The sequence below is a fragment of the Arvicanthis niloticus genome, chromosome 15, assembly GCF_011762505.2.
Source record: "Arvicanthis niloticus isolate mArvNil1 chromosome 15, mArvNil1.pat.X, whole genome shotgun sequence".
NCBI lineage: Eukaryota > Metazoa > Chordata > Mammalia > Rodentia > Muridae > Arvicanthis > Arvicanthis niloticus.
Window position 1 is genome coordinate 20,883,030 of NC_047672.1, and position 72,089 is coordinate 20,955,118.

General features: G+C 38.3%; 4 protein-coding genes and 2 pseudogenes across 5 annotated transcripts in view; 2 read left to right on the plus strand and 4 right to left on the minus strand.

The window, feature by feature from the left end:
* The window catches only part of LOC117720755 (olfactory receptor 2A14-like), a 7,452-nt gene extending 2,964 nt beyond the window's left edge, over positions 1–4,488 (minus strand). The window contains exon 1 of the mRNA XM_034519413.2: positions 4,334–4,488. The gene's annotated coding sequence lies outside the window, so the exon portion shown is untranslated. The remainder of the gene's footprint in view (positions 1–4,333) is intronic.
* Positions 4,489–15,390: 10,902 nt separating this feature from the next.
* Positions 15,391–21,450, minus strand: LOC117720771 (olfactory receptor 2A12). 2 transcript variants are annotated; one of them, XM_076913190.1, is made up of 4 exons: positions 21,342–21,450; positions 20,512–20,605; positions 18,981–19,026; positions 15,391–18,337 (listed from the first exon to the last, which is right to left on the minus strand). In XM_076913190.1, the coding sequence occupies exon 4, from the start codon at positions 18,284–18,286 to the stop codon at positions 17,354–17,356; it is 933 nt and encodes a 310-aa protein (XP_076769305.1). In that variant the 5' UTR covers positions 18,287–18,337; positions 18,981–19,026; positions 20,512–20,605; positions 21,342–21,450; the 3' UTR covers positions 15,391–17,353. The 2 variants fall into 2 exon arrangements, with proteins under 2 accessions (XP_076769305.1, XP_076769304.1); XM_076913189.1 differs by having other exon boundaries at positions 20,512–20,608; positions 21,342–21,446.
* Positions 21,451–26,801: 5,351 nt separating this feature from the next.
* LOC117720989 (large ribosomal subunit protein uL1 pseudogene) lies at positions 26,802–27,413 on the plus strand (annotated as a pseudogene).
* Positions 27,414–35,855: 8,442 nt separating this feature from the next.
* Positions 35,856–37,624, minus strand: LOC117720813 (olfactory receptor 2A7-like). The gene is given in 1 exon segment (XM_034519484.2): positions 35,856–37,624. A coding segment is annotated over 1 exon segment (933 nt). The 3' UTR covers positions 35,856–36,691.
* A 12,773-nt stretch (positions 37,625–50,397) lies between these two features.
* Positions 50,398–54,960, minus strand: LOC117720800 (olfactory receptor 2A5). Its single transcript, XM_034519464.2, has 2 exons — positions 54,861–54,960; positions 50,398–51,451 (listed from the first exon to the last, which is right to left on the minus strand). Exon 2 carries the CDS (start codon positions 51,397–51,399, stop codon positions 50,467–50,469), a length of 933 nt encoding a protein of 310 aa, XP_034375355.1. The 5' UTR covers positions 51,400–51,451; positions 54,861–54,960; the 3' UTR covers positions 50,398–50,466.
* Positions 54,961–61,173: 6,213 nt separating this feature from the next.
* LOC117720846 (ornithine aminotransferase, mitochondrial pseudogene) lies at positions 61,174–62,474 on the plus strand (annotated as a pseudogene).
* Positions 62,475–72,089: the final 9,615 nt, after the last annotated feature.

The following is a 72,089-nucleotide window of genomic DNA, read 5'->3' on the forward strand; positions in this document are numbered from 1 at the left end:
AATGAGGTCATTGCATCTTAGTCAATGATAGACACAGTCAGTAATGCTCACATAATGACAGAATTGTCTAATGTATACGCTTTAGACAAAAACCTGTCATTCAATGACACATGACTGTATAGCTTAACAACTGTCTTTCTAAATCTTCTTAGATAAAGTACTAAACACAGAAAGCAGTTTACATTAACAGCAAAAAATAATTTTATTTTAATTACATTCTGATTGGTTCTTCTGCTTAATATAACCATATAGGACAAAGCCTAACTTATGATCTGGTATGTCACAATCTTTTGACCACAGTGTTTTTGCAGTTTGGCAAGTCCGATGGCCACCAAATTCTTTCACAGGATCTTCCTCATCACCTGCTAACTTGCCAACATCTTTTGCTTTGTCATATACATCCTGAGAAACTTACAAGGATGCGACCAGTTGAAACTGATGGTTTGTTCACTCTAGAGAACTTTTTCTTAAAAGACTATTTGTCTGTCCAGACAGAATACAAAAGTGGGTTATGAAAGGGATGGGAGAAAACATTACTTAAAAAGTCTGTTAGATATGTGGTGTTGCATTACATTTTTCCATATCACCACCCCATAGAAACAACTTAGTTCTATGTTTTAAAATCATGCTTAACATCTTTAATCAAAAAAGGCATTTTTTATTTGAAATATTTGCAAGCTGAAATTTATATAAGTTGGGTTACATTAATAGAGTAATGTTTCACTTAACAAAAGAAACATTTTATATAAAATTATATTGCATATTGTTATTTAAACAAGAATAATTATTTTCTTACATTTTGGCATTTTTGTTCCTACCTTTCTTCTTTTCAATATTCTTGAGGTGAATTTACTTACACTCTTAAGTTTCTCATATCTTCACGATTATTTCCTTATTATACATCAAAAGGAAATTCTACAAGTATTAACATGTAGATCATTCAAACATTCCCCATGGATGTGTTTTCTGTGGAAGACTGAAGCAATTTCAGTTCCTGCTGACAGTGTACGCCATGCCTCTTTTCCACATGGTATTTTAACAATATCTTAGATAATTTATGTCTAGAGATTTAGCTCCATAGTAGTGGGTTTACTTCACAGGCACATGCTCCAGATTCAGTACTCAACCCTGGGACACCAAACAACAAAAGCCAATAGTGCTGGCTAATTTGACAAATGAATATTTTGTTTGGCTTATGTTATATACCATCAAACTCTTACTAAATGACAAGGCCTGCTTCCATTTTGTACTGGCTCTTGAAGGATAATTGAAGATGCAAAGGTGTATTCTGAACAGGATGCACACCATTTCCAACATCTCTACTGAGGACAGTAAAGAACTGAAGGAAAATTCCATGGACACGAAATACTTGTAGGGTTCAGTGAAGAAAAACATTTCAGTGTGCCTGTCCCAGCATGGGCAAGAGATAGTACATATTAATTGTAGCACGTGCTTGTTTCTTTTAAATAGAACTGACATAAAAGTTTGTCAGTTGGTAGTATACTAAGTATATTTGACTAAAAATATCATGCATGAAAAGAATTAAAACTAAGAAAATGTCAAGGATTTTAGTGTGATTATCCTTCATTAAACAGCTAATATCCACTTATAAGTGAGTACATAGCATGTTTCTCTTTCTGGGTCTGAGTTGCTTTGCTCAGAAAAATTTCTTTTTGTTTGTTTGTTAGTTTGTTTGCTTCATCCAATTGCTTGCAAATTTCATGACATCTTTTTTTCCCATAAGACCTGAGTAATACTTCATTGTGTAAACCTGGGAGAGGTGAGCAGTTTACTGGGATGAATGGAGGGGAGTCTGCAATCCACATGTATTGTATAAGAGAAAACAAAAACAGTAAAAACCAAAACAAATCAACTCAGAAACTGAACTATCTTGCTTATGCATATATGTGGGTTTGCATGAGTTTATGTACACCTCATTTATGCCCATGGAAGTTAGACAATGTTGCATTCCCTGCAACTGGAGTTACAGGTAGTTGTGTGTCACCTAATGTGAGTTCTGGGAATTGAACCTGGGTCTTTTGCAAGAAAAATACATATTATTAACCACTGAGCACTCTCCCTCATCCAATTGTAGACTTTTTAATGTAAAGAAACGTATAATTATCTACATGTAGTCAGCACATGTGTACATGTGATGTGACTTACAGTATAAAATACTAGAATATTTATATCCATATTTTGACCTTATTTAAATATGTGAACAAGATTGTCTGTAAAATATGTATCTCTTTCCATTAATTTTTCTCTACAGAATAAGATTGTTCAAGGAATTCTTTTTAAAAACAATTTCCCCATTTTTGTGATAGCCACAACCACTGATAACACATCCACATACTCACAACACCTAAACAGTCACAACACACATGACACACACACAAACCCACACAAGCTAACATATACACAACACACACACCAATAAACTCAACTGTGAAGCCAACAAAAATGGAGCAACACAGTGAATGGTGGATATTTCCTTACCTTCTATCTGTTGCTATGAACCTGTATGTTAGGCTCCAGAGAACAAAAAGTGAGAAAAATTTCCCCTGAGTGATTAATAACTGGGTCTCTGAAATTTTTTCTTTGAGTTTCCACTCCAGATAGATGCTAAAGAACATCTTCAGCAACACACAGAAAAAACTTCATAGATTCATTCCTGTGTTCTTCCATGGCATGGTAACTTTACGAGTGATAGTAAACCAGATTCTGAGAGTAACTAAAGGCCATGTAGTTAAAGATTTTGTCAGACATCCTTTCTCCCTGTGTTTCTGAGCAGTGTGTATTAGGAAATAGAGTCTTTTGTTCTAAGCCTTACTGTATTGTATTAAAATGTGGCAATAGAAAAGAAGATGGCCAAAAAAAGTCATCACTTTAAACTGGTCCTCATTGTGGGGTTTATAAACATTGATTTTTATTAACAGTATTAACAAGACCACAGACTTGAATGAAGAAGCAAGGTGACTGGAAGTATAGTGCTATTGTTTTCTTATTCACCAACATCCCCAAACATATTACTTTTCTTTTACCTTATACTAAATTTTAATTAAATAACTGAATTTTATTTCAATTTATTTCCTTATATTTATGGTTTTAAGTCATGATTAAAATGATATTTGAAAAATAAAATGAATGACCAGACTCCAGTATTAAAAAAGTAAAAATTTAAAACTACAAGGGTAGTTTTGGCAGGAGAGTCAATAGTTTGGGAAAATGGGGGAATATATTTAAGATATTTAACATTGACTCAAATGAAGAAATATTGTCAGTCAAAGTCTCAGAACAAGAGTTCATTAAAGACAGAGTCTGGGCAATAGATACTTGTCAAATCTTTTTCAGGTATGGACAAATTCTGACACTGGCTTCATACTAATTATTAGCAGAGAGCATTTACAGATTTAACCTTCTGCTCCCTGGACTAGAACCCATCAAGTCTTGCCTTCGTGAATACTAACTTAGTTGTTTCTCTGTGCCTCTTTATGCCTCAGTTCTCTTATCTGGAAGATGGGATAGACAACAAAGCTGATTTGATAAAATGACTCTCTCTCTCTCTCTCTCTCTCTCTCTCTCTCTCTCTCTCTCTCTCTCCTCTTCTTTTTCATGAGGGTCAATTGAGTTAAATTACCAAGGCAATACTTAAATGTGATTATTATTATTATAGATTTGATACCCATAAAATATATTGAGAGTGGTTTCCATAACCAAAACTACAAGCAACATGTTATGTCTCTAATATCTCCTCTGCTAAAATGAGGCATATAAAAAATGTGTCCCCAACAGGCACGCAGTTCTCTGAGTGAAAAGACACCTATCTCTCTCACACTGTGATGTGTGTCCTATGGAGAAGATGATGTTTCGGGGATGCACAGGGGAAGCAGTGAGCAAAGGTAGTAGAATCAGTTTTAGAGCCCATAGACTCTGAACCTTTTTTGATTCCAGTGACTTATCTGATAGAAGATGCCCTTGTGCCATATAGCAATTGAGCTTCATCAACCAGATCAATCATTTCTTAATATTTTCTGGTACTGTTCCATGGCACAGTCCTGATACATTCAAGAGCATCCATGGGATATTGGTAAAGAATCTGAGAAGGACAGAGGGACCTGGACACAAAGGAGTGGGCAATGAATCCTATACCACTACTCAAGATCCTTGACATGCCCAGGCTTGAGCTGGATTTCACCATGACCTCAAGCCAAGTATTTAACTGACATTTCTCCTACTTCTCTTCTGTAATTAATTCTCAGGCAAAACCAAACCAAACTGAATCAAACCAAACCAAACAAAAACAAAACAAAACAAATGCACATTTACTTACGTTAACATAAGCTGCAATCTTTTCTTGATGTATAGTCATCTGCTTAGAAGAAACTTCAAATAGAAAAGGGGAAAAAGTAAGACAGACTTAGGTGGAATCTTCCCCTCTACAGGGACCTCATTAGGAGAAGCTGAGATTCAGAGCTCTGACTATTGTGATGTACTTGCTTCCGAAGGTGAAGACTTTGCTTATCTCCCATTGAATTCAAACCTGTCCCAACACAAAAAAAAAAAAAAAAAACAAAAACCCAAAAACAAAAAAAGATGATGATGCAAAGGCTGAGGCCTTGTGGTGACACATTCTCTCTAGGGATATAGAATATGCCCCTTGTAAACCAATGTCATCATTTCCCAGGGCTTTTTGTTTGCTTTTCAGTGTTCCTCTGGGATGGGTTATATGTGGTTGCCTGGGATTAGATGGTAATGGGGATTAGTCAGAAGCTAGATTCCAGTTCAGCAGAAAACATCCAAGTATACCTGAAGTTAATGTCTGTCAATATATATTTTATCAGTATTAACATGGCTCCCCCCCCCATCACAATAGTGCTACCTGTGATATGGATGTTTCATTATTAGGGCTCCATGAACCCTGGCAAGATAACACCAAAGAAATAAATTCGTCCCAGTAGAGGAAGTGATACAAAACAACCACCCCATGCTTCTTAAAATACAGTCACATTTTAACTTGATACTTATATGTACCTCGCCTTTTCCTTTATTTTGTCTGTGTGTCTGACATTCAGAACAGCACTGAATTCATTCCAATATTGAGTTAAAAATCTGTGGATAAAATGAGTCTTGCCTTCTAAGTCACTGTATTATTTCTGTGAAGAGACACTATGACCAAGGCATTTCTTACAGAAAACAAAAGAAAACAAAACAAAACAAAACAAAAAAACAAACGCAAAATGGGGCTTACTTACAGTTTCAAAGGGTTAATCCATTATCATCATGGCAGAAAGCATGGCAGCATCCAAGCAGTTGCTGTAAAAGTAGCTGAGAACTACATACTGATCTGTAGGTAGAGAGAGATACTCTGGATATGGAATAAACTTTTGAACTCATGGCTTAACCCTAGTGATATACTTTGTTCAACAAGGTCACACCCCTTATCTTTCTATTCCTTTTAAATAATGTCATTGCCTGGTGACTAAGCATTTAATCATGAGAATATGAAGCCTTTTTTAATTCAAACTACCTCACCCATTCATTAAGCAGTAAAGTTAAAACATTACAAAATCTTTCCAGCTCTTACTCCTGACATGTGTACCCATAATTTAGTTCTTTTTTCCCCAAAACAATTTTTTAAATTTTTTTTTTTTTTTTTTTGGAAATTTTGTACAATACAAACTGTGGTTGAAGGAGCAACTTGAAATGAAAAGGATTTATATTTTTGGTTGTGAGCCTAGCCTTTAATGGCTGAGCCATCTCTCCAGCCCAATGAAAAGGATTTAAGAGGAAGCCAGTGGGTTATCTCTGAGTGTAAATAATCAGTACAGCTAATAAAGTGTCAGGCCACTGGCCTTCTTGTTGAACTCATCCTCTGCTTTTTTCAAGTGTCCTCCATGCAAGCTTTTACTCTTTATCTGACTCCAAAGTCCCAATCTATGGGGCTATAATGACAGCTCAGTGGTTAAGAGCATTGGCTGATTTTTCAGAAGACCAAGGTTCAATTCCTAGCACTTACATACTGACACACAACTTTCTATAACACTAGTTCCAGAGCATCTGAGGCACTTTTATGACCGCTGTAACACCAGACATATATTCATGACACAAAAAGACATTCAAGATAAACACAAATACACACAAAATTAAAGACTCAATAATTTAGCACACTCCTGAAGCCCTTTGAATTATCTCTGGCCTCTTACTAGACCAAAATGCAGTTAATATGATTCATGTATGAATCAAGGGTATGCTTGATTTTTTTTTTTTAAAGATAGGGACTCACTATGTAGCCCTGGTTGGCCTGACACTTTTACTTATTTTTACTTGTCATAGATTTCTTGTTACTGTGAAAACAAAATTTGAAAGCAGCATTGAAACAATAACAAAAATTCATGGTCAGCAAAGACTACCAACAATTTATTAAATATAGTCATAATAAAAATATTAAGTCTCTGCAGGGGCAGGGTAACCAAAAATGAAAAGGCATGCAAGGGTATGCCCAGACAAGTCCAAACAAGCCCAAGTGAGTAATGGGCTATCTGGTGTTTACTTCTCTCTCCCTCCCTTTCTGGGAGGTCCGAGGTTTCATGGTCAAAAAAAAAAACTAGTCATTCGGCCAGCTTAAATGATTGATGTTTAAAATATCCAATCATTCATAACTGCACCAAATTTTCCCGCTCTCCCCAACCCCTACCCATAAATATCCCAAGCTTCCTGGGCTGGGGGTCGGATCCTCTATCTCCTGTGTGAGATATGTTCTGACCCAAGGGCCCTCGACATTAAACTACTTTTTGTTATTACATCAAGAATGTCTCTCGTGTGTCCTTGGGTGCGCGCAGGTCCGGACTTGGGTGAGGGTCCCCTTTGGGGGTCTTTCAGTTACTATTTCCTGCAATAAAGTTAAAGAAAAAATATGGAGTTATTATTATCCTCCACAAAGGACAGAAGACAGTGTTTTATATCTTTTCTACATCATGTAAATAGATTCAAGAAGATTTTAAGTCTTCTACAGAGGACTATATAATGACCACAGCTTACTGTGGGTGCATGAGGTGTTATAATCAGGCTTCAATGAACTACAATACCAACCTACAAGGACAGGTGTGCCTCCTCATTGCAGTCGTGATAATGTAGAGTGAAAAATTATAAAGACCATTTTATGAAATATGTGTAGACTTTTTTTGCCTTAGGCCTGAGCAGAAAAAGTGGTTTTCTGTCTGGTTGTTGTGTGACCTTTTGTCTAAATTGCCTGGTTTCTGGTTTTTCATGTGCTGGGTTATCTAAATCGTCTGATTTCTTGTGTGCGGTTTTGTCTAGGTTTGTCTAAGTTGTTTGGTTTCTAAGTTGTTAGTGCCCATCTGTCTGAATTATTTGGTTTCTGAAAAGTGCACTTTCAGTTTGGACTGGCAGCTGTTTCTGTCTTGTGAGGGGCAGTAAACCGTTCCTGTCTCAAGAGGAGATAAAGGAGTGATTAACAGACGTGTTGTGAGGTCACTAGCTGCTGCAACCCCAGAGATGTCTGGGGTTCATCTAGGTGCCAGAGAGGATGTGGAATCCCTCTCGACTGGCACTGAAGATTGAGAGGGGTTTTTGTTAGTCTTTTTGTGTGTTAACAATGGGGCAGAGAGAAAAGTTCAGAAATGGCCATTGCAACCTAGGACAGTGGTTGTTGTGCTCTCACTTGTTGTGCTCTCATGGCATTGTGTCATCTGAACCTGTGAAATCTGAATCTGTGAAGACTGACTGCGTTGTCTGGTTATTGGAGTCTTATTTGAGAGGCAGAGGCAGGCGGTTTTCTGCCTATCTTTCTATTATTGTGTAACTTGGTCTGCGCCCATGACAGGGACGAGAACTGTCTGTATCACCTGGTTTATGTGCCGCCCGCCTGAGAGGAGTGAGCTATCTGTGTTATTTGTCTGTGTGTGTGTGTTTCTTGGCAAATTGTGTGTTAGCTGTTAATCTGTGTTAAACATCCTGAGTTAAAAAGAGATAACATGATCGCCAGCAGAGAAAGAAATGAAGCCACCAGTGCAAGAGTACTGCTGCAGAGAGGTGGCCATGTCCTTTAGTAAGGGGCACCTGCTGTACGGTTCAGACAGCCCACCTACCACATGTAGGGTATCCTCCAGGTAACACCACATGGAGGGCGCCCTATCCCAGCCCGCACTTGGCAGGTGACAACTCGTGGTTCCCCAGCACAACAACATCGTGAGACAGCTACCTAGTTTGGTGTGCGTGGCTGTACTGGGTACCTTGAGGTCACTGCTGTAACAAATTGGCGGCATTCCACCTGCCGCCTATGAAGATAGATAGGGCCCAGGTGTTTAAAAGCCTGGCAGTGGAGCCAGGGCAACTAGACAAATAGCCCCAGCAAGATTATTCATCTGAGAGTTATAATTATATTTTTTTATTAAAAAATATAGTGAGTGAATAGCGCTGAGATTTTGAAAAAAAGGGAAAAGTAAATAAATAGTGCTGAGACAAGTCACGTGATGTGACTCCAGCTTAGAAACACTGAACTAACAAAACTGTCTGCAGGCAGGTCAGACAGGTCAGGCAGGTTGCCTGTTACAAGAAGTTACAGGTTCTCCTGTGTCAGAGAACCAAAAGAATAGGCCTCCATTTTGGTACAGATACAAATTTATAATAAAAAGTAAGTTAGTTATCAAGGCAATAGATAGGCCAGGATCCCTCAGATACCTAGATCTTGTGCTCAATATAGTCACCTAGATAAATCTAGTGGAGGAATACCCTTCCCCCTCTCCCCCCCATAAAAGCCTTTCTTCCACAAGACCCTTGTAGTTTCTGGTCTTCAGGAGTGAAGAACAAGAGAGGACACTGAAAAAATGTTCCCCCAGACATGGGACCCCATCAATTGATCAGGCCATGGTCAGCAGCGGGTTACAGAAGGTAAGGGACACCCAAAGGCCCACGCCAGATCCCACTGATAGATCTTATGTAAGAACATGAGTCCCCACTAATTTCACCAAGGCACATGAGGTTAAGCAGGGATCAGATGAGCTGCCCACAGCCTTTCTAGACATTCTGTCAGTATAGACAAGGCTTCAAAGGCTAGAGAGACAACAAGATAAGTTATTAAAAGGTTTAGTGTAAGTCTAGAAGAAAGGAGTAGAGCAGAAGAGTGGAGCTAGAAGAAAAGAGTGGAGGAGTGGAGAAGGTTTAATATAAGACTAGAGAAAAGGAGTGGAGAAGAAGAGTAGAGAAAAAGAGTGGAGAAGGTTTAATATGTCTAGAGAAAAAGAACGGAGAGATAAAAGGTCTAGTGTAAGTTGCTGAGACTAGCGAGAGGTGAAGAAAGAGAAAGGTGACAGGAAAGAATTTACAGAAAGCAGAGAAGAGGGACTCCAATCAAAGGGAGATAAACTCTTTGAAAAAGACCAGTGTGCACATTGCAAGTAAAGGAGCCAGCTTCAGGGTCCAAGAGGGCCCTAACAAATAGAAGCCATGGCCAGGAAATCCCAGGCCTTGAAAAACACCCCAAGTGGTGAAGATATTAGCTCTGTGTGAAGACAGCTATTGAGATAGACGGGGTGGCTTGGAGCCACCCAACTCTTCATAGACACAGTGTCCTCCTCCAGGCCAATGGGCCAAAATGTATTCATGAACTACCCAAAAAGTGGTGGACTAAGAGATGGGCTGGATATCCCATTCATTTATGGTCATCCTAGACTGTTCCTACCCTCTGTCGGGTTGAGATTTACTCCCCAGGATGGGCGTCCAGATACACTTCCTACCCGATGGGCTGCAACTAACTGACAAGAACTCATGGGTAGAGGAAAGACTTCTCCTACTGACTCCAGCCAGGAGCCGAGGTAACCTGCTTTACAGACGGGAGCAGTTTTCTCCATGCTGGTCAGAGATAAGCCAGTGCTACTGTGTTGGACACAAATGTCATCTGGGCTGACTCCCCACCCCTGAGATCGTTGGTGCAGAGAACAACCTTGGAACCTGGGGCCAACAAGCAGGTATGCTTTTGTCACAGCTCATGTCCGCAGGGCTATATACGAAGAGAGGAAACCCTGATGAAGCCAACAGCTATAAATATTCGTTGCCCAGGACACCAAAAGGGAGGAGACTCAGTGGCCTGAGGCAATAACCGGACAGATCAAGTGGCTTGATACAGGAGCCCTTCTGGGTTTTGGGCCTAAAAGAGGCAATGGTGCACACAAGAAGGGAGAACTACACTCCCCAGAAAACAAAAGACTTACCAGGCTAAATGCACAGATGGACTCTTAAGATATGAGTGCAACCAAGCAGCCAAGTGATTTAAAGCATCTAAGGGACCTCAGATTTTGAGCCAGAGAAATAATAAGACTTAGAGTAAATAAGAAATACCTAGGAGAAAACAGCCTAGAATAGGGACCTTCCCAAGGTTTCAAGTGTCCTAGGTAATTAGATCAGATAGCAGTTTTAAGGTAAGTCAGGAATTGTCAGAGATATTAGAAGCTCCACTGTTTATACTGTCTCCAAAGCTCAGGACAGGTACAGAGAATATACAGAACCCTAAAGCTAAATTACCCTCAGGAACTGGCGCTGGCTAGAGTGTCCCTTGTCCTTGTTCCACACCCAGAATGTCCCTTTTGTGTGAGAAATGATTTTCCAGGCTACTAAGAGACTGTTCCTGGCGCTGGTGACCATCCGACTTCCTTGAAATCCATCAACACCTGTGCCTGATGCCAACCTGAGAACATCTGGACGCTGAACAACCCCCTGCTATTTAGCTCAAGGTCACCTGCTATTCTACAAGGCCAAAGAACAGGCCTTGACTCCTGTGACATCCCTGCCCTAGAGACACAGGGGTAATGCTGCCTTAGAGGGTGGGACTTAGGGTGTGTACACCCAAGGTTAAATGACAGCTTGTTATTCCAAGATTGAAATCAAAATATGAATTTAGAGTTATATAGATTTGTTCCTTTTTGCAATTTCTCTTTATTATATATGTGATTTTATGTGTATGTAGACAACTATGTGCCACAAAATATGTAAAAGTCAGAGGAGAACTTTGAAAGTGTGTTTGAAAGAAATAAAAATTTTTGAGACCCCTAGCTAATAAAATAGAGCCTGAGGACCCCTGCTAACAGATACTTAGTACCTAAAATTGATAAATGGTAGACTTGGCACTCTGGGCTAACACCATGTGTCACCACTGCTATCTTTGATGAGAGCAAAGATTATTGTGTACTTGTCCAGCTAGTTCCCGGGTTTACTAACACCCTGCAGGTACTCTTGAACTGAGTTTGAGATACACCCTAGACGCTTCTGCAGAGAGCCTATTTTCCTTGACTCTAGCTGTTACATTGAGACTAGGAGTGGCTGCAGGTATGGAGACAGGTGCTGCTAAGAGGACTAGACTTGCTGTTTCTTAAAGAAGTGTGCTGCTCTAAGAGAAGAATGTTAAGGTTAGACCAGAGACAGAAAGATAGAGAGGTGCAGAAAAGTTGGTTCGAAAGTTGGTTCAATAAGTCCCCTTGGTTGACATCCCTATTATCCTCCCTTGCTGGACCTCTTGTGATTTTACTCTTGCTTTTAACCATAGGCCCTTGCATTTAAATAGATTAGTAACTTTTGTTAGAGAAAGGATAAATGCTGTTCAGTTTTTTGTGTTGCACGACCAATATAGAGCTTTAGGTCAAGAAAATGATAATTATGATGACACTGGAGTTTAAACCTTTCTAAAGATCCAAATTGGAAAAAGTGGGGAGGGAATGGACTTATTAATAATTGAGTTTTTATAATTAAAAACATAACCTAATCGGAAAAAGTGGGGATGTAGAGTGAAAAATTATAAAGACCATTTTATGAAATATGTGTAGACTTTTTTTGCCTTAGACCTGAGCAGAAAAAGTGCAGGTTCCAGAACTTGGAACGGAAAATAAGATTTCAGGCCTTCACTGCCCTAGGGCACATTCCGGGTGGAGGACATTATCCCTGAATCAGAGGACACTTGCTGGATTACATTCCTCAAACCTCAGGCAGTTGGCCCACCTGTGGGTGGGAAAAGCCCAAAGCAGGAAGACACATTCCTGACCACAGAGAAAGATGCAAGCCATCTAGGTGGGGCTATAGCCGAAAGAAGTGAAAAATAGTTTACCTGAAATAGTTGGTAATGATTGTTTAGGGTAAGTGTTCCTCTGAAATGTTCCACTGTTCTGGGTTACTCCCCCAACCCCTTGGTCTTTCCAGTGTTACAACCTGTTGGTGTTCAAACTTTGTAAAGCAACCAATCATGTGTAACCACACAAAAATTCCTCCCTTTCCCTATAAAAGAAACCCCTCAGCTTGCTGGCCTTTTGTCAAAATTCTGTTCCTGCATAGACAAGCAGTTTTGACCTTGGTTAGCCAACTCCCCAATAAACCTCTGCTGATTGCATCCAGGTATGGTTTCTTGTGATTCTTGGGTGGTCATGATTTCCTGAGACTTGAGGAAGGGTCTCCCGAGTTTGGGGTTTTCATTAACCAATGGTTCAGTTCTCTAATTGGACTTGGTCTATTCTGCAGGAGATATATTAAACCTGATATTGAAAACTTGGTCATAAAACCATGGCTATAGAGGTCATAAGTCTTAAAAGAGAATTTGCTACCATTTGTTTAGCTATATTGACATCCATTTTCATATCTAATGTTGCTTTCACCCACAATCAGAAAAACATTTTTGTATATTGTGTTCTGAAAACAGAAATTCTTAGCTGCTTGAGGTTCAGAGAAAAAGAGACATGCCACCTTTGAAAGACACAGGGAATATTGCAGAAGAAGTGTGTAAAAGGTGTAAAAGTTGGAATATAGAGAGGAACGGGGAGAAGTTCTGTCTCCTGAGTATCATGTAGCCCTTGAAGTCATGAACTCATAACAGCTGCAATTTCCTGCACTGGGCCTATGTAAGACTGGACCTATTAGCAGCCAGTTGCAGATGGGAGGGAGATCATAAGGACACACTTCTCATGAAAACCTACTTACCCTTGTTGAATTATTGGCTAATGAGAGACTATAGGGGAAGAGTAGTCAGTATCTTCACATGTCTTCTCACTGGTGAGCCTACCAGACTCCTATTAGATAACTCCATGCTCATGCAAATAGTTACAGCATGTAACTGACAGAGCAGGGTGATTGCTTCTCTTTGCCCACATTCCACCCTTAGCAGGAGAACAGTGCTCCTCACTTCTTGTTATTCCCAAGACTCAGCACCCCATTAGCATTCTCATTCTACCTGCCCACATTTAGGAAAAGACTTTTAATGGCCTTTTAATGTGCCCTTCCCTCAGGCTTGAGCAGTCCTGCAAAGTCATTTACCACAATAGACCAAGCAACAGTAGGACCTAGGAGATGCATTGCATTACCAGCCTTGGTGCCTTGGAGCCTGCTACCTGAGCTAAGAAGAATGGACTGCCTGCTGAGCTAGCCTTGACACCTTCCAGACTGCTATCTCCTTGCCCAGCCCCTGGGCTGAACCAAGAAGAGACTCTGGGAGTGGGGCTTTCCCTTTATATGTGAAAGAAAATTATTAAACTTCAAGCCTTGATCAGAGAACTTTGTCTTGGCTTCATCTCTTCCCGCCCGGTTCCCTTCCTCAGCCTCTCTTACAGGTGAACCCCGTTCAATTGGTGCTGCGGGCAGCAACATTTTAATATGTACACATTAGAGAATTCTGGGAAGTATTGCAGCAGCTACTTTTGCATTGCTGTGACTAAAATATTTTACAGAATGACAAAGGTTTCATTTAAGGTTCTTTGTGTCAGGAGAAATGTAGTGGAGCAGGATTTCATATAAGGGAACTAGGAATCAGAGAGTGAGCAGGAACCAACATCTGATGCAACCTCCAAAATGAATCTCCAGTGGCTCACATCCTCTAGATGCCCTTCTCCCCAACCCCCATCACCTCCAGTCATGCTGTCATGTGACCATATCAAGGGATCAACCAGTTGCTAGGGTTAGACCCTCATGATCTAATTATGTCTAGAAATACCACCCTTCAGACACCTCCAGAAGTGTGCTTCTTTAGTGTTGTATGCATCTTTCAATCCAGTCAGAATGACACTCAATCATCACAGTATCGCAAAATACCTAAAGATTTTTCCAGATGTCTTTACAAAAAAATAGACATCACTCCAAACACAGACTTAATAGTAAGTCAGATAAAAAATTATTCTATCCTGTAATATTTTTGGAAAACAATTTTACTTTGCGGTATGTAAAGCATATTTTCCACATTTGAAAACAAATTAGTCAGTTCAGATAAATTTAAACAGATCACTGCTGCATTTGACTAGTTGAATTCCAGAATTCTCCATGAAATTCCACAAATATCAGACCCAGGGCATAAACTGACAGTTCTGTTTTTAAAAAAGAACAGTTTGATACTTCTCATACTATTTTGAAACTACTCATGTGTATAAATACAGCAGAAAAAGAACATTTGCTCTAATTAGAATTTTTCTAATTCATAGTCCATTTTAAATTCTCAGTAAAATTTTAAAGAGATAGTCTTGATTAAAGCTTTCCTTCATTAAATTAGAGACTGCAGCCATTACAGTTCAAACCATTGTGTTTCACATTCTGCTGTTACTTTTTAGACAAGGCCTCACTTTGCAGTCCAGGCTGCCCTCAAATTTGCAGTAATCCTCCTTTGCTTGGCCTCCAGATTACAAGTGTGAGTCCCCTCACCTATCTGTCTCCATGACTTGTCTATTTTTAAAGATTTTAAAACACAATGCCTGTGCTCTTGAGTTCAGGTGCCTGTGAAAACTATAAGAAGCCCATGATCATCTTGAGCTGGAATTAAGGGCAACTGTGAGCTGCCTGGGTTGGGTGCTGAGAACTGAACTCTGGTCTTCCAAAAGAGCAGTGCATGTTTTTAAACACCAAGCAGTTTTATCAGTAAAGTCATCTCCTCAGCATCATTGTGTTATGTCTTGAGACTGTTGATTCAGCCCCTTCCACTGGAGGGATGGGAAAGTTTCCTCAATTAAAAGTCCTGTTTTTTTTTCAATATTTAATAAGACTTTTTTGGACTAACAGGTAGATGAACCATCTGTCTGCTCTCTGGTCACCTACATTCTTACTGATCCTGTACTGATTTTCTAAAGGGGTAAGGTAGTAATCAGAGCAGTGTTTCTCTATGAGCCTGGAGAAAGGGGCTTTAAGGCATGGGAGAGCCATGCCAAGTATTTACTTTCATTTTCTTTGATGGTAAGTGATTTGGGGTGAGAGACTGTCATTGCATTTTGCTTTAGGAAATGGAGTAAAGCTATGACAGTGGCTTCTGGGAAACATGTTCAGTTTTGAAAAAGGAGTCAGCGTGGGAGAAAGAAAGTGCTTTTTGAACTTCGTCATTTTTAATATATCATATATACAAAAATTATTTCACTGCAAAAGTCCAATCTTTATAAATTTTTTTGAGAATTTCTTACAATGCATTTTGATCAAATGTCTCATTTTTCCACCCCCTCCAGATTCATCCCCCTTCCATACCCACTCAAATTTGTGTACTTTCCTTTTTTTTTCAATCCACCAAGTACATTATGTACTGCTCATATATGCTTGGATGTGTGGCCTTTATGGTTGGGTGGTCAACCCACCACAAAAAAACTGACTCTGTCTCCCAGCAGCCATTAACTGCAAATAGCTTCCTAGTTAGCTAGTTAGCTTCCATCTCCCCTCTACATGTTAGCATTTTCTCTGGCTTAGGTTTCCCCAGATCTTGTACCCGCTGTCTCAACAGCTGTGAACTCATGTATAGAACTCAGAGGCTTTACCAGAAAACACTGAGTCCTAATAGTCATCTGTAACTCTGGTATTTATGATCCCTACCTACTGTTTCACATGCTTCCTGAGCTATGGGAGGAGGGTTCTGGTATATGTGTGGACTTAGGACTAAGTATTCTATACTCTCATACTCTCTTATTCTCTGTATCCCAATCAATTGTGAGTCTCTGTGTTGACCACTGTCTTTTCCAAAAAGAAGCTTTAATGAAGATTGAATGACACACATTCTATGGGTATAGCAATAAGTCAATAGGAGTTGTAAAATACTATGTCCATTTAATAGACTAAGAATGATAGGCCATCTCCTAAGTTTTATGCCTTATTGAGACAAAGGTTCTTGGTTTTGATGGCACTGTCAGGTGTGGATTTATCTTGTGGATCAGGCCTTAAATCCAATTTAAAAAATTGTCTTTTTTTTTCTCTCATAAAATTATACTTGCCACTAGTCATTTCTGTACTTGCCAGTACTATTTATATAGCTTGCAAGGTCCATATCTTGATGAGATGGACGATCATCTTTCTCCTTCATTAACAAGCATAGCACCTTCTAGTACTGTGCCAGTACCAGCCATTAAGGATGAAGCTTGTTCATGAGCACCAGCCTGATTTTCTGTGTTCTCTGACATAACTATGTGGTGTTCAGCAATAGGCTGTCAGCACCAAGTTCTGATGAGTGGCCTATGGATTTCACATTAAGTGACTTTGTTAAACTTTCTTATATATTGGTAAATTATCAGAAGATATATTTTTTAGATTTACTACATGTACAGTCATGTCATTTGTGGATAATTACAAATTTGTTTCTTTGTTCTCAAATGAGTGCTTGCTCACAGGTTTTCTTTTTTCTTTCTGTCTTTTTAAACCATCCTCATTAGAGTGGCTGGGAAAAGTGAAATGAAGGAATAACAGTAGTTTCAGTGTGTATCCTCATCAGTCTTAGAGGGGAAAATTTCTCTCTTACCTGACTCTGACTTGATTCTCTGGAAGAGGACTGATTACTGTATTGACTTGTATCAAGTTTTATCCCTAATTATTGTTGAACTCTGTCACACTCTTACTTGTAACTACTAAAACATTTATAAGTATTTTTCTAATTTGTTGGTGTAGCAAATTATTTATATTTTTAAACGTCAAACAATTTTTGCATTTTTGTCATGATATATGCTTATTTCATATGGTAGACTTGCGTTACTATTTTCTTTAGTAAGCTTGTATTTGTGTGCAGTGAGTGTGATTTTGGCTGATTTCCTTTTCATATTTCTCTCATATTTTGTTTCTATGGTTTAAATATCAACATTAGTTACTTGTCATTTTTCAAAGATATAAAAAGATAGTATGTATTATGTTTTGATAAATTAAAGGACTTGAGGAAATTCAATGCCCCAGGATCATGATATAGAAGATTATTTATTTTTTGATATTTGGGGATCTCTGTGTAGCCTTGACTGTGAACTCATTCTGTAGACCAGAGTGACCTCAAATTCAGAGCTCCACCTGCCTCTGCCTCCTGAGCGCTGGCATTAAAAATGTGTGCCACTACTGCATAGCCTGACATGGAAGATTGTTAACCTCACAGTGATCTCTGTTTCCAGACAACTCTTCTTACCGCACCTTTCACCTCTGTGTTCCTCAAACTGTAGATCAGAGGGTTGAGCATCGGGTTGAAAAGGCTGTAAAACAAAGACAGTATCTTCCTGTGTTCTTGAGAATGGTTGGACTTGGGGGCCATGTACATGGCAATGGCACAGCCAAAAAAGAGCCCAACCACACACAGGTGGGAGGAACAGGTAGAGAAGGCCTTTCTGCGGCCCTCCCCTGAGTGGATCCCCAGTATGGCCACCAGGATTCGAGTGTAGGAGACCAGCACCAAGCACAGGGGCCCCAGTAAGACCATCACAGAGCCAGCGAAGAGGACGACTTGGTTGAGTCTTGTGTCTGCACAGGCTAATCTGAATACTGACATGATTTGACAGAAAAAATGATTGACTTTTTGTGGCCCACAGAATGGGAGTCTTAGAATGAGCGTGATATGGACTGAGGCCAAGAGGAAGCTAAACCCCCAGCAAGTGGCAGCCAGGATGGCACACACTCTCCAGCTCATGGTCAGCGTGTATTGCAAAGGGTGACAGATAGCTACAAAGCGATCATACGACATCACCACCAGAATCAGACACTCTGTCACAGCAAAAGCCAGATACAAAAATGTCTGAAGTATGCATGAAGCAAAGGAGATGCTTTTTTGGTTCATCACAATATTTGTCAGCATCTTAGGGGCAGTGCTGGAGGCATAGGACATGTCAACTATGGCCAGATGTGAGAGGAAGAAATACATGGGAGTATGCAACCTAGCATCCAGGCAGATGAGCCCCAGGATGATCCCATTTCCTATCAAGGTGAGGCTGTAGAACAGCAGGAACAGCCCAAACAGGAACATCTCCAGAGAGGGCTCAACCTGGAATCCCAGTAGTATGACCTCAGTGATCCGTGTCTGGTTGATTCCCATGATCTTGTGACAGAAGATTGTTATAATGTAGTCAGAGGGGAAATTCCAGAGCTGAAGGGTAGAAAAGGAAGACAAAAGAAAGGGATTTTTCACTTTGGAGTTTGAATTTATGTCAGATGTGAAAATCAGTAATTCATAATTCTAGTTTGACCTCTATTTTGTTGACTTGCAAATCTGGCTTCTAGGGGTATTTAAAAACTGTGGCTGTTGAGTATTATAAAATATTTAGCCTGTTTCGTAGAAACAAATCAAGATATCTTCTTTCTTTATAGATTTTATAATAATAATTATTATTAATTATTTCATGGCAATTATAAGTAAGGATAGGCTCTAACTAAGGGAACAGAAGGAGACAAGTCCATTTCCTTTGCTACCTCCACTGGCCTCTGTTCACCAGAGAAATGAAGGCTTTGGGAGCATTTGCCAATCTTTCTCACAGCACTTATATTACTAAATATAGTGCTCTAAGAAGAAAAAAATTATGTTCAAGATAATCTCTTGATGTCTCTTGGCTTCAAATGCATGGACATCACAGGCAAAATATAATATACAAGCTCCAAGTTGAAGAGGAGTTTAGAGTAAGACAGCCTCTTCAACCGTCAAATGTGGATATGAAAGGGGGTGGGATCTCACACCTAGAGCTCAGCTTTGAGAGTCCAGATGAATTATTTTTGAACAAGGATCATGTGGTTACCTGAAGCCAGATGCTTTTGTTGACCACAGGAAGAGATGTGAAATACCTGTTGGGAAATGGTGAAGAAACAATAAAGAAGTTTCATCAAAAAAAACTATCTGTGAAAAAATGTCTTTAAATTGCAAATAAAATGTCTTTGGTTTAATAAATTCAGTAAATTAAAAGCCTTTACTAAACAAGCAAACAAACAAAAAAAAAAACATGAAAAAGAAGGCTGCTATTTGGGAATAAGAAGGTGGCCAGCAGGAGAGGGGCATAAGTGAGGGAAATGTGCAGGGACAGAGCTACAGTACTCTGTATTGTATATGTGTATGAAACTGTCAAAAATAAAAAAGGTAAAAGTAAGATAAATATGTACGAAAGCAACCTGAGGATTCTTCACTAACTGAAAATGATATGACTCTGTAGGCTAAAAGTATACCCTTTAAAGAGAATAAAGTAAATAAAAAAATAAATTCTCAATAAATGTTCATCCTCTGCAGTTGTCTGTAACTGCTGTCTTTCTTCTGTGTGCTACACTTCCTTGTGTTGCATCTTCCGGGGCTCCTGTGACATCAGTGTTGCAGTCACTTAGCCATGTGACTCTGACTACATTTTCACATCTGTATTCTAATTGTACATGTATTTTGTGACTGATATTAGCTTAAATTTTAACTAATTATCTTAAGTAATAATTTTAGTGTTCTAATTTTAAGATTGAAGTTGATTATGTATATATATATGTTGATTTAATTCTTTGTTCTTGATTCATTATAATATTTTGTTTTACAAGGTTTTAAATTTTAATTGAAGATACAATTTGCATTGTTTACTAAACTTTTGTTAGATTCTTAAAATTTTTTCCTGGATTAGCAGAATATTTAAATGCCACTAATGAAACAACAATTGAAATAAAAAATACTCTGACTGATGAGGAGAGTTTAGCTGGTGAAGCAGTAGTGTATGTGTTCTCAAAGGGCAGTCATTGTAGCATGCATAATTACAAATACTTTCTTGAATTAATGAAAGCAAAGAGGTAATATTGAACATAGATTTTTGGTAAACATTATAATAGGATCACTATAATGTGTATTCAGTTGGCTATCCATGTGGAAGAACACTCAAATGGCTTCTACCACATACCACACAAGCACAATTTTCTGGTCACATTAAGTGCAAATATAAGTAAAAAATAAACCCCACAAACATGTCTTAATGATACATTTTTAAGATGCTAAAATAGAAAACATCTATTTTACACAATTCAAATAGAAAATGTCTTATCACTACAGTGTTCCCAATGTTGACAGAATTCTTGTTTTTGCAGTTTGAAAATCCTAAGAACAATATTTTAATTTGTCAATAAATATTTTTTTAAAGATTACCTTATATAAATCTAAAAAGAATAAGAATTCATTTGAATTTGAAAGAATTTAAAGCCAAATATTTTAATGTGTATTGAGGAGACTGACACAGTCATAGAGCAAATTGTCATCAGGCACACTCTCCAGGTTTAAGAAATGAGGGTGATGATTTGGTGATCTGAACTAACCTGCTGAAGCTCTGCCTCTGAGGAAGACATTCAGGTAGGTCAGTAAACCTGGGACACTGGAGGAAGTCTGGTTGGCTCAGCTGTGTAGGCTAGTCTGCTGCCAGAAGAAATAATAAGGATATTTTTATTAAATTTTGACAAGAGTTTCTTGGACATTTACTGATGCTACCCTTCTGGGCAATGTGATCTACTTTGTTCACAGTTTACTGTCAGGAAGAAATTTCTAAGATGGAGTAGAGAGAAATGTCGAAGTACAAGAAATGAGAGACATGCTGTAAGAGAAATTAGAAAACACCTCAGATTCACCCTCTTCATTTGTCAGATGATGCAGCAAGAGGAGCTGGTTCTAAGGCACTTTCATTTTGGAGCATGAACCAGGAACCACTTCCACGTCCAGCTATTCCCCTAAGTGTGACCAAGATAAAAACCTCTCAAATCTGTGTTCTGTTTGGCCATAGAACCAGATCTCACTGTAGGTGGGCCTCGGCATGCTCCTAAGAGCACCACCACCACATTGTCTTTTCTAAATCTGAAAATTTGTCCAGTGTCTGCCTTCTCTACAATCTTCATCACTGTCTAGACTATGATTCATACAAAAGAAGATGATATTCTCTGTTCAGTATTTTCTTCAAATTAGGCTTGAAAATCAGAAAAATCACAAAGATAGAAAGTTGCAGCCAAATTGCTATTCTTGACACAGGCTGGAGAAAAAGGAAACCTAGATGTTTTCCCAGCCTGTGGACTGTGCTGGGATGCAGAAACACCGGCAGCTTCTCCACGTAAGAGCTTTAAACTGAGCTCTCTAAACTAGCCTATCCTCAGAGACATACCTATGGGGTCCAGGCAGCAAAGCACAGAGCATTTTCCTGCCATTCTATGCCTTTCCCAACAGTGATACAACACTGTACCCTTTCCTGCTGGCTCTAAAGTTGTAACACCCCTACACACCCCTGCCATTGCCACTTCATCTTTGTGAAGGCTGAGCTCTCTTGGGTGACAAATGTGTCCCAGATGGAGCTTGTTAAGGTGGCAATAGCAGGGTTCTGTTCTCCCTTGGGAGAATGCAAACTTGGCTTGATGAAAAGTTTAATTGAGACATCAATTATCAAAAGTTTCCATTTCACATGTATTTATTTCTATTCAATGATCAAAAAGATTACATTTTATTTCTTACTTGAAGGCTCACTTTTTAATTTTTCTTTTGTTTTGAAACCACTTCCAATTTGTCCCATTTTTAAAACATTGTTTCTGACTTCCTTCCCAGAAGCAGATTTAGGCCACAGTGCTTAAGTTTTTTAATTCTAAGCAATTTAATATTAGATCAAAATTACATGACAAAGAACATGTTGAAACCCACCAACAATGTTTCAGACCATTTTAAATTCACAAATGTTCACAATACTTGAGTCCTTAATAAATGATTGGGCTAAGGAGATGGCTCAGCAGATAAAACCACTTTCTGTCAAGCCTGATGACTTGAGATCAATATCCAGACCCAAATGGCAGAATAAGAGAACCGACTCCCTAAAGTTGTCCTTTGACTTTATGAGTATGCTATGGACTACACACACACACACACACACACAGAGAGAGAGAAACATAATAAATTAGTAAAAAGAAAACAATGTGCTAGGATGTGGCAAAAATTTTCTGCCCAATGTATTTTCAGCAGAACCCTGTTATTGAGTAGGGAAGAGGTTGGTGGAGGTAGAGTTGGGAGGAGAGAAAAACACAGAGAGGAGGAGGAGAGAGGAGAAGCAAGATGGCGGCAGATGTTACCCTCGTGTCTCTAGCAATCTCAGGTAGTTAGTCATATCAAGGTTAGATAATTGGGATAACAACTCTAATTGTGTGAGCATCTTGTATATTGAGTATTTGCTGATATATAAATCTATTTGGTTAATCATAAGCTTTAGAGTTTTACTTTATTGGGTTACTGGGCAGTGGGTCCGCCAACAATCAGGTGGTTAAGGCTGTGACAGAACCAGCGTCCCCATGGATGAGCAAACCACAGCTGGAAGCACAGCGACCGGTTGTTACAGGGGCAAGTTAGAGAGAGCAGTCTGGTGGAACCAGCTTGGGAGCTTGGGTCCTACTGGAGAGCTTGCTGAGATAAATGGGCTTAGAGCAGGAACATGTTGGCCAGGCCGGGAGCTAGCCAGTCGCTTCTTTTTTCAAATACCTTTTACTACACTAGGACAATCTCTATTAAGGTGTATTTGAAGTTCAGTATGTGACAATTATCATCTACCTGATTACCAACCATCATCTATAATCTATCTATCTATCTACCTGTCTGTCTGTCTATCTATCTATCTATCTATCTATCTATCTACCTATCTATCATATATCTATCATTCAATTTCTACCATCTATCTATATCTATCTATCATTCTATCTATTATCTATTTATCTATCATCTATTATTTGTCCATCTATCATTAGGAGAGGAAGAGAGGTTATCAGAAACTGACATGACTTTTAAGACTAAGTTACTGGAGACATAGAGAGCTAATGTTGTAGTTCTTGTCTTCAGAATCAGTCTAAAAGCTGGAGAAGACCCATGTCTCCAAAATCACCAGGCAGAAAAATCCCAATTTTTTCTGCCATACTGTTGCCTACTGGAAGGACTGGATGAGGTTCACTCATACTGTGGGTTTATTCAGTCTAGTAAGTCAATTATTAATCTAATATGGACACATCTTAAATGCTCCCTGAAAAACTATTTCTCTAGTATCATTTAGTCAAGTCGAACTGATATGTAAAATTACCCGTCACATTTGAAAATTCACTGGTTGTAAATAGACAAGTTTACTTCTAGTGCTTCGGTTCTTTGCCATGGATCTCTGCAACTGCTATGTGGCATATCACAGAGTCTCAGTAGCTGGGTTTTGTGCAAAGTTAAAAATTAGAAAGTAGAACTTTTTCAAATTGTTTTATCCAAAGTTATTTGGGCTCTTCTTTGATGGTTCCATGTCCATTTTAATTTAAATAGCATATAAACACAAATCTTCTCAGTCGTGTGTGTGTGTGTGTGTGTGTGTGTGTGTGTGTGTTTGTGTGTGTTTGTGTGTGTGTGTGTGTGTGTGTGTGTTAGCATAACAATAATTAAAGAAAAAGAAGCCAGAGGGCATGAGTTTGAGAGAAAGAGAGCCAGTAGGGTTGCACAGGAGGGATTGGTGGGAGGAAAGAGGAAGGAGGATATGATGTAATTATATTTTAACAATAATTAAAAAAAAAAAACCTCAGCATGTCAGCTTCTGTGAAAACAAACAAGAGAGACTTTATGAGAATGATACTTGCTCTTTCACTAAACTCTCACACTCTTTATTTTTCAACAATAACTCATCATCCTGATCAGTCTTTTCATCCATCAATTAGATCATATTTTATTTCCTTCAATGATTTTTATTTATGGTGTGTGTCTTGGAATTTATTATTTTTCATACCATTATAAAAGAAGTTGCTTTACTTTATATGTGGACTCTCTTCATTACATGTATTAAGATATATAGTTAATTTTATGTTTTGTTATTTTACCTTCCACTCATTCATAGCTGTTATTGTGTCTGTATTTGTAAGACATTCTCTAATAAAGATAATATTATCTCCTAACTTTAATATTTTTTACTTCTTATTTTCATCTAATTACCTTAGTTTTACACTTACAGTATAGTATTAGATCAAAGTAATGGGGATAGACATATGCATATATTCCTATTTTTAAAAATGTATTCATTTTTGCTTGTGAGCCTAGCCTTTAAGAGCTGAGACAATTACCTGAGGATCCAGTTATGCCACTCCTGAGCATATATCCAAAATATGCTCCAGCACATAACAAGGACACATACTCCACTATGCTCATAGTAGCCTTATTTATAATATCAGAAGCTGGAAAGAACCCAGATGTCCTTCAACAGAGGAGTGGATACGGGAAATGTGGTACATTTACACAATCGAGCACTTCTAAATTGTTAAAAACACGGAATTCATGAAATTCTTAGGCAAATGGATGGAACTAGAAAGTATCATCCTGAGTGAGGTAACCCAATCACAAAAGAATACACATGGAATGCACTCACTGATAAGTGGACATTAGCTCCAAAGCTCAGAATATTCACGATACAACTCACAGACCTCATGAAGCTCAAGAAGAAGGAAGACCAAAATACGGATGCTTTGGTCCTTCTAAGGAGTAACAAAATACTCAAGGGAGCAATTACAGAGACAAAGTGTGGAACAGAGACTGGAGGAGGGGTGGTCTGGAGACTGCCCTACCTGGGGATCCATCCCATATGCAGTCAACAAACAAAGACACTGTTGTGTATGCCAGGAAGTGCATGCTGACAAGAGCCTGATATACCTGTCTCCTAAGAGGCTCAGCCAGAATCTGACATATACAGAGGCAGATGCTAGAAGCTAACCATTGAACTGATCATGGGGTTTTCAATGGAAGAGGTAGAGAGAAGACTGAAGGAGCTGAAGGGTTTGCGGCCCCATGGGAAGAGCGACAATACCAACCAACCAGAGCTCCCAGGGTCTAAAACTCCAGCCTGGGAACCTGCATGGAGGGACCTATGGCTCCAGCTGTATATGCAGTGGAGGATGGCCTTGTCAGGCATTGATGGGAGAGGAGGTCCTTGGTCCTGCAAAGCACCTGGTGTGGGGGAATTCGAAGGCAGAGAGGGGGGGAGTGGGTTGATGGGTGGGAGCACACCCTCATAGAAGCAGCAGAAGGGGGGATGGGATACAGTGTTCCTGGTGGTGGTGGGGAATGGAGAAAGGGGATAACATTTGAAATGTAAATAAGTAGAGGGGATAGCATCTGAAATGTAAATAAGTAGAATATCCAACTAAAAATACATTTAAAAATGTATTCATTTATTTTTGTAAAATATACTTTAATGATTTAAATTAAAATATTATTTTAATTATTATATATATATAATTTTTATATATAATTTATATATATAATATATATATATAACATATATATATTATTATATAAATATTGCTTTCCTCTCTCCCCTTTCTTCCTTCAACCCCTTCCAGCTAAGCTACCTTGACACAAACCTCCTTCCCCACTCTCAAATTGATAGCTTCTTTTACTTTGATTGCTATTGATACACAGGGGGATGGAGAATTAGCCTCTCCCAGGGATGAGCCCCCCACTTTTGGTTGTTTGGAGAGTGTTTAGTCCTTAATCCATGTTCCTTTTCCTTAATTGGAAAGCATTTTTGTTTATTAATGATGATGCTAACCTCAGGCTGCCCACCACTGACCTTCGAAAGACAGATGAAGTTACCTTCTGGTCTACTTAAGTTGAATGTTTTTATCAGTTGGATTTTGTCAAATGACTTTATTTGATATATTGAAATAATCACACATATTTTGTTCTCTTTAAATTTTAATTATTTTATTTTAGTATGGACTACTATACTGGCATTTGGATTGAAGATTCTTGGGATACTTGTCATTTAATTACTTTCATTTTGATGTGAGTATAATATTGACCTCATAAATAAGCTAAAAAAAAGTGTTAGCCTTTTTTTTGTAATTTGGGAGTCTAATAAAAAATTCGGCTTGTTCTTTCTTAATTATTTGAGACTTCTCATCAGTGAAGTCACATAATTCTAGAATTTTCTTTATGGAAAACAGCATTATAATTCAATCATTTTGCTTATTATGGATTGCAAAAATCTGCCTATGTTGGCTTTCATATTTTATATATTTATAAAAATTTGTGTATTCCACAAAGGCCATGTACACTTTTTAGTGCAGTTTTTCATAATATTGTTGGTGATCTTTCATTTACACTAGGGATGTACATGCTGCCTCTTTACTTCCTTCTTTTAGTAATCCGAGTCTTTTTTTGCTTTTTTTTTTTAATTACTATTCAGTCTTTCCTATGTACCCATTCATTCCCTCTCTAAAGATCAAGGAATTGAACTGTACCTAATGATTTCTTTTATGAATTATGAATTACCTTATCATCTCTTTCATGCTTCATTCATTAATTAGATTAACAAACATTTTGTATGTATGTATGGTTAATTTATTAGAAATATATGTGCAAGATTTAGTGCTTTTTTAAAGTAAGCAGCAGTTGTTAGATCACTTGTGTGTGCTTAAACTTGCAATGGATGTGCTTTCGAAGACACTGTGTCAATTACTAAATTCAAATTCAGTCACTGATCTTCATATAATATCTCCGGTGAATTAGGGCAAATGACAGCCAGATTAATATCATGAATGGTGTTAGAAAACTAAAAGGAAGGAATCCAAAGAATATGGACGCTTCCTTTCTGGTTTCCACAGCAGTCACAGCCACAAGCAGTAGAGTTTCACATGACATCCTATATGAGGCAGTGGGGAAACCAGTGCAAGCACTGCAGGTTTCTGATCAGCCTGAAGAACTATGACCCTCAGAAGGTACCACCAGGCTTAAGTCCACCCCTTGCCCCAAGTTCTCTGTGTGTATCCTGGAGGACCAGCAGCATTGTGATGAAGCTAAGGCTGTGGATAGCCCCTACACGGACATGGAGGTGCTTAAGCTTAGTAAGAACAAGTAGTTGGTCAAAAAGCTGACCTCTGACCAAGAAGTAAGATGCCTTTTTGGCAGATTCCATGTATTCTGGGCCCAGGCCTAAACAAGGCTGGCAAGTCCCCTCACTGCTGACACACAATGAAAACATGGCAGCCAAAGTGGATGAGGTGGAATCTACAGTCAAGTTCCAGATGAAGAAGGTGCTGTGTCTGGCTGTGGCTTTAGGCCAAAAGATGAGCGATGATGAGCTGGTCTACAACATCCAACTGCCTGTCAATTGCTCAAGAAAAACTTGCAAAACGTCTGGGCTTTGTACGTCAAGAGCATCATGGGTAGGCCCCAGCGTCTGTATTAGGATGCTCCAATAAACCCCAGTGCTGCCATCCAAAGGAGGAGGAGGAGGAGGAGGAGGAGGAGGAGGAGGAGGAGGAGGAGGAGGAGGAGGAGGAGGAGGAGGAATATGTATACCGAATTCAATGTTAACCTACAACAAGTATTATACCACAATGAAGGAGACTTCACCAAGTTTCTCCAAAAATTCAGGAACAAACCAAAGACGTTTAGTTTCTCAGTATTATTTTGTATACTGCTTGAGTCTTAGCTAGAGAAATAAGGCAAGTGAAGGGAGAATGTAGCGGGACTTTCTTTGAGACTGCCAGCTTCTGAATAATGACAGGGAGACATATTTATTACTCTATTTCAGGACTTATAATTTAAGCTTGTCCCTAACTAACTTGTAATTTATAATCCTGACCTGTTTCTTCATTCCTGTCTGAATGGCCAGTTCCTACCTCCCCCCCCCCCCCCCGAGTCCCAACCCCCCAGCAATTACACACACACACACACACACACACACACACACACACACACACACACACTTGCCTAATTCTCTCCCAGAGTTCCTACCTCTTCCAGAAGTCCCACCTTCTACTTCCTGCCTTTGACATAGACCACCAGCTTTTTAATAAACTAATCAAAGGTAAAGCTTAACCATGCTGAAGTCTGGCCTGTAATCAGATCTCTGCCCGATTCAGAAACCAGCATTTGTATAACACAGAGGTAATCATTACACAGTGAATAAAAACATCATTACAACAGGAGAAACTGGCATAAATAAAAAAGGAGTAAGTTGATGTATCCATATTATAGATGTTTAGCTCTGTGCATGAGATTTTAAAGCATTACACAAAAATACTCTTGGAACTGGTAAAATCATTCAACAGGATACAAAATTAGCATACAAAAATGAATAGCTTTTCTATATGCCAGTAACAAACATTCTGAGAAGGAAATGAAGGTCTTCCCATTTATAACAGTGATCTAAGGATTTAATATAATTCATATTATTGTTCTGATAACATCCTACACAGGAATGCAGAAATACAATATTCTTATAGAAGCATGGGAATACACAGAAAGCCAAAGAAATCTTCGTCAAAAAGAACAATGCATAAAATATCAACATACTCAATTTCATTATCCTACAGAGCTATGGTAACAAAAGCAGCACAATACTATAAACAAAAAGACTGAGACTGTGAAAAGAAGGAAATAAAGAGGCAGCATATAAATCCGTTGTGGAAATGAAAGACTACCAGCATATAGAACAATGAAATAGAGGGCCCAGATACAAATGTAACTACAGCCATATCTGATTTTGACAATATTGATAAGAGAAATACAAAAAGATACATTGGAGAAAACACAGCCTTTCTAAATGGTTCCAGGAAAATCAGCCTCTCCTGGCCAACAGGGCATTAAACACGGGTCCTGGGAGGTCACCTGAAAGAGAAGATGAGGGACAGGCAAATGCAAAGAAAGATGGCTTGTCTATAGGCAGATCAAACCATAATTTTTACTTTTTTCACACAGGGGTTATATACACAAAAGGGCAGGATGTGGGAGAAGGGGTTGACACAGGATAGTTAGTGTTTAGAGGGAGTACACAAATCTTCAAGAATAGAGTACCAGCTGGCTGAAGCTTCAGGGGACAGGTCACTCTGACTCCACCTATGATTCACTTGTCCCTATCTAAGTTAGTATTATCCATCAAGGTTACTTATCTACAAGGTTTATGATTGAGACCTGGCAACTTTCCACCAAAGCTGCTTGTTTACAATAGCTTCTAGCCATTTGTTTCAAGGTTTTTTTCCACAGAGACCCGAGACTTTGTGTTAGCAGGCTGACTTTAAGCCTATGGCTGATTCCAGGCCTTCAGAGTACAAGCAGAGATGCCCCTGACATCAGCCTGTAGGTATTCCTTATGTCCCATATCACAGAAATAGCTCTAAGTAAATAGAAAGACTACTAGATTGAAGGTAAGGCATGAAACTGATGCTGTTAGGGAAAATATGGGAACTAGTCTAACACATAGATGTAGGCAAGCACTTTCTGAACAGAACTCAAATCACTCTGCAAACACCAACTGACAAACATGATTGTGTGAAACTAAGTGGTTTCTGCACTACAGGGAAATAGGTAGTTGAGTAGAGACAAACACAGAATGGGAAAAAATCTTTGCTCACCAAATATCTGACAGAAAATGAACGACTAGAATACACAAAGCTTCAGGAACATAGTGAGAAATCAAACAACCCAGTCATAATAAAATGAGCAGATAATTCTCAAAAGACAAAGTACACATGACCAACAATGATGAAAAAGTATTCAGCCTTTCTATTCATCAAAGAAATGAGAATTAAAATTATAGTGAGACCCATTACTACATAAAAGAAAGACAAATAACAATAAATGATGAAGAAGATATAAGCAAAATGAAACTCATACCATGTAAACATTAATTATTTTAACCATTTATGAATGGTCTAATATAAAAACTCACTGAGTCTTCATACTATTTGAATGTCAGTAAATGTCATAAATGTTATTAAATGTCAAGTACTCTAGGACAGGTCTCATGTTCAAGACTATCTGATCAATATATAATGGACTACACAGTGTTTTTGTGTGCTTATTTAGTTACAGATTGATGTTTGGTTTTATGCTTGTTTGGTCGTTTTTTAATTTGTCTTTTTCTTTATTCTTTTTGAGTGTAGTTTTATTTATTTAATATTTTGTGGTTTTGTTGTCATATTGGGGCTTTGTTTGTTGATAAATAAGAAAGTTTGATGGATAGGGAGAAGGGGAGGACCTGAAAGAACTTGAAGAAGGGGAAGATTATGATAAAATATATTTAAATTTAGAAATTATTTTAAATAATAAAATATAATAATCATAATAATAGGACTAAAATCAATCTACTATATGACCCAGATACACATTTATGGGTATTTACCCAAAAGACTGTAAGTCAGCATGTCTCAAAGATCTTTGCACAACAGTGTTTATTATAGCACTATCCACAAAAGAAGGGTTATGGAACTATGGAAGATGTAGTGTGTATGAACAATGAAATTTAATTCAGTTCTAAAGAAGAATGTAATTAATTCATTTTTAGAAAATAGATAGAACTGGAATCAGATTAAATAAAATAAGTCAGATTTGGAAAATATGTCACACTTTTTGTTATTTTTGCTATGGATTATATATATATATACATATATATTTGTGTATATATGTATATAAATATGCATACATAAAATGTACACATATATAATATATACATATTCTACATACAATATAGAATATACAAAACACATAAGACATAATATAATAATATACATGCAAAAACATTGTATTTATGCATGATGTTATAGTTGAAATGAAATTGAGAGACAAAGGGAGACTGACTAATGGCCTATGGCAGAGAAATAAAAGGGTATTTTAGAAGACTATGGGGGAACATTGGCATAGTACAATATATGGTTGCATAAAAAGGTCCATATCAAACCCAATACTGTGCACAGCATGTCTGTGCCCATTGCAGAACAAGGACCCACAGTACTTAGAATCATTCTTTTCCACCTACTGTAGGTAATTATAAAACTAAAGGAAATGACCAAATCAGTGTTCAGTTATGGAAAATGGATGGAAAAGTTCTATGTCCTTCTAGAAAAAAAAAGTATGAGATAGATCTCACACTGGAGTAGGCTTTCTCCCAAGAGGTATTTTATTCACTCAACAGTCAAAAAGAGATGTTAAAGGACAAGCCATTAGTTTCCTAAGAAAAATCATCAGCAGATGTAATTTAGGACCAGGGAGGAAGTTAGGACTCTGGAATTGGGAAAAGAAGATGAACATGTACAAGAGAGGCCTCTAACGTTTGCACCAGTACTTCTCTGTAGTCTGTACCTGTTTTAAAGATGCAATGACTCCTGAAGAGAGCCAACAACAGTGTTTGTGGTTCAGATCTCAGTGGTTCTCAGTAAGGCTGAGGTGTGAATTAGAACTTCAATGTGTTGAGAGAATAGGAATTACAATCTTGTTGCATGATGGATGGAGGAATTTAGTAAGAGCACACTCCACAAATGAAAGTCATGTGCTACATACTCAAGCAATCTGCTTCAATTATAATTGCTTTCAAATATGAAAGCAAAGTCTATCTGAAGAGAAATATTAAAATAGAAAATCCCTACAACAAAACATTCAAAAATTGTGAAGTTGTGAAAGACTTTGGCCCATAATCAATAATGGGTTAGTATAAGAATAAATATAACAAGACAGTAAGACTCCAAGCAAAAACTTCAATACAACTGTGATATATATGGTAAGTAAAATAGATATAAATATAGAAGAGTTGAAAAATAATGTAATATGTTGATAAAGCCTCAGCATTCATAATTAATTAAATGGTTCTGTAAGGCATCAACACAGGAAATTTGAATTTAGTAAGCATTGATTGAGTTAATAGCACTTACAATAATGTTTATTTGCTTAAATTTTTAACCTGATTATTTTATCTTAAGAAGGTATTTTTGTCTTGACATGGTTTTAACTGGCATATTATAGATGTGGCATTATGACAGTTGTGTAAAACAAGAAAAAGAAAGAATAAATAATCAGGAAAACGGAAAAGATGCTTCATGAGTTTTGCTTATTCTATAGCTAGAGGGTGGAACCCTAAATCTAGCTATGGAATGAAGCTACGTTACTATTGCTCTCATTCACAAATAAGCCCCATGCTACAAAGTCCAATTTGGAATGATTTAATCTAATACGTAAGTAAGAAGAGTAAATTCTACACTCTATTGTTCAAAGGCAAGAATAATCCAGAGGACCTTACCATCTGCCACCTGGCATTTCTATTGATTTTTTTTTTTATTGGTAGATCTCTTTTGGCCCCTGGACATGACTTTGAGACTAGGTGATGGCCTTGATGGCAATGTAGATATTACCGCCAGTGTAAGATAATTAATACCCAATGAAGAGAAACATACCTTTGTCAATGGAAAAAAACAACCAGCAATTAAATTATTCCCTCTAGCTGTGTCCAGATGGACTGTCCTTCATGGAGTATCTGACAAGATCCTCAGAAGACAATTATAAGCAAGAAGTAGTTTATTATTTTTCACACTAAGTGGGATTACTTTTAGTGAGTCTTCCTTGAACTTTTCCTCTTCACTTTCCTGTTCCCTCCTGCTTTTCCCCATTTTCAATAAAAACTGTGTTGTATAAGCTTTTACGTCTGATACTATTTGGCTTAGAGAAGGAGATCTAGGTTAATGGATCCACTAAACTGGTAGAGAAAGTTTGTTCACTAGACTCCTAGGGTTCTCTGCCTAATGTTTGGGTGTGGTTTCTCTCCATCGGTTTCCATCAACTGCTGAAGCCACTTGGGAAGAATGGCAAGTCTATTCTTCTATTCTAGTAAATAAGGGAGGGGAAGACAGATTTTTAAAAATGTGGTAGTCAGATACACGTATGTGTTGGGTTTATCATTATTTATTTATTTATTTATTTATTTATCCATTCATTCATTTATGTATTTATGTATGTATTTGTCCACTTTACATCTCCTTCCTTTTTTCCTCCCAGTACCACCTTCACAACTTCCTTCCCCCATTACTCTCAGAGAAGGGCAAGCCCCCCATGGGTACCAACCTGCCCTGGCACGTCAAGTCGAATCAGGGCACTTCCTCTTCCACTGAGGCCAGACAAGGCCACCCAACTAGGGGAAGGGAATCCAAAGGCAGGCAACAGAGTCAGAGACAACCCACAACTCCAGTTGTTAGGGGATTCACCTGAAGACCAAGTTGTACATCTGCTACAAATGTGTAGGGGTCCTAGATCTGGGACATGCATGCTCTTTAGTTGGTAGTTCACTCTCTATGAGCCTCCGAGAGAGCCCAGTTAGTTGACTTTAGGTCTTCTTTTGTTTTTTTCCCTGTCTTTTGAGACAGAGTTTCTCTATGTAGCCCCTGGCTGTTGGGGAACTCACTCTGTAGACCAGGGACTGGCTAGCCTTGAACTCAGAAACCCACCTGCGTCTGCCTCCCGAGTTCTGGGATTAAAGACATGCGCCATGAAGACATGACTTTAGGTCTTCTTGTGATGTCCTTGATGCCTCCAACTTTTTCAATCCTTGCCTGAACTTGTCTGTTCACTATACTCCTAGAGCTGGATGTGGTTTCTCTCCATCTGTTTTCACCAACTGGTGAATTCTCTCAGAGGACAGTTATTCTAGGCTCTTGTCTGCAAGCACAACAGAGTAGCATTAACAGTGTCGGTGGTTGGCTTTCTCCCATGGGAAGCATCTCAAGTTGGGCCAGGCATTGGTTGGCCCTTCCCTCAATCTCTATTCCATCTTTATCCCAACACATCTTGTGGGCAGAACAAATCTTGGGTGGAAAGTTTTGTGGGTAGGTTTGTGTCCCCCCCCCCAACCCCAATGTAAATCTCTTATGGCTATAGGAGGTGGTGGCCATTTCAGTTTCCTTATCCCTCACTACTAGGAGTGTCAGGTAGGGCCACTTCTATAGACTCCCCAGGAGTCTCCCCTGTCCCAGGTTTCTAGCACATCTTCCCTGAAATCTGCCCCTCCCATTACCGATTTCTGGTCTTTCTCCTAGCTCTTTGCTGTCCCCCACCCCGAGTCCCAATATTTGACCCCTGTCCTGTTATTCTCTCCATCCTCTCTCCTGCCTGTTCACTTCCTTCATCAATTTTTGATGTTTATTTTATTAGCTCATCTGAGTGAGATTCACACATCCTCCCTAAGGCCTTCCTTGTTTCTTAGCTTCTTTGAATCTGCGGATTGTAGCATCTCATGATATTTTTAAATGACAGAGGATAGCTGCAAATAATGACAATGGACTTGAAAGCCCAGGAAGTCTTTTTTCCATTACCTACTTTTACTTTCAGGAAGGGATGATTGGCAAGGAAGCCATTTCACAACAAAGCCAGCCAGGACACATGTGGGCATGGCAACTCTTTGGTTAGGTTGAAGTGCTTGGGACAGTTTTCCTAGCTATTCACTACTTCTGTGTTTTCTGAAAAGAAATCAGGATATTCCATGGGCCCCAGGTGGCAGTGATCAGGACATGCTAGAAAATTAAAGCAGATACTTCAAAGGAAATTGCCATGGTTGCAATTGGAAGAGCTTTGTACCTAAGGCCAGAGCTTCATAGCATCACTTAGGGGTGTGGTGGGGCTGACACAGCACAGGTACAGTTGATATTGACAAAGTAAATTAAAAGATATAATTTCACAACTGCATACTCCAGGATAGAGAACTAGATAGGTCCTAGAACAGGCTCAGAGATATCAAAGTTAGCATAAAATCCTCAACCCTCATCTAAATCAAATACATCTTCTAGGGCAATCAACACAGGAACCAGAAGAAAGTTAGCTTTAAAAGAGATTATAGCTAGGAGTATATTTCAGTGGTAGAGTGTTTGCCCTACACATGCAAAGCCCAGGTTTATTCTCCAAGCTTATAACAAACAAGGATAAGATATTGTTAGCCTAAATGTTAAAAACAACAACAAAAACTATCCTATGGTTTTTATTCCTGAAACAAAGTACATCAAAGCACCATGACCAAGAGCAAGTTGGAAAGGAAAGTGTTTATTCTGCTTATACTTCAATAGCACTGTTCAACATTGAAGGAAGTCAGGACATGAACTCAAACAGGGTTGGAACCTGGAGACAGGAGCTGATGCAAAAGACATGGAGGGGTGCTGCTTACTGGCTTGCTTTCTTATAAAACACAGGACCACAAGCAATGGGATAGCACCACCCACAATAGGTTTAGCTCTCCCCATCAATCACTAATTTTAAAAAATACCCTACAGCTAAATCTTATGAATGCATTTTCTTAACTGAGGGTCGCTGCTCTCATGTGACTTTAGTTCATGTTAAGTTGACATGACATAAATTAGGCAGCACATGTATTCACTACTACATACAATTTAATAACTTAAAGTTCACTTTCCTCATCACCTCAGATTTTTGTTGTTGTTCATCAATCACAATGCAACAAATGCAAGCCTTATTCTTGTTCTGGTTGGAAGAAAGTTAGATATGCTTAGGAGGCAGTGATATATCTATGAGCATTAATACAAAAATAGCACCCTCACTACACTGCAAAGCCAGCTGGGTAGAAGCAGCATTCAGCTCATTATTGCATTCCCGCTCAGTGTGAAGCAACTTCAGACCATAAGTAAATGACAGTAATTCTATCATAGGAAGACAGTCAGGCATTCATAGCAAAGAAGATCAAAGTCTGGGCCACTCATTACCCAGTGCTTCCTTGGAATATATATATATATATATATATATATATATATATATATATATATATATCTCGCAAAATACCTTCTGAAAGATGTATATAACATTTACAGAACAATGATTTATCATAGCTTACATTGTAGACAGATCCAATATCTCCCCCAAACAGAATCAATATGTTGTGTTTATACAATGCAATGGAGATAAACAATTAAAGCCTCCACTCACCCTGGAAAACTCTGACAAACAGAAGAATGGTTGGAAGAAGGTGGATTAAAACAATGAACACTTTGAGGGACTATAGTCCATTTGTATCAAGGCCAAGAAAGGACAACATTAATACAGACTCTTAGAAGTCAAGTTCACACTTGCTTACGTTGTGAGCGAAGGCAAGACCCACTCATTGGGAGAGGGTATGATGAGATGCCTTATTTCTCATCTTGAAAAGTGCTCCCATGAGTTATTGGCCTTTGATTTTTCAGAGATGAACTGATACTTTGTGCATCTTCAGCAAAATTTAAAAGAAAAAAACTCCATCCCTCTGTTGTTTGTCTATAGTTAAATTGGCCACTGAACAGTACCTGATTCGCCTCCTTGTCTCCCACTTCACTCCCATCCCATCCTAGTTTCCTTTGTTCATCTGTAGGCAGACACTAGGAAGCATTTCTTGCCAGGACTGTTGCGGCATTTTGTGCTACTATTACATCTTGTATATCTTTCAAGCTGTTTGCTGTTGTGGCTCACAGGATTAGTAGCTTGGGTACCACTGATGATTGCTTTTAGCCACATTAAATGCCTGTGCACTGCCATGCCCATGTATGTTTGGGTTGCTTGTGCTCCACCGACCTGCAAAGTAAGAGATAATAAAACACAGGGAGGTTCTTGGAAGGTGTGAAAGGCTTTTGGGGAAAAAATGGAAAAGATGACCAAGTTTACATGTCCTAGTCGATATTGAATGAAATTAATTCTACGATCTTTGCAAGGTCATTATCTTTAACATTCTCAAGAGGTGTCCTCCTTTATGAGCATCCTCTTCAGAGTACTTTTGACCTCTTTGTTCCTCAGACTATAGATCAGAGGGTTGAGCATAGGATTGAAAAGGCTGTGGAATAGCAAGAGATATTTCTTCTGCTCATTGGACTTCCCGTGTTGAGGCCCGATGTACATGACAATGGCTGTACCATAAAAGAGTCCAACAACACATAGATGAGAGGAGCAAGTGGAGAAGGCTTTCTGACGTCCCTGCTGTGATGTGATCTTCAGGATGGCACAAAGAATATGAGCATAAGAGACTACAATTGAAGAAAATGGTCCCACAAGCACAGATGCAGCTCCAGCCAAAACCATGACCTCATTGATGCGGGTGTCTGAACAAGCAAGTTTGAGAACAGCTATAATTTCACAGAAAAAGTGATTCACTTTTTGTGAGCCACAGAAGGGTAATGGTAACAGTAATACTAGATGGACCAAGGCTAAGAGTATTCCTAAAATCCAGGAAGTCAGCACCAGGATAACACAAATTCTCCAGCTCATGATGGCAGTGTATCAGAGCGGGTGGCAGATGGCCACATATCGATCATAGGACATTACCACCAATAGGAGACATTCTGTGTGTGCAAACGTCAAAAAGAGAAAGGTCTGTGTCATGCAGCCAGCAAAAGAGATCGGCTTGGCTGGATCCATAAGGTTTACCAGCATCTGTGGCACTGTGTTGCAGGCATAGGCAATATCAACAATGGCCAGCTGGGACAGGAAGAAGTACATGGGAGTGTGGAGTCTGGAGTCCAGGCAGATAAGCCCCAGGATGGTCCCATTCCCCAGCAGGGTAAAGACATAGAACAGCAAGAAGAGGACAAAGAGGAGCATCTGCATCTTTGGGCTGAGTGGAAATCCCAGGAGAATGAACTGTGTAATCAAGGTCTGATTTCCCCCCATTTCCCTGTGAAAGAGAGTTTGAACCTGGTATGAGTGTTCAAGGTAGGTATTTGGATAATAAATTTATGCATGCTATATTGAATGCTTTTAAGAAAATCCTCCATAATATTCTTGTCTTGTTAGTCACTAAATTAAAAGCTCTTGTGTGTTTTAAATGAATCAGAAAAAAATGTGTATTCTATAAGCTAAGTGCCAATATCATATTACATTATTCAGCAAATACTGCTTTAATGCTCAAACCAATTTTTATCAAAACATGGTAATAAGCTCATATCATGGTAGTGGCTGTACAGTTCAGTCGAGGCTGACAGGTGTGTACATGTGCAGTGTACAGTTATTTTCATGTGGAATGAGGTGAGGAGTGTGTCAGTAATCTTTGTATCAAATTTTCTTACAAATGCAAACTATGTTATAATTTTAATATAAATATAAATTTAATACTGTCATGGCTTTCAGTACTACTAAAATATAATAAATCTGAATGGCATAGAGATATTGAAAGTTTGTTCTAACTCCAGTTGGGTTTAGATTAGGAACCACTCTTTTTTTACATTTATGTCCACAGATGGTCATAAGGTTAGAATACAGTTATCTTTGTTTCTGTTACACTTTGTGCTTCATTTTATACACATGTACTTCCCTGTGCACACTCAGAAAATTCTGTCATGTGCACTACATTCTGCTTAAGAACCTGGTTAGAACATACTCTAAGTGAATACATATAAATGTATGTATCCTCAAGAATCCTAATATTGTTTAGTGTATGTGTCATATTCTCTTTTAGTCTGTTCTATTCTACTCAGTATCATTGGAATTGCAGTGTGAATAATTTAATGATATTTTTAAGCTTTCAGTTGAACGTGTTGACCGACTCAAAGATTCAAGCTTAGGCTTTCACAGTAGAGTAGTATTTAAATAATCTTCTGAACAGAGTTTAGGGACAATGTAAATTAATTACTTTATTAACCCAGTGATATTTTCCTTTGTAGCTGTTCAGATGCTTAAATCTTTTTTGACTGAGAGAAGGCTTTGAACTGCAACTTTTAAACCATTGCTGCAGCTTTCTTGTTTGAATCTATACCATTCGTTAGTCTAGAATTCATGTGAATTTCACATTTAAAATAAAAATCCCAGAAAAAATATGACTTAATTTCTTTCAAGCAAGAGTAGATAAATTCTTATTTTCTTTAAGTCAAATACGGGAAATGATTGAGAGACAATATCATCTTGGTCCAAGAAACAGATTTGTGATTACTGGAATTATCTCCCACAAAGGTGATTGTTTTACTAGAATTAAAATTTAAGTTGGTTGATTGCATAAGGGATTAACTACCCACTTATTCGAGACATCTTATCCTGCATCATTGGAGAAGTTGAAGTAGGCTGGTAATTCAAGTAAGGGATTCAGTTAATGCAATGTATGGGACAGGGGTCATTTATTTCAATACAGTATTTCTTTACTGTTTGGAAGCAATGAAGATAAAATATTATTTTCATCTTCAAATCAATTTTTCTCAAAGTTTAAAATGTTAGTGTGCTACTTTCATGGTAAGATAGTTCAAATTTTTCTTACAAGGAATACGGAGTCAAATAAAAAAGAGTAACCAACGAACACTATTGTTGTTGCTCCTATCTCCAGGTGGCCAAAGCACAAATAGGAATCTTGCCAGCACAGATAACCTTCTTGTTGGAAGATACATACACCCAATAATTCTCAACTTCCTTCAATAAAAATGTAGTCTTACATTAAAAAAAAGCCTCCAAGGTGCTTTTGTTCTGTGTCATTAGCCCATTTCTCAATAATTGCATGAGGTAATGAAAACTTTATAAGCATATCTCTCAATGAGCTAAGCTTTCTAACTGTTGTAATTAAAAAATGCAACAGCATCAAAGAAGATTATCCATACTAGGTCTATCTAAAGAGTTGATAGCCTTCAGATTGTCCTGGTAACTAGGTTTATAAACATAGGAATTTCAAAAGAATAGACAGCAATAGTGGCATTTTCAGTTGTAATTTTTCTTTTTGTCTGAAATTTTATAATAAATACAATTTAGATTATATACGAAACTTTCCTCAAACTTACAAAAAAGCATGCGAAGACACGTTGGATACAGAGTGAGAGAAGCAAGTAGCTGTTAGTGTCAAAATTCTTCTGAGCAGATACTTAGAGATGGACTTTCTCTCAAATAAGCTGACTTTATTTTCCTATTTGTTCAGTAACCTAATATATTCTGAAAACTTGGAAATGGGAGGAGAAGACACTCACCATACACACTGCACTCTGGCCCTTTCAGAAAAAAATGGGAGGCTGTGACTATGCTTAATTCTGGTTTTCCCTGGAGAAAAGCTCATGACAAGATGTGAGGATACTGATGCTGTATTCAATCACTGTGGTCCATAATCACAGATCCAAGAATCAATACAATGACACCTAGGTCAGGGTGCATTCAGTGCAATGCAATAACTTGACTTATAATTTGAAGATCTTCAAAACATCCCTACCTACTAACATCCAAAGAGATTAAATAGTATTTAATAGGAAGTTGGGATCATTTCTATACAGACTAACCATTGTTCCTTTAAACAGAGGTGTGTGTGTGTGTGTGTGTGTGTGTGTGTGTGTGTGTGTATCTCAAGGCTGCACAGGGGATGTAATTCATAAAATAAGTTCAGATAATAAGATCAATGGCAGCTGTGGGAAGGATGTTTAGGAGTCAAGAAAGTATATCAGATATCCCAAAGGGACTTATTAAATATTATTCTGTAAAACTTGACTGGGCACAAACAGAGAAGTTATATTTTCACCAGGAAACAGTTTTTTTTTCTTTTTCAATGTCTAGTGATTTTGATTTCAGAGAGAAACCCTGCAAAGCTATCAATATTACTTTTTTCTCTTCTTTCTGAACTACAGATGAGCTGACCATGCTTTATAATTTCATGGACTATAATGAAGACAACTAATGATGTCTTCTTTTGTGGTTTAAATACTTCTTTGATTCATTTATCTATTTTTTCTCATAGTCAAAAAAGAGGAGATAAAACATATACTTTCCTATATTAGTTATTTTACTATATATGCCAACCTACTAAGGAAGTAATAATCTAATTATATTTAATAGGAAAAAAGTAGCCATGGTCACTTTAGAATGTCCATCAAAGATATTCAGTGGAAAGCTGGCTGGTGACCAGAGCTCATGTTACATCCTTGCTTAGGTGGGTATTCACAGGTGTCTGGTATCTAAAAAGGAACAGTCAGTCTTACCCACACATTGTTTATTATCCAATCCACTAACATACAAGCTGATAAATGAATAATGTTCTCTATAATATTACCAGTCTGATTTATTGTACTTATAGCTTTGTGTTTAGGTCCTTTACTGAAATGTGTTCAATCAGTTCCTTTTCTTCCATTTTCTTTTTCCATGTTTGTTATCAATGTTCTGCTAGCTTCATACAATGACATTGACAATTTTCTTCTTTTCTAGTCTCAAAGCCTGTGGCATAACATAACAATAAGTTGTTATTTGAAGATTGGTAAAATGTAGAAATTGGTTTTTCTTAGAAAATTCTTGTGATATAGTTATTTTTCTTTATATTTATCATTAAATTTTCTATTTTACATAAAGAAGTTAAAGCTATCGTTTTAGAAACACACTTTATCTAAGAATTCTATTTTTTCTTTCTTTTTTTTTACACTCCAGATTTTATCCGCTCCCCCCCCCCCATCTACCCTCTGACTGTTCCACATCCCATACCTCCAATCCACCTCCCTGTCTCCATGAGACTGTCCCTATTTCCACCCCTACTGACCTCTAAACTCCCTGAGGCCTACAGTCTCTTGAGGGTTAGGTGCATCATCTCTGATTGACACAGACCCGGCAGTCCTCTACTGTAGATGTGTTGGGGGCCTCATATCTGCTGGTGTATGTTGTCTTTTTGGTGGTCTAGTGTTTGAGAGATTTCGGGGATCCAGATTAATTGAGACAAGGTCACCCTCATCTTCATCTTCTTTCAGCCTTTCCCTAATTTAACCACACGGGTCAGCAGCTTCTGTCCATTGGTTGGGTGCAAATATCTGCATCTGACTCTTTCAGCTGTTTGCTGGGTCTTCCAGAGGGCAGTCATGATAGATCCCTTTTTGTGAGCGCTCCATAGCCTCAGTAATAGTGTCAGGCCTTGGGACGTCCCCTTGAGCTGGATCCCACTTTGGGCCTGTTGCTGGACCTTCTTTTTTTCAGGCTACTTTTTATTTCTCTCCCTGTAGTTCTTTCAAACAGGAACAATTATGGGTCAAAGTTTTGACTGTGGAATGGTAACCTTCTCCCTCATTTGATGCCCTGTCTTCCTCCTGGAGATGGGCTCTATGATTTCTCTCTCCTTACCGTCCGACATTTCATCTAAGGTTCCTCCCTTTGAGTCCTGAGAGTCTCTCACCTTCTGGGTCTCTGTTGCATTCTGGAGGGTTCCCCCCCCCCCACCTCCTTCTTCCCTAGGTTGCCTGTTTCCATTCTTTCTGCTGGCCCTCAGTGCTTCAGTCCTTTTTTTATTTTAATAATTTTAAACTTTTAAAATAAAATTTGTTTTTATATAAATAGTGTTTCATGGTCATTGTAAACTCTGAGTTGAATATTTTAAAGGAGATTCATTCAGTGTAACTACAATGAGAAAAGAGACAAATAGAGAAGTCCCTTCACCCGTCCCCTCCCCCCCAGTCTATTTTTGAGGTACTTGTATGAAGCTTAGAATTAAATAGAGGGCAAGAGACATGCCTGTCCTGTAGGTGGTCTGACATGTTTCTAGAAGTATTAAGGCCACTCAGTAGGAGGAAATTCATGTCTGATACTGTATGCTAGTGTAGAGGTTATACTGTATGCTAGTGTAGAGGTTATACTGTATGCTAGTGTAGAGGTTATAAGCCCTAAAGGAGATCCTACTACTGCTATTTGTCTAAATCAGTACAATTTCTGATGCATTCTAAATACTCTTACACCCACAGATAACTATAGTTCTAATCACGCATCATAGAACCTTCTTTTTGCAGCAGAGGTCATTACAGAAACCCATAAGAGATCAAAATGTAGATAATGTGGTAACCAGTCCCAATCAATCCATCTGTAATGTAAGCCCTAAACTTAAGGCTCAGAGAAAACCACAAAAAGTGGGGGGTGGGGGTGGGGAACAGTAAGACTGTAAGAGCCAGAGGACCAGGATACATGTCGTGAGACGGTATCTTTGGGACATGAGAAGGAAGTTGTGCTCATTTTATATCATCAGTATGTTGCCCAAACAGGACCTGGATAATAACAACACCAACTGACATTATGATAAGGTTGGAAAAATATAATATCACAAGAACTCACACTAGATAAATAGCTATAGTCATTTACTATTGAAAGGAGAATTAATCTTCTTCAGAGATGATTACTCTAAAGAGTTTTAATCCCAAGTGGTCAGCTGTAATGTTGATTTCCTCAGAGGAAGAGATAAGAAGAGAGCTGAACCCAAGTTATAGGAATACATTGCTTGGACTGAGCCCAGAGCATTTCTAGCTAACTGTCCCTAGGCTTCTTAGCCTTCATGCAGTCTAATCTGCACAAACTCAACTGAACTCAACCAAACTCCACCTACCTCTCTCTGGGCACTGCTCCTAAGTAGCCTCTCTTTCCTGTCCTCTTGAGAGTTGAGCATATACTATCTCTGACTCCTTTTGTCAAATCTTTCTCTAGTTCATCACTTTGACTGCCCCTCAATTAGATGTCATTGTCTAGGATAAAGGTATGTACTAAGATGTGTCTGAGGGATTAACGGTGTATTATTCCAGTCACACAGATCTAGAAGGTCTTTGGATGTGATCCTTTGCCAAAGCAGCCATGTTGCTGAATTAAAATTTCTCTACAGTCAGCTCTAAACATATATATACTGTGTGTATGGGTGTGTATGTGGAGTGTGAATGTGCCGATGAATTTGCTCATAGGTAGGCATGTGGAAGCCAGAGATTATCTTTGGATGTCTTTATCAATTACTTCACCTTATTTTTGAGACTTTAATGGACCTGGATCTTCACTGTCTACCAACCCACTGAGATTCACCTGTCCCCATCTTTTCACTTTTAGGGTTGCTATATTCTCATGCCACAATGCCTGAATAATAGTAAGTGTTTTACTAGAAGGCACTCCCTTTGCCAAACAGATTTCAGGAAAAATATTCAAAAAGATGAGGAGAGGGCTACTCTATAATTTTATACTCTGCTTAATTATCACTCAAGATTGAAAAATGAAGATTTTTTTAGATACAAAATGTAGTAAAATTTGTCTACCTTGTGTTTTTGGTGAAAACATTAATGCCTATGGCTGGACAAAAAGGACCCACTTTAAAGATCTACATTTCATTAAACTTGGATTCCTACATATACACAACTTACAAAAATTTAATCACAGTGAAGTAACTAGTTTAAGTATACTCTTGTAAGAACCCAAGAGACAGAAGCCGTAATTAATATATCTCTCAACTAATAAGAGCCCAAGGGCAAGATGGATACAATTCAGAATTCTATAATACTTAAGAAAAACAAGTGCCAGTACTCTTAAAATTATTCCATAAAATAAAGAAAGAAAGAACTTCCAAATTCATTTGGAAGCCAAGTATTACCTGGCACTGAAACGAACAAAAAATTCAACAAAAACAGGAAATTAGAAGCCAATCTCTCTGACGAACATATATAACAAAAATTCTCAATAGAATGTTTGCAATTGAGATCCAAATTCAAAAGCACATTAAAAAGATTAACCACTATGTGAATGTGTTAAGCATATTTAAATGTGTATGGATACATGTATGTGTATGTATGTGGGGTAACAGGTAAATGTTGCTTGTCTTTCAGGATTACTCTCCACATTATATGTTACAGCAAGGTCTCTTGAAGCTAGAGTTTTTCAGTTCAAGTTGGTCCAATTAGCCAGCTTGTTCCAGGGTCCTGTTTCTGTCTTGTATGCACTATAATTACAACCATTGTACCTATCCAGCATTCACATAGGTTCTAGGGATGAGACCTCCAGTTATCACACGTGTAGTGCTAAGACATCTCACCAGCTATGACATCTTACAAGCCCTTCTGGGGTTGTTTTTTTTTTAATATCACTTTTCTCCATGTGATCAGTCCTGAAATTATCACATTTAGAAATTTGTTCCTAGCTGAGCAAATTTAGTTTTATTTCAGTAAGCATTTGTTTTATTTCTACAAATTGTAATATATCCTTTAGTGATCCTTCTTGGTAATTTCTTACACATTTAAAGTAACAGCTATACATTAAAAATCTGTTTCCATGTTCAAAACAAATAAATATGAAGCGTGTATGAGATAACTCATTCCTGATGGCACAACGTAATTGCTATGAGATGGGACTCTGTATCCAGTTTACATTGGTGTTGTATTTCTTGGTATATTCAGAAACTGGATTAAAAGGTTATTGTGCAGAGACAGTACTCTCCCTGCTTTTTCTCATGGAGATAATTTTAAATTATATTCCTTGAGTGATATTGAGTGCCCAGGCTCTGCGGCAGCAGTAGGTGTCTGCCTACAGTGTTTAAGAACATCGCTCCTGCCTGTTATGACCTCACTTTGTGATACTCATAAGGCTGCTGTAGAGCAAGACAGTTTATGGCAGACTATTTAATGGGAATCCCTCCTGCTCTTCTCCATCTCCAATTTTAAAAGTGCAATTTTAAGAGAGATTCCCAGCTTTAGTTTTTTTTTTTTTTATTATTATCACATGGACTACTTTAAGTTCGTTAGTTCTCAAGAACTAACTGTTTCCACTGAAGCCAGCTTGTAGCCACCCCATGGTGTCTACACCTCTCACAGGGCTTCATGTGTGTTTTGATTCACCCCCACAGAGATGTTTATGTTACACTAGAAGCTGATTACATGTTTTTTAATTTCTTCTCTTTTTTTGAATTATCTGTTGCTGCTTTGTGTTTAAAACAAAAATCATTGAGCTGTTATCACTGGAGATAGAACTAATATTTTACAATGGGAAACCACATGCATTTATAAATATAGTTGTGGTGGTATGGGAATTAATGAGAAAGAACTACAAATACGGAGCGTATACAGACACGTTTTCATGCTTACGTGTTTCTTTTGATGACTGTGATCAACCCTCAGAAGAACAAGGCAGGCTTTTAAATGTTTTCTCAGAGTTACCATTTAAGTATTTTGGGATCATTACAAGTTTGTTTCAAATCAATTTAAATTCTTCCACAATAAAAAATAAATGAAAAGTCGTGAGATCATAAAATGCTTAAGATTGAAGAGAGCTTACAGAGAATTTTGAAATGGTTTCCCAAAATGAATTCTTCACATTTGCACAACTATTCACAAGAGCTCTTGCTAGCTAAATCATAATGCCAGAAAATATTTTTCATATTGATTTTAATTCTGCATCTCTAATAAACCTACCTATTGATTCATTTTTCCCTTTGGAAATGTCAATAAACAGTTATTTTTGCCTCTTATCCAATGTCATTTGGAATGAAGGAAGTTTTCTATTTCTTTTTGTTTTTTATTAGTTTCTTGAGAAGTTCATGCAATGTATTTTGATCTTATCTAACTGGACTCCCAGCTTCTCCCAGATTGACCTCTTTCTTTCCCCTCTTCCTAAATTTGTATCAATTTTGGTGGTTAGTCTTGTGCACTGTGTATTCAGATTCTGATTTCTATGTCCTCACATCTAGTTACAATCTGGACATGGGCATTGTCCATATTGAAGAATCTCGTGTATCAGTGTGGTATAAAGAATTACCCTCAATTATCTTTGATTGGTCAATAAAAAACTGAACAGCCAGTGACTAGGCAGAGGAGATAGAAAGGCTGGATTTCCAATCCCAGCCATGGGACATGGGGGAAGAGCAAGGTAGAAAGGTGAGTTCATAGCTCCACAGGTGTTTTTGACAGGCACCATTTGAGGATTCTTAGTGTGTGGGCAGAAAGATGGCAATAACAAAACTACAGACTAGTCATTTTAATATCTCTTTTTTTATTCTAACTTCTAGTTCAAGAATATTTATGGACTACATGTTTGAAATACTAATGAATTTAAACATCACAATGGTATCTATTATTTCTAAGCCATTAATTTTAAAAAAATTAATAAAAATAATCTCAGAATTAAAGTCATATGAAGTAATATACTATAAAATTTATAGTAGGATTATTTTTATAATTTTATCTCTGAGCAGGGACAATGAAACTTATTTTATACTAAACCTGTGGTGCTATCTTTTTTGATAAAGATCTTTTCCTAAATCAAAGAAAAACAAAACCACAATACCACACAAGCTGAAATAGCTGAAGATTTTGAGATACAGTCATTATTTAATAAAGACTGTATTAATTTATGAATCATTAAAATAAATTTAGATTATATAGTTCCATAGATGTTTAGTTATGAAATTTGTCATCACTCAGGTCTTACTATGTGATTATTCCTATATTTGATACATTGCTTATCAAAAATAAATTTTCAAACTGGATTGACATGTATAATATCATTTAGCATGAATAAAAGTCATATGAGGGCTGGAGAGATGGCTCAGTGGTTAACAGCACTGACTGCTCTTCCAGAGGTCCTGAGTTCAATTCCCGGAAACCACATGGTGGCTCACAATCATCTGTAATGGCATCCAATGCCATTTTCTGGTGTGTCTGAAGACAGCTACTGTGTACTCATATACATAAAAATAAATAAATAAATCTTTAAAAAATGTAAGCTCAAAAAAGTCATATGAAATAACTATGAAAACATTATCATCTATACCTGACCTGTGATACAGTCAAACTTGCAGAAACTAAGCCATTGTTAAAAACTGATGAAGTCAGTAAGTCCTGACACAGCTGAAGCATAATAGAGTGTTGATGTTTAATCTGTTGCTATGTATTGTAACGCTAAATTCTGTACCCAGAAAGTCTAATTGGCTATGAGTGAATTCTCACTTTTACTACACTTGATCTTAGCCAAAAGGCAGAGAAGCGATCAATTCTCACTTTTAACAGCTTTTGTTGAGCAAACCTTGTTCCTTAATCTAAAATTATGGATTAAATAAAAATGGAAGAGACGATTAATGGGAAGATTAGAGATAAGTGGGTTTTGAGTTACCTGGTTGTGGGTTGCAGTAAGGGGAGAGAGGAGAAAGAAGTCTGAGAGAAGAGGAAGCCACCATGAGAGGAGATGAACCATGAGCACGTGGCCAGGAGAAACAATAAGTATTTGGGGTATGCTGTAAGAGTCTGAAAAATCACTGAATGAAGACAGCAGACTCAGCAGAAACATCCAGTATTGGGGGTGGGGGGGTGTCAACCATTCTTCTAAATGGTAACCCCAGACAAAGGCATGCAGGCCTTCTTATAGGGAACTGGACAAACTCTCTAGAAGAATTACGTAATCTAAATTTCATTGGTGGGTGCTGGGGAGGTCACAGCTGGTAAGTGGTTTGATTTCCTATGTAATGAACCGTTAGCCACAGGATAAGATAAGATAGGCCAGCACATCTGGCCCATCCTGAGATAAGATATTTTTCCATTTTTCTGGTTATCCCCAGGGTGTTCTTTGGGAGGGAGTTTTATGACTTTGCTTCTTGATTTTGTGGTCTGTTTCTGGAGCTGGTATCTTATGGCCAAGTTTCTGGGACTTATGGTTTGTTCCTGGAGTTGGTTGCCCATGACCCTTTTTTTTTTCTTTCTTTCTTTTCTTCTTTCTTTCTTTCTTTCTTTCTTTCTTTCTTTCTTTCTTTCTTTTTTTTTTCAAAATCAGAACTGGTCTTTAAATGGAGACAAATTGGTTTTATGTTGTCCTTTCAATACCACTGGGGAAGTAGCCAGGCCAGCAGTTAGTCAAGTAGAGCGCAAGCTATTCTCATAGTCACGCCAGGCCTATGATACTGATGTTCTTCCTTGTTTTCTTTTCCTTTACAAAGACTGCTTTCCCAGAAGCTTCCCTCCTTTTGGTGTATGCCTATCTTGGGCAGAGCTCTCTGGCCAGTGCTCTGGGTTCAGTACACTAAGAAAGAGTAAGAATCTGATACAGGATAGGCTTAGATGCTTGCTCTGTTGTACTTGAACTAATTTAATTTTACCCTGTCTAGCTTACTAGTGAATGAGACATAGACTATGGTTATTTTAAATAGGCTTTGACAACTACTGGGGTAACTCCTAATTTACTGAACTTAGACTGGCTAAAGGATGCATTGTTTCTAGTATTAATGTTTTGGCCATAATAATGTGAATTTTATATACTATGTTCTATCCCAGGCTGTTGAGCCTAACATATGTGGACAGGCACTCTGTGCTGTTTAGTGAAAAGAATAATAGAAAACAGTTAGCAAAAAACCACAGTCTATGTATAACTCTCAATTCTGTGCAGTTACTGGCTGTGCAACATAGGACAGGTTACTAAATCATTTTGAATTGATGTCTTATCTGTTAAGCTGTCGGAAACTGCCTTTTTTTTTTCATACACCATTGCAGAAAACAGGGTGGTATTTTGGAAGCCCTGGGGAGAATTTTAAGCATAAATTCATGTATTTTTTCTTGACCTTCTCTCAATCCTTTGAAAGCTGTGACAAATGTGGAAAGAATCTATCTGTAGAAGAGAAAGTGGAAGAAAAAAGTTGCCCTCTGCTCCTTTACTTCATCAGAAAACAATAATAAGGGGTCGAGCACAATGAAAAGAATTAGGATATGGTGAATAGAATGACCTGTGGCTGACAGATATAATGTAGAATCAAAGATGTTACACTTGATTGTCACCAATGCTAGAAGGATAGAGAACGCTCATAGAAACCGACTGTGTTAAAGAAATCACTTTATCACACTGGGCTAGTTGCTTAGTTTCTGATCTTCTCTTAAGATAAAACCAAAGGCTCTTTTATGTTCTGACTACATAGGCCCAGGAAAGCATACTTCCATCACCTGGGGTACGTGTACGTGAAACTTCGGTGAGATTCCTAAAAGTTCTGTTGTCATACTTACTGTATCTTTGACCGTGTTCAAACAACAATCTACTTTCCTTGATGCTTTTTTCCTTGATGCTTTTTCACCCTTATACAGCTTTTATGCAATTGAAACAGTGGTGAACTGCCACCCTTATCACTTTGTAATGGAAATTTCTTAAAAGACTTTCATGCTTATTTTAAGTTAGACTTCTCTGTAAACCTGTTTCAGTTCATGGTATAGAATAAGAGGAAATTAAACAAACACCTTGACTGTTTTTTTTTTTCCTTTCATTTAAAGGAAAAACAAAGCCCATGCAATTAAACTTTGTTTTCCATGGGATTAAATTTATCTGCGCATTTGGGTGATTTTCCTAGTAAAGTCAAGTAGCAGGTACTCCCTCCATTTCTAGTCCTTGCTACATTCTCAGTAGGGGTTGTTTAATCAAGATGAGTATTTATGCTGCACTGTTAGAGGTATATACTGGAGTAGCAGACGTATATAATCCTTAGCATACATTTATGTCAATAAGGAAGATGGAAACGACTTTAAAAGGAAGCCACAGAGAACTATACCTTAAATAATGAGGAATGAAATCTTACGTGGTTCTGGAAGAGACAGAAGGAATTCATGACACCTGGATCCTGTGCTTTGCTGCCTCCTGACTCTTTGTGATCTATATCTGTGCCTTTCTCGTTGTGCTTTGGAATTTGGTTAGTTGGTACTTAGGGAAAAGTCTCTAATCAATATATATTCATGACCTTGGAAACCTATGTGACTGTAAAGCATTTTTATTTCTATTCCCACAATTTCATAGAGAATACACTATATATCTCCACAGCCTCTCTGGGGTATTCATATTGATCTCTGTTTCCACAACACTCTCTTCACAGCACCCTTGACCTCAGCATTTCTCAGGCTGTAGATCAGGGGATTCAACATAGGGTTGAAAAGGCTGTAAAACAGGGAAAGGATCTTCTGCTGTGTTTCAGGGTGCTGGGACTTGGGGGCCATGTACATGACAATGGCACTGCCAAAGAAGAGCCCAACCACACAGAGGTGAGAGGAACAGGTGGAGAAAGCCTTTCTGCGGCCCTCCCCTGACTGGATCTTTAGGATGGCGATCAGGATACACGTGTAGGAGACCAGCACAAAGCACAGTGGTCCCACTAATATGAACACAGAAGCTGCAAAGATGACAATTTGGTTAAGTGAGGTGTCAGCACAGACCAACTTGAGGACAGACAGTATTTCACAAAAGAAGTGGTTGATTTCATGGCGCCCACAAAATGGCAGCCTCAATATAAGAACAATGTGGGTCAGGGCTAGGAGGGAGCCACATGCCCAAGAAACAACAGCCATAGTTGTGCACACTTTCCAGCCCATGATGACAGAGTATTGTAAGGGTTGGCAGATGGCCACATACCGATCATAGGACATCATCACCAGAATAAGACACTCAGTGTGAGCAAAAGCCATGTATAAAAATGTCTGCATTATACATGGGGCAAAAGAAATAGATTTTCTCTTAGTGAGAAGGTTCGCCAACATCTTGGGAACGTTGTTGGTAGCGTATGAAATATCGACAATGGCCAGGTGGGAGAGAAAGAAGTACATGGGGGTATGGAGTCTGCAGTCAAGCCAGATGAGCCCCAGAATGACTCCATTTCCCAGCAGAGTGAAAGTATAGAGCAGGGAGAAAAGGGCACAGAGGAGCATCTGCATCCGTGGGCTGAGTAGAAATCCCTGCAGGATAAACTCTGGAACCCATGTCTGGTTCTCTGTCATACCCTCGTGACAGGGCCTGTGGAGGTCACTGCTGTGGACAATAAAATGTGTGCTAAGGAGCAAAGACAAATATCGATTAGTTGTTTCAGAAATAGAGGGTTGGTTCCTCTATTGAAAGGCATACTGTGTGCCTTTCAGTTAGCAATCACTTTCAGAATCATTATGTCAAATCATTTGACACGTTGTAACAAAAAGTGAAAATCCATTACAGGTAACATAGATATGATCACAAGCTGTTATGTGATATTCCCATTTCTACATTTATTTTCAAACTCAAGATCATGGTGACAGCCAGCAATTTTATTTTTTGGAATATTTAGCTATTTCATTTTTGAGAAGAGATTGCAGTCATATGTCGCCTGTTTTGCTTTCTATTAATTTTTGACATTTTGTTTCTACGTTTCTCAACCAAGTCTTTCCCGTTTTATGAGTTATACAGAGTACATTGCACATGGCAGGAACTCAACCAGTAATTAAATAATTAAAGAGTTAGTATGCTAGTGAATTAAGAAAGAAGTGATTACAAATGCAACTTCAAAGGGAGTCTGTTTTAATCTGTGTTTATTAGTCTTAATGCTTCAGCAAATAAAACTTATACTAATGGTTTTTGCTTACTGATGTTAACCACACAGCTCTAGCTCTTCACTTTGAAAGCATAAGGAAAGAATGACATCCTTAACATGGCCAGAGGTAATAGAAGAAGTTCTTAAGATACTGCCAAGGTAAAAGGTTGTTTAAGAAAAGATTAAACACCATAACCTTTTTACTACTATATCATCCCTTTTCAAGGTTGTTTTTTCTGGATGCTGGTCCCAGAACAGTTGCCCACACAACTCAGTGTATAGTGCATGAAAGTATGGATGTATGAACAGATAACATGACTGTAACTTATATTGCATTGAGAATAAAATTATACAGCCTCAATATAAAGACTTTGACTTGTCTTTTTATAGCTTGTTCTGTCCTGTTTGGTTGTTGTCTCTTGAAGGCTTGCTCCTTTCTGAAGAGGAAATGGAGGAGTAGACCCAGAGGAGAGGGAAGTGGAAGGGAACCTAGAAGGAGAGGGAGGGAAAACTGTGGTCTGGACTTATATATGAGGAGAAGCTATTTTCAGTAATAATTCAAAAAATACAAAGAATAAAATGAAAAAGATATACTGCATATTAATCAGATTTCTCAACCTTTTTTCTCTCTGGTTTCTATCCTACCACAAATATGGTTATAGGAGCTACAGGAATGGAAAGATCAAAAGTTCCATACAAATATAGAAATACCAAATGATCAAGGGGTCACTCCTATGTAAAGCTTATGACTCAATGTCTGAAAATGCCAACTCCATCTTAAGCACAGAACACTCATTGCTCAGAGATTGACCCTGTGTTTCCCACTCAGTGTCCTGATTTCTGAAGGCTTTCTTTCTTTCAGACCCAGTTTTCCTAAGTGGCTACACTTTGTGAAAGATTCTTTACTCAATGTCAGGAGCCATAATGGGACAAGCTAATAATTAGCAGGAGATCATCCTGAAATAACTTGCCTTGGATTATTATGTAATCTGTGGCAAGTGAGCCCTTATTCAGCAAGGCTGTAATCTTTCCTAAAAAGGAAAGATTCCTGCTATTAATATGCTTTTTCTATTATTATTATTATTATTGAACATATGTAACAATCACTAAGCAACAGCACACCCATTTGGAGCAGATCTCTGCCAATCCATGAAGATGTACTGTCTTGTAGTGATGCTGTATAGACAAATAGATAACTTCTTAAGTCTTAATGATGCTCCTATAAGAATTCCTAAAATTATATCAATGATTATTAAGCTCTTTTATAGTGGGACTGCTATTAGTTCCCTTTCTGATAGTCAAAACTGCAGTGAGAATTCTGCCAGTCTCCTAAGTGTCATCAGTTAATTGCTCTTAGATAGTAACCAGACTTTCTCCTACTCAGAGCACGTTCCAAGAGGTTGTAAAACAATTAACCAAAGGTCACTAATAGGAAACTAGCAATTTACTATAGGTGCTGGGGCAGAAGATAAAATATTGCCTGGGTTTATCTATACAAAACTTCACTAATTTCTCATAGATTAAAAACTTCAGTGAACAGGTGATGGATGTTTAGCCAGTTAATTACTCCTAATAGATATGCATATAAACATTCTCTGTTGTAAACTTCTATTTCAATTTATGATTTGATTTTTGGTGTGAATTTGTGATGAACTTTTTAACATGTGATCATGTATTCTGAAAGATGTATAAGTACTGAAGACAAGGAGATGAGAGGCAGATAGAATAGAGATACAATGAAGAGATAGAACAGAATTTTTTACATTTCCTCATTTAGAGTAGAATATAGAATAGAACTTTTATCCTTTTTCCTAGATAGAATAGAAGTTTTTTATTTCCCCACTTAGGACCTTTCTGCTTTTCCCCTTAGATAGCTTTCATAGGAAACTTTTAGCAACTTAGTAGTAAATGCTATAACCACATCTCTAAGTGTCTTTTCTTCTGACTAGCAGGGTGAAAGTTAGAGCCCAGCAGTTCCTGCTGAGATAGAACAAAGGCTAGTTACTTAATCCTTTGCTGTTTTTAGGATGAGGTGCTAAGTGCCAGAAACTGTATTTTCTGGCCTCAGAGGATCACAGAAGGCAGGTCAGCTACAGTAGCATAGTAAGTAAACTTTTCTAGCATAGATAAGTAAACTTTTATTATACAGCCACCCTAAGTATCTCATAAGATCAGAGTCTTACCCTCGCCCACACTCTTCCCGTTCTGCTGCCTCAAGAAGAACTGACAACAAGAAGAAAGAAGGTTCCCCACCAAGCCGGGGCTGGCCCCTGGCAACTCACTGTGGTATGAGAGCTGTCCTTGCTTCAGAAAGGTGATCACATTTAGACGAAACTGCACTGAGCAGCTTGGTCTTCATGTGAGTCCCAAACGACGGGAGTAATGGCTATTCCAAAAACTGTTGCCTGTATGTGGGATATGTTCTAGCTGGGCTGCCTTGTCTGGCCTTAGTGGGACAGGAAGCACATAGATTCACAGAGACTTGATGTGCCAGGATTGGGGGATACCTAGGGGTGTCCCCACCTGCTCAAAGGAGAATGGGGAGATGGAGGAAACACTGTGGGAATGGGTTAACCAGGAGTGGTACAGTGAGCAGGCTGTAAAGTGAATAAGTAAATTAAAGTAAATTTTAAAAAAAGAAAAGAAAAAGGAGAAGAAGGAGAAGGGGGAAGGAGAAAAAAGAGGAGGAGGAGGAGGAGGAGGAGGAGGAGGAGGAGGAGGAGGAGGAGGAGAAGGAGAAGGAGAAGGAGAAGGAGAAGGAGAAGGAGAAGGAGAAGGAGAAGGAGAAGGAGAAGGAGAAGGAGAAGGAGAAGGAGAAGGAGAAGGAGAAGGAGAAGGAGAAGGAGAAGCTGCACTGAGATCAGAGGAGCTTTTGAAGGTTAGACATGCAAGTCTTACTTTTTCTAGTGGCTTTGCAGAAAGACTATACATACGAATTCTCGCTATTCTCTTGATGAGGACTGATGCAGGGTCTGGGGCCTGCATGGTGCTAGGAACATTGGCAGGGTAGGTTTTATGGTGAGCTTATCTCCCTCAAGCTCTCCCTGATTATCTCCGAGGGTCCCTGAGGGGACAATGATGCACAAAGCTCATACTTAATGTCTACCAGGAGAACAAAGTGCTGTTTATCATTCTGTCTCCACTTCTATGGGCTTTGGGGATGAATGTTTAGAGAAAAGAGCTGGCAGGTGATGATGATGTAATGCCCAACTGTATCAGTATACAGTAACTGCTTCCAGTAAGAGGAACATACATGCTATTGGAACCATGATACAGATTACACTCCCAAAGTTTCTGCATGGCAGTGGGTTCATGAATCCTCATCTTGCCACATAATGGATCAAGTAGGGCTTTCAAAAGCCAGAATATGCATCCTCCTTATGCTTACCCCTGAGATAATGCCTACATGGATTTTGTAGATAAGAAAAAAATAACATGTGTACTGACCTGCTCACACAGTGAAATATATATCCTCAGGCTATTCAATATAGTGCTTGAATTGGGTACAAGATGTAGTAAAGAAGTCAAGACAGTAGCCAAAGTTAAGTTGCCCTTGAGATACTATGACTTACTCCCCTGACATTCAGAGAATGGAATGTATCTGATCCTCAGCATTCTGATAATATGACCATGATATACAATGAAATTGGTAAGCAATAATGATTCAGACTACAAAGGGCTTGTATTCATATTCATGCAAAGAGGTATAAATTGAGGGTCCTTTACGGTTTTCTGATTCTCTTTTATGTGGAGAGAGAGAAAGAGAGAGAGAGAGAGAGAGACAGAGACAGAGACAGAGTTTGTTTGTAGAAAAATAACTGAAACAACTAATGTAGTTCATTCTTTAATAGAGAGAAATTTGTGGTGCTAATCTGTGAGCCATGTGTTCTGTTAACAACAAGGAAGAGAAGAAACCATTTCTGCCATTTTGCATTTCAGCAGGAAAAAGCATATCTAAAGCCCAAGCTTTAAGAAGAGCATGCATTTAAGCATGCTGAATGTCATGTGCTTGTGTGATATATTACAAGGGTTTTGAACAAGGCACTAGCTGTACTATTTTAAAGTTCATTAAAGATACCTGGATAAAGTACATGAATTTCAGATATGAATGTGGAAAACCTAGGTAACAAAAAGTATAAATTAAAGATGTCACATATGTGAAGTGACCCAATGTGAAGAACGTGAAGATCATATCATAGTGTATGATATGATAGGCCATATCATATCCGACGACTAGTAGTTAAGAGACATGAAATAAAATGTTCATTTCAGTCATGAGCACTTTTGGCTGCCTTCTCAGAAATGAAAAATTTTCATGTACAAAGGTAGATTGTAGTTAATTGTTATCTTAATTTCAAAAACATATTAAAAACTTACAACTAAAAATATTGATCACTGGAAATAACCAGACCCAAAATCTGTAGAGCTCAGTAAACTTTTATACACTTAGAATAACCATTTAAGGCTGTGGGACTTCACAATGGATTTTACACTTTCACTATTGAGTTTATTTTTATTTTCTCAAATACCGAGGCTCTCAAATATTGAGATTCCTTGGCTTAAGTCCCATCTTTCTTCTTTTTTAGCTGCTAACATTCTTACGCTCTCCTGTATTTGCCATGTTTGAGAACTGCAGGCTGAATCTGGGGCCTCCTGCTTGCTGGCCCAGCATGCCAGTTATAAGCTGTGTCCTCAGCGCCTCTCAGTTCTCCATTTCTCTGTTTCCCTCTCATCTTCTTTGTCTTTTGTCTTATCTCTCTCTTACCTTCAATCTTCCTTTCACTGTCTATTTGCTTCTATGCGCTCTCTTCCCTTTCCCCTTTACAGGGTATCTTCTCTCTTAATACTATAAACTGTGTCCAGGCATGGCTTGATCATAAGTTAATGAAGAATGTCTAGCAAAAGAAATTTGATAACAAGGTTAAAAATTGAAAAGACAGATGAAAATAAAACAAATGAATAAAACATAACAAGAAAATTTACTGTTTTAAATCTCCAGTGTTAATCTGTTCACAGTTTTCTCTTGATCCCCTGCCTTCTTCACACTAGAGAAGTAAAATGTGTTCTGTGGCTTAATCAGAGTCTAGTGATGTATCTTTTCATCTTCATTCAGAAAGCTTCATTTCAAGAAAACATAATAATTAAAATTTATTCTTTCCCTCTTATTGACAAATAGCTATTAGGCTAATCTTTAGTAATTAAAGAGTTGCTTTGTTATAAAAGTCTAGCAGTGAATTCCTTGTAAGTGGTCAACAGTTGTCACTGTATACTGGGCACAATCTAACATTATGGCTATTAGTCTCAAGGAGGCCAGAAGACCTTTTCTTTTCTTGTCTTGTCTTGTCTTTTCTTTTCTTTTCTTTTCTTTTCTTTTCTTTTCTTTTCTTTCTTTCTTCTCAATAACAACTTGCATTATTCTGTAGAACATTTGAGATATCTGCACATTTATCAGAGTATTGCTTTATTATTCATTTAAAAAGTCAAAAATGTTTTATCTTTTAATAACTAGAATAAGAATAAGTGAAAACAAAATCCAGGAGTATGGGAAGCTAATGTTGAGGGTGAGTTATTTTCTTCAGCTGCCCATATTGAGGTCTGGGTGAGATCCACATTATTTAATGATGTCTGGTATGGAAATATCCTCTCATAGAATCTGAAATATCCTCAAAGCTCAAGGTTCTCAGATACCATGATACACCTTGGTTGTGTAAGGAAAGTCAAATATTCCAGAAGTGCATGACTGCTCACCAATCGAACTAATGCAGATAAGATGCATTATTCAGTATGGTACAATACTGAATTGTCAGTGATGGATACATTCTTTTGGAATACACTAGGAAGTTCTGATTTAAACTTGCATATTTTCCTTAGTATAGTCTCTGTGTGGATGTATGTTTGGCTCCTTTCTCTATATAAAAATCTTGACCTGCTCTCCATGAAAAAGACATCAGGATGGGTATGGCCCTCATGCCTCACTGAACAGGAGGACCAGAGCCATTACAAGGTCCCCTTTAATTACTGGAGGTCAGGCCTCTATCCCCGCCTTTGCAAGAATGGAATTGCCACGGTCCTTCTATACTTGGAGAAGGGAGGAGATGTCAGGGTAGCCTTGCTTATACACTGAAGGCCTAAAATCAGCCGTAGGCCTAAGTCAGCCTGATAACACAAAGCCTTGGTCTCCGGGGAAAAACACTGAAACAGATAGCTATAAGATATTGTAAACAGGCAGCTTTGGTGGAAATTTACCAGCCTGGATAAGAACTAATAGCCATAGACCTTGTGGACAGGTAACCTTGGTGGATAGTAGCAGCTTAGATAAAAAACAAGTGATTCATAGACAGAGTCATAGTGACATGTTCCCTGAACCTTCACCCAGCCGATACTCTGTTCTGGAAGTTATCTGTAGTCCCCCTGAACACCTATGCTCCTGCATCATCCCCTTCCCTAAATCCTGCCTTTTTGTGTTTATAACCCTGTGTGAAAAAGTAAAAATCAAGGAATAAAAAAAATAAATTAATTAATTAAACAAAACAAAACAAAACAAAAAACTTTGACCTGAGTTCATGTTAGTTCTGGAAAGAGAATCCATACTTTAAGAGCTTAGCAAGTAATAGTAACAGAAACAGGTTCAGTATCTAGAATCTGTCAGGAACTGGGCTGAGACAATGTCATGAGTTCTGTGCAACAACTATAAACTATATACTGAAAATGGAATCATTGAATATGAATGAGAAAGTTAGGAATCTAAGAGATTAAAGGAATCTTGAACCTTAAATTGGGTATGAGTAACTGTGAATACCATGCCTTTAAATCTTGCCTTTTTCTTTGTATGGCATGCTGCACGTGAGAGCCTTAGAGATGTGTCAATGTACACGCCATATGGCCAGACACTCTACTGTCTGCTAAACTTTAATAACCCTTATGTTTATTATGCAGAACTTCTTGTAAAGCGCTTCAGCAAGCATGCTCATGGTAGAAGAAAAGGAAGTCATCACTCAGAGCTAAATTTGTTAATTTTATATATTTTAATATAATAGTACTCATTTATTATGGATAAATGAATATTATTATTATGTAACATTTCCTGTGATGTTTACCACTTTCCATCATGATCTAAGTAATCTACCAACGCATATAAATATGATACTATCCCACTGTGGGAACAAAACATAATTACGTGAATTATTTCTTAGTTAAATTTTTTCCATGTAATAAACAATAGTGTTTTTGTGAACACTATTTTTTTTTGAACCTTGAAGACTTTTTTTTTGTACCTTGGTTTAACTTTTAAATTATCAGATTGGTACTTAGTGAGTAAAATTAGAAACTATAGTGGGATTGTCTTTGACCTGACAGTAGAATAAATAAGATATGGGGGTTTTCAACATAGTTTAAAGCTTAGGTCTTTTGCATGGGCAGTCTCCTAGTAGTTTATTTAACTTAACCAGACTATTTAGGCTATGACTTGTCACATGACTAACTCTAAACCTTTCTACTCCACTGCAGGTGATGTTTGTTCCTCTGTGTCCACTCAGATTCCCCCACTTCTGTTTTCCTCTTGGTCACTTCTTTGCTGGAAAGTTCCACGCACCATTTGGTTCCCAGCTATTGGCCACCAGCTCTTTATTATAACCAATCAGTAGAGAGGCAATCTCCGGTACATCACTAGATTGCCTTTAGGCAGGTGAGGAAGGATGAATATTTACAAAATAGAAAAGCAGGTGATGGGACATAGAAATGACAATACCAGCATCTGGCGAATACTCAGATCTCTATTGTACAGAATTAACAATTGATGATACAGAGACACCCCTTCACACAATGTGAAGAAAGGTTACAACAACAAGAAACACATTTTTTTCGTGACTTGAATAGACAATACATTTCTTTTCATGACTTGAGTAGTTATAGGTAGGAGATCATGAGTTTTATTGTGCTGTTTATTACTTATATGGGTTTGAGTAAATGTCTAATGTGTCTGAGTTATTTCTTCATCTATATACTCAGTACATTACCAGCCAATATTGGGAGTCCTAATTTGAGCTCTCTGGAAGGATAGACAATTACTACCCCAAATTATAAAATTGTACTTTCAAAAGATATTTAGTTTGCTTTTCAATTTTTAAAATAATTTTTATGTATATCTTATGCACTTGAGTATACATGTATATGCATATGAATTATATGTATGTACTCTGTGCATGCCTTGGTGCTCGTGGATATCAGAAGAAGGCATTGGATCTCTCGGAACTAGAGTCACAGGTAGTGATGAAGCACCAAGAGAATGCTGGGAGCTGAACCCAGGTCATCTGCAAGAGCATCTCAACTGCTGTTGTTGCTCTGACCTCTCCTTTTTAACCATAAGGACACTCAGCATCTCTTTGCTCCACAGTTCTGTGTGCATATAATTAATTCCTGTATTTTTCTTTAGAAATTTTAGAGTTTAAAATATATTTGTATGTATCTAATCCCAGCAAAACTGAATATAGTTTTGTGTTATTATTGATCACTGGATTTTTATTTTTCTTGAGTTGCTTGTCTACATCCCTTCCTCATTTAGCTCATCTGTCTGCCTATGATGTGTCTCCTGGGCCCTAGCAGATAGGAAGTGCTGCATGCTTGCTGAATAAGTGATGGAAGGGACTAAGAGCAGGAAGTTAGAGAAGAAAAGAACAAGAGAATGAGGGAAGGGAGAATAAAGGCTAGTCAAGAACTATGTATTTATTATTAATTTACTTTTATTGTTATTTTTTAAAATTTAATATTTACTTCTCTCTCTCTCTCTCTCTCTCTCTCTCTCTCTCTCTCTCTCTCTCTCTCTCTCTCTTTCTGTGTGTGTGTGTGTGTGTTTCCTGCACATATATGTGTGCACCACATGTATGCTTAGTGTCTAGGGTGTCTGTGGAGGTCAGAAAAGGGCATCCAACCCCCTTGAACTGGAGTTACAAATGCATGTGAGCTTCCATGTAGATGCTGAGAACTGGATCTGAGTCCTCTGCAAGAACAATGTGTTCTTGATAGCTGATGCCTTTCTCTAACCCCACTCATGTTATTTTATTAAGGTTATAGATTTCAGGCATTCACTTACTATAACTAAATTTTCCATTTAATATTTGGGCTTTTTGGTAGGGCTTCATGGCTGAAGTACAGTCAGTGTCGCTTAGTGGACATTGTCAGGTCTCTGCACTCCCATTCCTGAAGGACCCACACAATGCTTTCTAAACTAGCAAATCTGCAGACCATTGTTGCTCTGCATCGAGCAGTCCATGCCTCAGTTGTCTCTGCCACATCTGTTGCAACTAAGAAGAAAGTGCAAAGCCTACCATCCTCTGAGGGCATTTTTGAATAGGAATTTAACTGTGGTGCACACAATTACCTGTAGCCCTGGAGAAAGGAAAAGGCATTTATATTTGGGACGTGGAAGGCAGGCAGTACTTCGACTTCCTGGGTGCTTATGGTGCTGTCAGCCAAGGACACTGCCACCCAAAGATCATAGATGCCATGAAGAGTCAGGTGGACAAGCTGGCATTAACATCTCAGACTTTCTATAACAATGTCCTTGGTGAATATGAGGAGTACATTACCAGGCTTTTCAACTACAACAAAGTTCTTTCTATGAATACAGGAGTGGAGCCTGGAGAGACTACATGTAAGCTTGCTCGTTGTTGGGGCTACACCGTGAAAGGCATCCAGAAATACAAAGCAAAGACTGTTTTTGCTGTTGTAAACTTTTGGGGTTGAACATTGTCTGCAATCTCCAGTTCCACAGATCCGATCAGTTATGATGGCTTTTGCCCCTTTGTGAGATGCTTTGAAACCATCCCACATAACGATCTGCCTGCATTGAAGCATGCTCTTCGGGATCCAGATATTGCTGCTTTCATGGTGGAGCCCATCCAGGGTGAAGCAGGTGTTACTGTTTTGGATCCAGGATACCTGACAGGAATTCGGGAACTCTGCACCAGGCACCGGGTCCTGTTTATTGCTGATGAAATACAGACAGGATTGGCTAGAACTGGTAGATGACTAGCCGTGTAGATCATGAGAATGTCAGACCTGACATAGTTCTTGGGAGGACCCTTTCTGGCGGCTTATATCCCGAGTCTGCAGTGCTGTGCTATAATGAGATAATGCTGACCGTTAAATCAGACGAGCACGGCTCCAGTTACAGCAGGAACCCACTAGATGGCCGAATTCCCATTGAGGCTCCTGAGGTTTTAGAAGAGAATCTTGCAGAAAATGCAGACAAGATGGGCACCATCTTGAGAAAGGAGCTCATGAAGCTGCCCACTGACATTGTGACTGCAGTGAGAGGAAAAGAGTTGCTAAATGCCATCGTCATCAGAGAAACCATGTAATGCTTGAAAGGTGTGCCTGTGACTTCGAGATAACAGGCTTCTGGCCAAGCTAACCCACTGCGATATCATCAGGCTTGCCCCTCCACTTATGATCAAGGAGGATGAGATCCAGGAGTCAGTGGAGGTCATCAATAAGACCATCTTGTTCTTCTGAGAATAGGAACTCCGGGGAGCCATCTTCAGACAGGGCTCTTGTGAAACTGCTTGCAATGGGCAGATTTGACGTGTCAGTCCCCTGAAAAACATTTTTGAATATAGATTATATATTTCAGTTGATGCATAGTAGACTGACACCTAGGAACCTGCAGGTGTGACAGAAGAGACCAAAAGGCATCTCTTTGTTGAGGTTTGACTGTGGGGAAACTTTCTAAGGAGAAACAGATCCAGCTGTATACAGCCTGCAAATCGAGTCCTGCAGTAAATTTATGTGCGTTTTTTTTAATAATTTCCTTCCTGCTGTGAATGTTTTATATTTGGAAGTTATTTCTGCAACACTATATATAAGAAACTAGCTTAATCTCGTGCGGTTGAATCACTGTAATCAATGAATGTTAAGATGATTGAAGGCTAAGCATATGTAAAATACTAGTTTAAAGTAAACTTGGCATTGGTCAACACCAGAATGTGTTATATAGATTCTGAGAATTCATTACTAAATTATACTTTAAGTGCCTGATTGCAATTTGTAAGACATTTATTTTCAGGATTTCTTTGAATAAAGCTTAATTTTTCTTTAAAAAAAAATTTGAGGTTTTCTGTCGGAAGCTTTGTAACTTAGCCTGTTCAATACCTTTACACTTTATAAACTCATCCAGCCATAGTACATGTTCAATATTTCTTTTGTTTTTAACTGAAAATAAATTAATCCAACCTAATTAATATTATAATTAAAACTTAGTTCATCTTGAGAATTCTGGCATTATTAAGCCAATGGCATCCAAATATTTGCTCCTGGCCAAAAGCAGTTTCAAAAAGTTTAAACATCCAGCAGATAATTTTAAGGTGAGATTCAGATTTTTAATGTAAATTCTAAAGAATGATTTTTGCTTTAAAGATGAGTTTCTTTTCTTTATAATTCTTTTTATCATTCTTTTTATCATTTTTATCATTCTTTTTTTATAATTTCTTTATCATTCTTTTGCATTTTATAATTTTTTATAAAACATCAGCCATTGTTATGGACTTTACAGAAAAATTAGTAAAGACACTACCCAAACCGGCCAGATTTTCTTCAAGCCCCTGCAAACATGTGGATTCTCTTCTGCTGTCCTCTTCCCTGTTCAATCCTCATGTTCCTTTTCTGAACTGTTTAAAAGCAAACAGCAGGCAAGTCTCCACTCAGTCCAATACAAATTTCCCAGTACTGAAGGCACAGCCGCATATAGCTGCCACATAATACACTCAGACATGAAGAAAACACTTCTGAAACCAGAAACTGTGGGAAATCTTTAGCTTCCCGCGGGGGTTCCTTTTACTTTCTGCTCCAGGGCATTACACAGGATCTTGAACTACTTATCAATTCTCATTCTCTTCTGGTCAATCTGTCTTTCCCTGACTTTCATGTTGTCAATAATTTTAAAGACTATGGTTCTTGTGTTCTGTAATGTGTGCCTTTATCTGATTCAACATTTCCTAACAGACATAAGTTAAAGTTGCTTGGCAAGAGCGTTTCTGAGACAATTCTGGGCTAAGATCTGTACATTAGGGGCCAGATGGTATTGAACCAACTACCTCAAGCAACATTTTAACTTTGATATATGATAATATCCGGTTAATTTACTGTAAAGCGTCATGTTCTTTGTGTAATTCATTAGTGTTTGTTATAGGTGTATTCACACTTTGCTGACATTTTTCCCTATCACAAGGTTGAACCCTACTGGTAGATCCTCTACCAACATCACCATTGTAAAGTTTCATTTTTGTTTTGTCATGAGAATGACAAAATTTCATTTCCACAGTTGCTTTTGCATTTATGGTTGTCATACCTGTTAGAAGAAGCTTTTACATATCAACTATTTTATAGTCATTTATATCAGCATGGACTCATGAATGTTTGTGGGTTGCTGTCTTTTTCTTTATCTTTCTTCTTTCCCACCTTCTCCCCTCCCTGCTATTTTCTTCCCCTTCCTCCCTGTTGTACCAACTCTGTTTCTTGACAGGGTCCCATGTAGGCTAGGCTGGTGTCAAACTTGTGTAATACCCGAGACTAGACTGAATGACTGATCATCCTCTCTCCATCGCTCAAGTACTGTGATTCGGGGAGAATGAGAGTCCCTTCTAGGCTGCATCTGCTCCCTCCAACACACTCCACAATTCTTGGAGAAATTTCCTATTTTCTGTTATAAATAGCGTTATGCTCATTTTTGTTCTGGAATGAGCCATTTATTCAAAGCGTCTTCTTTCTATGTGTAAGAATTGCTTACAAATCATGATCTGGAGCTCAGTATGCTTATGGAAAACAGAGACCCAGTTCTTCTAGAGTAATGCAGTTACATACTTATACACATTCCCGCAAGTATTTCCATGTATATACATTAAAAAAAAAAACATAGATTTTCCAAATAATAAATTGTTCTTAGAAAAAAATGTGTTGCTCTTTGAAAAATGCCATTAAGAAAGTGAAAGGGGGTTGGCAGAATTACTCAGTGGGTGCAGGAGCTGATGCCAAGCTTGGTGACCTGAGTTTCATCACTGAAACTTGTATGGTTACTTCATGTAAGTTGTCCTCTGACTTCCATGTATGCACTGTGGTCATGCTCCTCTTCCCAGCCAAATAAATAAATAAATAAATAAATAAATAAATAAATAATAAATTTTGTTGAAAGAAAAGTTCATGTTCTTCTCAAAGCAGAGAATATTGATTGTCCTTTTAAACATAAAAAAACCAAACCACCATGTTCAATAAAATATTTATTATACATGAATAAATCTAACATACTGTGTAAATACTACATGCTAACTGATGATACCATTGGAGCAGTCTCACTATATAATTTATTCTGACAAAGTAATTCTACTCAGACTATCTAATAAATTTGTATACTTTAATAAGAATATAAACGGCCCAATTTAAAGTGAGCAAGCGTCCTAAACTGAAATCTGGCAGAAGAAAACATGAAACGGTTAAGAAACACATCAAAGGACACTCAACACCATTGGGTGTCAGGGACTTGCAAATTAAAGCATGGAGGTGCTACACCAGTTTACTATGATGCTCAAAATAATAAGCCCAACATTGGGAAGGAAGGCAAGTGAAACTCCAAGTGTTAGTAGACATGAGCTGTGGGTGTATAAGCATGCCCCCAAAATCCCCAAATCTTAAAGGTTTGGATCTCAGTGTGGCTGTATTGAAGGCATTGGAACCTTTGAGAGGTGGTGCCTAGGGGAAGTCTATAGGTTACTGGAGACATGTCCTAGAATGACATGGACCACAGACTCCTCCTCTTCTCTTGCTTTCTGGCTATGAAGTAGATAGCTTTGCTCCACCATGTAATCTTGTCATGATGTGCTATGTTGTCACAGGCCCAAAAGAAGCAAGGAATACCAGTCACTGACTAAAATGCCTACATCTATGATTTAAAATAAACCTTAATCTTTAAAAAGATATTTAAAAATTGTATGTGTATGTGCATCTGTGTGCATTTGTGTATATCACATGTATGTGGATGCGTTAAAAGCCAGAAGAGTATATTTAAACCACTGGAGTTACTGGTGGTTGTGAGCTATCTGATGTGAGTGCTGGGGTCTGCTGTAAAAGCACTGAACAGTCTTAACAACAAAACTGTTTTCCATTCTCCAAACCTTAACCTTTAATCTTTGTAAGTTGATATCTTGGTCATTTGTCGTGGTGACAGAAAGCTGTCTAAGACAGTGTAAAGTGGGATAACAATATTCAATGTCATTTAAAATATATATTCACTTGTGACCCAGAAACCTCCCTTCTAGGTGGAATAGCAAGTAACACTTCCAAACATTTATCAGGGATTGAAAGCTTACGTCTACACGAAGACATGCTCTGACATGTTCACAGCTGTTCTTAAAAATATCAAAAAAACCTTTCATTATAGTATTTAGTCATGTTGCTACTGAAAAGGCATTTGGTTCAATTTAATGTCATTATTTGACCATTTAATAATATACAGTGAACTGAGGTCATATTCACCACTCGTTACCTTCTCTAAACCCCTCCCAACTCCCAGACTCTCTTCTTTACACATATTTACCTCTTACCTTCATGTGCTTCCCCACACTCCCTTGACCTATAGTGTTTAATTAGGGCTGCTTTTATAAGGGGTTATTTCTAGAGTATAAATTAAGAATCAACTTCAGAAAGTTATTTTCTGAATACTCTAGATAGATAGATAGATAGATAGATAGATAGATAGATAGATAGATTATGAAAACTTTATTCTCCAAAGCAGCTTGAATTAAATGTGTTTTTATCACAATATAATTGATCAATTCAATCAAACTCCTAGCTGTTAATTTTTGGCAGGGAGCGGTTTGTATACTTTCTTTGAGTCCTGTTATTCTAGGGATTAAGGGTTAAGGAGCATATCCATTGAGTTAAGTGAACCCATAGGTAGCCTGAGTCTGGGCTCAGGAACAACAAGACAGAACATATGAGGCAGATTGAAGACCTGGGCCAGCATGGCAGCACCTCCTGATGCTGACAGGACACAGCGGAGTGGCCCAGAGTCTGCACCCTAATCAAAAAACTAATTGGGGAATAGCCTTTCCCGTAAAAGACCCATTAAAGCCTGGGGTTTCTTGCCTGCCTCTCGACCCCTTCTGAGGCTGTGACTGGATCTATGGGGTTCCAGTTGAAAGGCACATGTGTCTCTGAGGCTGTCCAGTATAACTGACTTTGGGGTTCTCAGAAGTTTCCAAACCTTGCCTCTTCTGAATTTCCTGTTCCCTCCTGGCTCAGGAGTCCTTTAGAGAACTCATTAAAGACACACAGCTGGAAAGTTGCCTCTGGCATCTTGGCAAAGATGAAAAGAAAAAAAAAACTTTTTAATTGATCTCTAAGGAATAGAAACCATGGCAAGATTTTAAAAGTAAAAGTCAGGAAAAGTATCTCCTTGCGGGGTTCATTAAAACTTTGCCACTGTTAATTACAAAAAGCAGCATTCCCCAGGCATATTCTCAGGGAATCAGGGGGCCTTAGCCTTAGGGGAAGTCTGGGTTACTCAGTCACAAGGCACTAGAGTAAGCGATTGGCCTCCCTGGGAGACTAGAGATTCCAACCTCCTATTAATGAATGAAGCTCTTCCCATTCACACACATTTATCTAAAGAATAATAAATCAAGTACGTCTCTGCATACTTCAAACACTGGACTAAAATCTTTATATGCTTTCTTACCTTGTCCAAGCTGGTATGGAAGGGGCTATGCATATGTGGGAAGAGCATGCCTGCCTTCAAGCTGGGCTTCTAGCAGAAAAATAAAGATGCCTTGGGATCAATTGTGAAACTTGCCTCTACTTGCTTTTCCTTTGTGAATGGGGAGGCATTAGATACTCAGTTTTCCATGCTCTTTTGATGTTAACAAAATGTATATAAAGGATATTAAACTAGGATTAAACTCAAGTTAGCACCATTTCACATTTAACATCTCATGCTCCTAACATACATCTACCACAGGTGCTATTAACCACAAGTCCAACTCTATACTTCCCTTGACATATGTCCCACTTAGGCACTTTTGATGATGTGTTAATAAAGTAGAATCTATGTGAACAGGCAGGTACTGAACTGGTATGTATTTATTCAGGTCCTCCCCTGTGAGCTTTCACCACAGCTCAAGGTATGGGACACGTTTGAGTTAATATGTCACAGAGTGTGTGTAGGTCCTCTGGGAAGCAAGATAGATCACATGTACAAGAGGGGTTTCATGAAGGAAGATGGAGAAGGCTGGAAGCCAGAGGGCAGCACAATCTCCCATTTGCTCTTATGCTTTACTTTCAAAATAAAGAGGAAGAACAGGGTAGGGGGAGTATAGATGGATATGCAGGAAAGAACATCACCCCATAAATGTAAAAGTGAAAAACCAGAAGTGGACAACCATAACTTACCAGCTTCTTCAATGACAGATTCAAGTAGGCAATGATACTAGGTAATAGGACCCTCAGAAGTTGAAGGTCTTGTAGACTCTTGGTGCCATTCAGAGGAGCATTTAGTTCTGAAGGCATGGAGCTTTCTCTGCCTTAGTTACTCATAATTACTAAGGCATGGAGATTTTCCTTTCCAATGGAGAAATCTGATGGAAGTCACGAACCCAAACACCAACATTTATGTTATCAGTCATGGGACACTGACATCATATGCCTGCTGGTGCACTGAGGAGGAGCATATAGCATGGCCAGTGTAGACTTCTCCCCCACCAAAACCATGTCATTTCTTAATCTAAAATAGGAGGTATTCAAACACCGGGACATTCTATATAACATCAAAGACATATCAGACAAGGGATGTAAGGAAACTCCAAGAGGAAATGAGACTAAACAAATACAAAGCTGACTGCAGAGAACAATCCTGACGAGGTGCTGAATTGAAAACTAATCACAAAAGTCATTTTTACATGATACTGTTTCATCAACATTTAATTTCATGCATGTGGTTTGTATTTGTTTATCATGCCTATTATCTGTCCTTTGGAAATACCAGTCATATTATTCAGAGATGAAAAGATGACAAAATTACACATATTTTTATTGGGTTTCACAATGTCTAAGTTACATTTTTCTAAGTTTCATTTATGACTATGGTGTTTGCTGTGACTTGATGTGTCAGGGTGGATTGGTACTCATGGGGTGAGGGCTTCACCATCATGAGAAAGCAACACAAAAAATGATAAATAGAAATTATGTCAAAGTGTTAATATTAGAGACTAGCAAATACGGGAGAATGAGATATGAATGCTTATTTATAAATCTTTGCAAAATTCTATAGTAATCAAAATTTTTAAAAAAATGAATTAATTAACTGTGACTAGAAGTCTGCTCAGTTTCATCAAAGATAGGAACTGTGTCAGATGATAATGTACTAAATAATTTCCCCTTAGGAACAGGGAGAATTTGAAGATGTCCCCACTATCTAAGTTCAGTGTGGAAATGATAGTACAGGAAGAACAATAGAACACAAGAAGAAACAAAAGGTATTTAGGTTGTAAATGAAAAAGAAGACTGTCTGTCCCTCCAGGCGCCATGATTGTGTGTTCTGTACATACTGGGTAAGTGACAGAGTTGATATTTTGTCTTCTTCCTGTTTTAAGTGGGGAGTTGTTGATGCTTTGGACATTTGAAGATGTTCCCCTTTACACCCACCTATTTTTGTGAGACATTTTATCGCAGGGGAAATGAAAGAACAGTTGTCTAATCTATCAGGATGGTCAGATATGTTTTGCTTTCTGGTTGGTAATAATTATATTTTCAGGTTAAAGCAACCTTTTTTTCTAGGATGAGGTTGATTAAAGTGTGAGTAGAGGGTCTATGGAGTAAAGTGTCAATGTCATTTGTAGTCTAGAAGTGTGAACTGTGTTATTTCATTTTCATGGTCTACTGATGATGTTCATGCTTTTTCTGCCTTTTTTCTTTGTGTGTGTCTGTACAGTTGGACATACCCACGGGGGTGTACTCAGGGCCAGAGGGCATTACAGATCTTCTGTTGTCACCCTGCAACCTATCTCCTCAGGATAGGGTCTCTTAAGTGACCCTGAGTCTCACTGTTGCAGTTGGACTGGCCGGCCCAAGAACTTGCTGGATCCACCTGTCTGAACCTTCCAATACTGGGGTTACCAGCATATGTAGCCACGCCCAGCTCTTTTGTTTGAGTGCTAGGGATTTGAACTCATATCCTGCTTACACAGAAAATACTCTTACCCACTGAGCCACTTCCCCGGCTCTTCTTCTGCCTTCCTGAACACATTGTATAAATTTGTGACACTTGCCTCATCATCCTTTTCTAAAGCCATTTTGTGATGCATTCTGCATCCAGTTAAATAGAATTCTAGATCGTATTTTCCTGATCGTATTTTGTGCATATATGAAAATGCTTCTGCCAGAGCCTGTCCAATACAGATGTGGATGTTTGCAGCCAACCATCAGACTGACATGGGGACCCCAAGGGCAGAGTTAGGGAAGGACTGAAGGAACTGAAGAGGATGCCAACCCCATAGGGGTGGTATATTTACACAATGGAGTATTACTAAGCTATTAAAAATAATGAATTCAAGAAATTCTTAGGTGAATGGATAGAACTAGAAATTATCATCCTGAGTGAGTTAACCCAATCACAAAAGAACACACATGGTATTTACTCACTGATGAGCGGATGTTAGCTCAAAAGCTTGAAATAGCCAAGACTCAACTCACAGACCACATGAAGCTCATAAAGAAGGAAGACCAAGTGGGGATACCTCAGTCCTACTTAGGAGTAACAAAATACTCAAGGGAGCAAATATGGAAACAAAAAGTGGGACAGAAACTGAAGGAGGGGCCATCTAGAGACCATTCCACCTGGGTATCCATCTCATGTTCAGTCACCTAAGCTAGACACTGATGTGGATGGCTGGAAGTGCATGCTGACAAGAACCTGATGTAGCTGTCTCCTTAGAGGTCTGCCAGATACTGACACACTCAGAGGACGATGCTCACAGCTAACCACTGATATGATCAAGGGTTTCCCTTGGAGAACTTAGAGAGAAGACTGAAGGAGCAGAAAGGGTTTGTGACCCCATGAGGAGAGCAACAATACCAATCAACCAGAACTCCCCAGGGTCTAAACCACCAGCCTGGGAGCACATAGGGAGGGACCCATGACTCCAGCTGTATATGTCGGACAAAGGTGGGAGAGGAGATTTTTGGTCCCATGAAGGACGAACACAGAGTGGGGGGAAATGTGAGGGTGGGGAAGGTGGGAGTGGGGGAGGTAGGTAGGGGGAACAGCCTCATAGAAGCATGAGGAGGGGGGATGGGATAGGAGGTTTTTGGGTGGTGGGGGGAAGTGGGATAAGGGGATAAAATCTGAAATGTAAATATAATACCCAATAAAAAATAAACAAAACAAAACAAAAACAAAACAAAACAAAAACAAAACAAAACAAAAAGACATGTTGATCAGTTCTTGGATACCAGTTAAAAGTAATTTGTGGGTTTTGGGAGCTCTCCTTATTGTTTCTTTGCGCCATTCTTTTTCTGGTCTTGCTAATACTAGCCAGCTTAGCATTCCAAGAGTCTGAAATGTATTTCCTGAACACATAGATCACTGTGCTCTGTTTTGGTTCCTCCCATCTCTCCAAGCACCAAGCTGAAGCTATCACTGAGCAAGATCACCCATGGACTTCACTTGAATTCGAGAAGTGGAAAAGATGGATGGAATATGGACCAAAAAGACAAGTCTTACCTGCCCAAAGAAAGTCTTTGTGGAGGAAGGTCAGAAGGAGATCATTTCCACTGTAAAAAACAATCCCCACAGATACCTTCACCTGGTGTCTTTGAATGAGTACAGCTTAGATGCACAAAAAACACTGGTTTATAAGGAAAAGTACTACAAATTGGGCTCTTCTGTCTTATGAATCCGTCAAAATTATTTAGAAAAATGCCATCAGCTTCAAAGATAGTTGAAAGGAGCCATAAAGCCCTGGCAAACCCCATTAGCCATGGCAGCTACCTTCTATAGAGCAGCAAGTTAATACATACCGCTCAACTTCCCCTGCAGGAAATGTATGATTAGGTTCCTACAGATCCCTGCTCAGAACATTTCATCAA

What these genes read in the sequence shown, in the direction of transcription:
- LOC117720771 (XM_076913190.1), bottom strand. Translation starts at nt 18,286, where the DNA reads ATGGGAATCAACCAGACACGGATCACTGAGGTCATACTACTGGGATTC.
- LOC117720800 (XM_034519464.2), bottom strand. Translation starts at nt 51,399, where the DNA reads ATGACAGAGAACCAGACATGGGTTCCAGAGTTTATCCTGCAGGGATTT.